The following is a 59,843-nucleotide window of genomic DNA, read 5'->3' on the forward strand; positions in this document are numbered from 1 at the left end:
TGGAGGGGGTGGGGGTGGGGCGGTTGCTCAGCCCGCGATTGAGTGAGTGAGAGCCCTTTTTAGCCTGGAAATGTCTCGATTCCACGTACCTTCCACGCTGTGCCCTGTTGTGGGGTTCCTCCATTCGTCTGGACTTGTTTTTATGTCCCCTTGTGGAGTTTTGTGTGTTTCGGTCAGGAGAGGTTAAGAGCTGCTTCTTACTCTGCTGCCATCTTAACCCGGAAACCGAATTAAGTCTTAATCAATGATACATGTAAAACCCAGTGGAATTGTGTGACGGCTAAGGGGGGGTGTTAAGAGGGCTGGGGGAGGGGGAAAGAACATGAAACATGTAACTTATGGGAAAATATTCTAAATAAAAACAATAAATAAATAAATAAAGGAATTTTTTTGAGAGCAAAATCTATATTTGCTATTGTATTTGTGTTCCGAGAGTGTAACACAGTGAATAATAAAATGCATTTTCATTTTTTCATCCACTGAATCACTCATCCACCCTATTGTGCTTTTCCTTCCTCACCAAGGCAATATGGGGTGCCCATGATCAGTAGTAATATTGAGACATTTTAGTCTTTTAACCAGTGATTTCAACCTATCCCAAGATTTGTATTCCTTTTGTTCCTCTGCTGGATTTAGCCCCACATGCCTGAATGCTCAGTAACATTTCTGATATCTTATGCTTCATAATCATTGAAGTATCTTATAACCCTGGTGAGGTCTGAAGGCAAAAGCATTGTAATAGGGCTTTGTGGACAGATTTAGGTACACTTATTTTCAGAGAGAATGAGCTAGACTTGGGCATTTCTCTAGGGGAATGTAATGGGTATTAAAATATTAATAGCTTTTGAGTTAGTAAGAAGACTAGATTTGATCAGCTGTACATTGTGTAAATAGAAGAAACTCATTTTACTGATTTGAGCTTCAGTTTAAGTTTACCAACAGACTCTCTGGCAGCTGTACATTCTTTACTCTCATCATTAATAGAGCAAAATATGCTCCCCCCAGATGCTGTCCTAGCCTTACTCAGGTAGGGAATAGGATGAGACTACATGTGTTTCTAATGCAAGTCACTGGAAAGGAGAATTCTGTAATAAATCTATGACACTAAACAACTGTTAGACCCCTTTTATCTCTGAGACTGTGATGCTATAATCTTGTCTAAAGATAGAGGAGAGAATTAGGACAGAGGTTTTGTGAACATTGTCCATCTTCTAATATGTTTTCTGAACAGACTACATTAAATCCTGAATATGAGACCTGTATTATATTGCACCCAGCACAGGGAAGTAAGAGAATATCAAGGCCATCAGTCTTAAAAAGGCCATGAAAGAAATTACTATCACTGATGGTTGTTTTTTTTAATCTTGTCACTTATAACGGCATTTTTAATGAGATTTAACAATAACAGACCCTTTGCTGAACCTAGGAAACAGACATTCTTAGGATGGCACTTCTGCACTGTAGCATCTGCTAGTAACAGTGGGGAAAGAGTCTAAAACATAATTTTTCACTTTTGTTTTTTCCCTTGGATGTAGAGACTCAGCTGGAGATGCCCCAGGCAGTCTGGTCCCCAGAGTTTTTCATGGAACAACACTTCTCTTTGGAGGATGGAGTAGGATGTATCTAAACATAAGAGAGCTGTCAGACAATCTGGTTGAAAACCTGGGGGACTATAAAATGCCCGTTTTTCTTGAACCATTGTCCTTGTCTTGGACAAGGACTTGACTAATATCTTATTGTGTTCCCTCAGGTGTGGTAGACAGTTAAGAGCCCAGACATCTATAGAAGGACAGATAATTTCTGTTTTTGGATAGTTCAGTATCAGTCCATGACTAGACAGTCTAAGTGACTCTTTAGTATTTCCAGGCTTAGATCCTTGGAGAAGTTCAATAGAGATGTTGCCTTCTATTCAGAGAAGAACTTCTCATCTGCCTTCTTCCCTTCTATTATTTCTGCTGTTGCAGCCTCATAGTTCTGAGCAGAGAAAAGAGAAGCTGCCCTGTTTGTACCAGATTAACCCCATTGTTTCCCAAGATGCCGATCTGGTATTTGGAATATTTTTATCCTTATTCTCAGTGGAAGTGAACCAGGTTATAGGAGCAGAATTCTTTGAAAGTCCTCCTAACAAAGCTTGTAAACCTTATCAGTAAGTGCCACTCTATCTGTCTGCACTCATTTTCAGCATGATCATTAAAAACGATATCCCTAAAGACATGATAGATGGGCAAGCCCATACAGCATGAGAAAATGGGTACTCTCCCCATCTTTTCTTTGACTTTTTTATATTTTTGCCATTTTCCCATATGCCTGAGTAGCTTTCAAAATTGAACATAAAAATGTCTCTCCTCTACCTCCCTCTCCTCAATCCTGTCCCAAAGGCCCATAGATAGGAAGTTCAGTCTAGAGCAGGCTGAGTTTTTATCACCCTCCCTCTGCTATGCTGAGTTTATGTTGATACTTGAGCAATGGAAAAGGACTCTATGCTGCTGGAATTAAATGAATTCCCAGAAGTTGCAGAGGTTCTTGAATCCTGTGCCCTTTTCCAATATTTCGGCAGAGTTATTGCTATTGCACATATTGCAATTAGGCAAAAAGTCCTCCCCATTCACAGAAATTAAAGCTCCCTTATTTCCTCTCCACATTTACTTGTCTGATCACAAGTGAGCACAACCTTTTAGTGAGTCTTGGGAATTCCTTCTTCATTGAAGATAGTATATTCCTCCCACTCGACTAATCACTGGTAAATATGATCAGGACTTGTGAATACATGAATTTATCATTTTCCTCTATTCTTCTTGTCACTAGTCACACATTCATGATAGAGTACTCTAGATTATAAAACCCCAACAAAGTTGAGTAAATGAGCCTGGGGAAGAGTCTGAAACTGAGGGCTCAGGAGATTTGAGTTTATTAGGAAGAGACAGGTATGCCCAGCATGCCATTGTAACATGTAACTGAGGGAGATTTATAAAAATTTTTAATGGAATGCTTACTATTACTTAGTGATGTCCAGAGACATTTGATTTTCTACAAATGATATGGGAGGGATTTGCTTTTGTTTCTCTAGATTAGTTTTGATGGACTGGAAATATCCTAAAGAAGTAGAAATAGATTTCTTTCCTGGGACTTGGACAAGCTATATTGGCATTTGTGTTCATGGTCAGGCCTTAGATTTGTGCTTTGGTCTGTATTAATTCTCTTTACAGAAACCTGAGTTTCCATAATAAGTACTCTGTGTGTAGCAATGCAAACTCACTTATAAGCCTCTATGAACCTGAACTGTGCTAATGGGATTCAAACCAAAATATACCAATTCCTAGACAATTTGACTTTTTGATAGCAGAAAATAAATGGGTCAGCTGTTGATTCTATCTTCTGTTCTATTTGGCTGTGGGAAACAAACTATGAGATACATTGGACTGTTCTTTGGCAGATGAATATACTGACATCTTATTCTGTATCTTCTTATAGCCAAATGTTTCTTTATATCTATCTTATCATTTGTCACTTTTAAAAATATCCCTGGATTTCTTTTTTCCTCTGAAAAATAAAATTTTGCATCTATTTTTAATCTAAAAGACAAAAATCACTAAAGCATTTAAATCATGGTTTACCTTTCAATGTTTTAACACATCTATTTTCTTTCATTTGTTTGTTATTCACCAAAGAGGCAGAATTGGTGGTTTGGCTTAAAGTGATGAGAAGATTCTATCTGAAAAGAGTTTCTTGCTGAAACTTTTAATAAAAATTCTATTTAAAGTCAAATGCCCTTTTAAACTCTATGTAATGTTAGAATTTTTCTTGAGAATAGCACACTTCTTCTGTCCTCTCTAATTCTAATTCAATGGAAAATTAATAAAGAAGGAATGAATGGATGTAAGGATTTAAACACTCAGAAACCTAGATAAAAACCTGGTTATTTAGTCACATTCTCAGAAATGATTGTGGTTTTCTATTTTTCTCAGATCCTGTTCAGGAAGAGAAGGAAGTGAAGAAGGAGGAAAGACTTAGGATTTTGCCTTTTCTTAGATTTATCAGACAGGACTTGAATAAGATACAAAGTTACCAAATGTGTTATATCTCTTATTCCTACACCTATATGAGCGTTTTTCTATTATTTTCTCTCCTTGGATGGCACCTTCTATATATACCCTTATATCCTTCCTTCATCTCCCAAGCCCCATGATGCTCTCCAGGTACACTTCTCTTATTTCTTCAGGGCTATGAGGCCACTGCTCAGCTTTTTAGATCTCACTGCCATTCACCTTTAACATAACCCCTACCACCTTATATTTCAGTTACTGCTGTATTTTTTCTCTCTCTCACTATATCTTAAATCTTCTAGAGTCAAGGACCATGCAGATACTCTAGAGGATCTAGTATATATTACATTCTCAATATCTATTTCTGGAATGAATGCCAAGTCACATAAGAACTTAAAGGCAATTCTCCTTGCCATCTTAGGAATCCCCAGAAGTGATGAGTAGAGAAACAAGTCATATGGTGAGACTATTTTCAATACAAAGAAAGTGAGAAGAATAATTTTGGATGTCCTTAGTTTTGACTCACATGTTTGGAGATATTTTTCTTCTGAAAATCATTTTTTGATGCCTTGTTAATATTCTATTGGCACTCTCCTCCACAGGTGGTTGTACAAAAATTATCAGCAGGCCTTGGCAGTAGTGTTTGCTATAGAGGAGATTAATAGGAATCCCAATCTGTTGCCCAACATTTCCCTGGGATTCCACCTCTATAACACCTACCACAGTGATGAAAAAACATTGGAGAGTACTCTACAATGGCTTTCTGGGGGGGCAACATTCATCCCTAACTATAGCTACAGAAATCAGGACAAATCTGTGGCTGTTATTGGAGGAGTCACATCAGCTCTCTCTGTCCAGATGGGGACTCTGCTTGACCTCTACAAGTTTCCACAGGTGAGTGATACTGAACTGACATTTTCTATGCCTTTACCAACAAAAATAATAATAACAATAATAACAGCAATAATATGTCAGAAAAAGGAGTATTTATTAAGTTGCTTTACACATGTATTTCTTTTCATCTTCAAAACAAATCTTTAAGTTGGGTGTGGAGGACTAAGGGGTTAAATCCCCCTGAATTCTCACTCCTCTGTCCTGTAAGTTCACAAAAAGGATATAGGTCCAGGAAGAGAGCAAAGTAACCTTGAGAAAGATATAGAATGCAGAGAGAAACCTCCTCCATGGCTCCAGAGGCCAGACTCTGGCCAAAACTATGTGTTGACAGTTTGATTACAATTATGCTTTAAGTTTTGTTTCCATAGTAAAAGAGATAAAATAGGGACTGCTTCTAGCTTGGAAAACAGTAGCCTAAAGCTTGTTGATAGAGAAACATGGTGGATTAAAGCTCGATCATTAGGAGCATACTGGTGACAAGTGTAGTCTTTTTAATTCTTTGGTAACTCTTACTCCCGTCTGATTCTGAGACCCCATGTGATACTCAAGGCCACAAGATATAGTAATAAATCTTTATAGGAAGGTATAATTATTATTTCCATTTTAGAGAGAGATACTGAGATGGAGAAAAGTTAAGCTACTTCTCCAAGTTCATGCAGTTAATAAGTTCCTGTAGCAGGATTTCCCCCCAGTTCTTCTTGATGCCACTTTAACTTTATAGTCACTCTATTCATGTAGCTCTCTTAGACATCAGGGAAGGTGAACCTCTCCTGGATCATACCCAAGATATTGTAAGTCAATAACAGATTTGTAGTATTTTAGCTTTCAAGCCATAAAAGGATCTGAGAGGAAACCTTGATATATTTGTGCGTTACACAGATAAGTTCTCTGAAGATCTGAAAAATTAAAATAATTTTGCTTAATATTGAACAATTCATTGACATTAATGTTAGTTCTAAATTTATTGAAAAAGGAATTTATTACAAAAGAAAGGCAAAGCATGAGAACTGGTATAAAAGTTAAAGGTCTGGCGGGCCTTGGTAAGGATGTCTTTCATGCTGTACTAATAGCTTGATGAGCCCCTTGAAGAACATGGAGGTTCTGGAGTATACAACTACATCATTGATTTTACTAATGGGCAAATTAGACACAGAGATACCTGTGGCATGAGAAAATTCCTTTCAGAAGTCAGCATACCTTTTAAAGTCTCAAAGGAATTTTCTGGGGGCACTGATCTTACAGGAGAGCTATTCTGCATTTCAGCCTTGCTGTTTACTGAAGTTTATCGTTGTTGGTGAGGCATATAATCAACTGCTTTGTTAGTACAGAATTCAGAGCAGAAGTAGGGGTGACTTCTTGGAACAGAAATAAAGGAAAATGTGGGTCCTTGATTTAAATGAAATGGAAGCCAGTTTTCAATATGGAATTAAAAATGTATGACTGAGGGTCTCTCCCCATTTATGCATAACTCCTTATGTTAAAGTTTGCATAGCTTCATTCATTATTATTTAAACCCATTAGATCCACAGATACAAATTCAGACTTTATGGGATGTAGAAAGGTAATTAGGCAATACTTTATGGTGTCACCAGCATTAAGATTATAGAGAATTCTCATCCTATGCTTGGAGAAAAAAATTAATTGTAAGCTCAAAAAGCATCGGGATTAACACCAAGTTGACACTCGGAAACCACAGTGAGATCACTAAGTAAGGGGATCCCTGCAACAGGTTTCATCTTCACCTTTGTTTTCCAGATATAGTTCTATAAGGTTCTGGACAGGAAGGAAGTAAATTAATGGGTCCATTTTAGAGTTCTTATTCCTTGATTCTGATAGGGTACATAATGGTAGCAGAGAAGGAATTTTTTTCTTTCCAGAAATGTATAGGTTCCTTCATAGTTTTATGTGTGCATACATATCTGATCCTCTGATATCAGGCAACAGTGGTCATGGCTAGTAAGACCAGGTTTCAGCCCTTTTATGGGGTTGACGTACATTTTTTTTATAGAGGAGACCAGTTTTCTGGTTGAAGATTGGAACAAGGAGTATCAGGTACCTGGGCAGGACTTCTGATGCCTCTTGGTGCATAGATATCACATTTCAGTTGTACCTGACTATTTAGGGAGGTCTCTTCTATAGAGAGAAGGTGTCAGGTATAGGCATGAAAATTTGACATAGTTTTAATCTATGCTTTCTATTTCCAGTGTTCTCTGTGTGCCTGATAATAGCAGATTAGTTATTAGATGACATATACATTTTATTTATGTATGACTTAGCAAATGGAAGACAGCAAACATATTCATTGTCCCTAATGATTTTTCTCATATATTTTATTCCTTAAATATTTCCAGTAATATTTCTAAACCATTACCTATTATATTTGGATCAATAGAATTGATTCTAAAGAAGAAGAGCAGTAAGGGCTCTTATTTATTGGGAATAAATGATTTGGTTAAGACAGTTAGGAAGTGTTTGAGGCCTGATTTAAACCCAGGTCCTCCCAACTCCCGGTCTAGTAGTCTAAACATTTATTACCTATCTGCCCCCACACAATTACATTTAAAATGTCTAAACATTCATTTTTTGAAATTGCAACTCAAATTCTCCCACATTTTCCTCCCTCCTCTAGCAACTGAGAAGTTAAACAATAAAAGTTAAACAAAAGAAGTTAAACATATGAAATCATGCAAAACATTTCCATATCAGCCCTGATGAAAAGCACATAGATTGAAGGAGGGAGGAATAAAGAATTAAAAAAGAGGTTGGAAGTTTTCTTAGCTTAAACAAAAGAAAACAGTGGGAGGGAATTTAAATCTGCCTCTATTCTACCCTTCACCCAATCTCTCACTCTGGAGGCACTTAAGAGAGTAGAGCTGTGTCACATTCTTTGGATCAATAATGATAAAAATTTATTATCAGTTAAATTAATAAAAACAGATTACTTGACTAGAAATTATAAAAGGGAGAGTAAAGATTTTAGCAAATCATTATATTTTGCTTAACATTATTTTTGTGCTAAAATTATAAAAGCAGTGTTCAGTGAAGTATATAAAGTCTGAGATATGGATAAAAGAGGAAAAATATAGAACTCAAAGAAATGAAGGAAAATTTAAGGGGGAAATAGTGAAGGAAATAAGACACATGTGGCATCAGGGCCACCGTGGGAATGGTATATGTATTTATGGATAGAGAGAGACAAATTGAAAGATAAAGAGTTCTAACTTGAACAAAGGCTCGAAGATGTTTTCTGAAACAAGTGAGAATGGGACATTTCATGTGACAGGCTCATTTGAGTAGTTGTAAGGTAATAGTATAAAAGTATAAGATATTAATAGTTTTCGAACCTAGAATTGATTTGGTTAAAATATGTCCTAAATACAAAATATTCCTTTATTAGGAGAATTATGTTCATTTGGAAAGTAAAAAAGGAGGATTCTTAAAATACTAACCTTAAATTAGCTGAAAATTGTGAGCCTCATATAGTACTTGAAGTAATTGGGCCTTGTATAGAATAGGGCTAAATACCTGAAATTATTTCTGGAGTATTCTGTGTAATACATTTGAGAATATAGATTCAAGTGTGAATTGTTTTTAGTGAGAAAATACTGATGTCTGATTTACTGTGTAATTTGGCATTAAGAAAAAGTATCAGGTCAAAATACTTCAGTTTACCAACTTGTTAGCCTAAATCTAATGTGATAATTATTCATGGTAATAGGAAACATTTTTATACATTGGGTTAGTTAATGTGATCTCTAACCCTTAAGCCACACTGCCTAACTCTTCAATCAACTACAGATAAAATTAGATTAGCATCAGGCCATCAGAACAGCCTTTCAGGATGGGTTTGTAAGGAACTCTTGTTATGGGGTGCTTAGCTTTGCTCCACAATGTATTTTAAATATAATATGAGTGATGGCTGTTAGGATTTTCTGTGCTTTATTCTGCTTCTTATATCATGCAAATTGAGAATCACTTTAATAATTTCCTTTTTGTTCTATGAAACCACTTTAGGACTTCAAGCAGCGCACATTCTTCCAGCATCAGATCAAAATCCTTAGAGCTTTTCTGTTGGACCACAAATCAAAATCTTAGAATAAGAGATTTTTTAAAATACTTACCTTCCATCTTAGAGTCAATACTATATATTGGTTCTAAGGCAGAAGAGAAGTAAGGGCTAGGCAATGCAGGTCAAGTGACTTGCTCAGGGTCACACAGCTAGGAAGTGTCTGAGGCCAGATTTTAACCCCAAACCTAACATCTCTAGGCCTGGCTCTCAATCCAGTGAGCCACCTAGCTACCCCCAGAATAAGAGATTTTAAAGATAGTGACATGATATTTAGTGCAACTAAACTAATAATAATGGGTGTGAATTCAATCTAGGAATGTTTGTTAATACAAAATTAAATTTGTGTGTTTTTTTATAACAGCAGTATAGGTAAGAAAATTACTTCTCCTGTAGTTTATATACCATTAGATTGTAAGCTCAGAAATTTTAAAAAGGTGTAAACATTGATTTTTTAGAAAATATTTTATGTAATTTCATATAAAATCTATATCAAATTGCATCTCAGTGAAGGGAGATGGAAGGAAGGAATCAGGGAGGCATAGAAGAAAAGAGGAAGAGAATTTGGAATTCAAATTTTTAAAGAGAATATTAAAACTGTTCTATATGTATTTGGGTGAAGAAACATTATTTTCAAAGTTGCTATTTTCATTAAGTGTATTTCACTCCATAAGGATATTAATAATTATTTTAATGTTTTTATCTGTTATATGGACATCTTAGTGAACAGTTACAAGATTGTTTTAACTCTGTCGATAATATGGTATTAGGTCTTAAACCAGAAAAATGCTAGACTTAGTGGTGAAAGAAGTAGCCTCACACTACCTAGACTAGAATGGGAAAGGTCATGTTAGGGAAGTTAACTACACCTAAATTTGTTTAGTTGCATTGAAACCATTTGTGATAGGATAAATTATTTTCTATGTAAAGATATTTGGAATAATTCTAACTAGAGTAATATCATCTAATTAGCACTGAAGCTTGTTAAAGCAGATTCTCTTTAATCTGGATATTATAAGATTATAAACTGAATTTTTAAAAAAAGGTTTAGAGAATATATGTGTGTATTTATATATGTATGTATGTATATATATATAATGTGTATATATATATTCTTAGTCTGTATGTGTATTTACATATATATTTAGTCTATATGCATATATACATATACACAGACACACACATATACAGTGTTTCCTTGGTACTCATCATTAATTCGTTCCAGAAGGAAAATTAAATATTCAAAAGGTTGAGTATGGTATAATTAAAATTTGGTCCCCAAAACTCTCTCTTCCAGTATCCCATTTTTGCCCTTGTGTTACATCCTTACATTTTGGAAATAAAGTTTGTGTGTAACTCTGCCCATCTCTCTTTCCCCACTAATGCAACTAGGAAAACTTCTTTTTACTCAGGCTTTTACTTTTGTCTTTTTATTTTTTCTACTTTGAGTGATTATTAATAAATCTTATAAAATATAATACTTTGAGTTATTGGATATTAATTTTAATCTTACAGTACCAAATTAATTTTTACCATAAGGAATAATGTAAATTGAATTCTTCTGTTCCAGATACCCCCCAAAATATATTTTGTAAAGCATCCTATGCATTAATGGAGTTGTGTTTCACTAAATAGGCATTAATAATACATAGACATAAATAAAAATATAATTTAATTAATTTAAATAATTTTAGCTTAGCTTTACCTGTATTGAAAGGATATTTTGCAACAAAATTTTGCACTTCCACCCATTTTGTATGCATTTCCTTTATTAATGAAGTGAAGATATCTTCCTCTACATCCTCTTCACCTGAAGAAAAGTCCCCTGCCACTAATTGTTGCTCCTCCCTTTGAAGTTCCTGCATCTCCTTTGTTATGACCCTTTTTTATGCTCCTGAATTAAAGCCTCCTTATAATCACCACTGATCTCTGGACCACAGAATGGCCAAGTCACAATATCCTTCAAGTCTGGTGTTGCCTTGGTCTCAAGCTCTTCAAAGTTTTTTGAGTTATAGCTTCTTCCCATTACTTTTTCCAGGCAGAGTTCACTTCCCTTCAGGCTTTATCAATAAGATAAAGGAAGTGAAGAATATTGAAATTATTCTTCCAGAATTCACACAGAGTCAACTCTCAGATTAAAAAAATATCCAAAAATATCACAAAAGCCACAAAAAGTAAACACAAGATCAAGTGAAGTTCTGCACTGTGAAAGACTACCCTGAGACTAAAATGATCTTTTGTTTTGGCTGTAGTGAACAACACTTCACAGAATCATGATGCCAGGGAATTCTAGCAAGCATTTTAGGTGTCTAGAAAACATCTAATATCATGACAATTTTTTCTCATCAAAATGTGTTAAATACCAAATTTGATGAGTCCTGAAATTATCAAGTATGAAGGTTTGGGCTGTATAAATATTGAGGAAATTTGATATTATTTTATCAGTCATGATAATTGTGTGTTGTCTTATTCTGAAGCACTGTAGTTCTGAATTTTAATTCTAATCCTTATTCTAAATCTAATTCTAATATTAAATTTTGTTTTGAATTTATCTATCCTTTATAAAATTATGAAATAAATTCAGTTATTGCATGACATTTATTGTAAAATATTACATAATAATTATAATATTAAAACTAAATCAAGTATGTAATTATAAATATTATAGAGGAAAAAACTGAAAAGACTTTTTCAAATCTCATTTTCTTGAAAGTCATAGTAGCAGATAAAATTCTTGTCCCCTTCTCCATTATAAGAGGGAAATTAATTATCAGAAAGGGGAGAAATTGTGAATTTTTTTATCTTATAGAATTACTTTTTGAAGTTATATCTGCAGTGCAATTATAATTGGAGATGTATGTATATGTGTGTGTCCAGATTATAATGTGGAGGTTTATTACAAGTTTTGAGTAATCTATCATATTTCCACTATATATATGGAATTCAGAATGTAATTAATTACTTGATTTCTAGTGATAGATTTTATGCCAGAATGAGTTGAAACCCTAGAAGAGGATGTAAGATATTAAGTTTGTTAAACTTTATTATTGCAACATTTTCTGAAAAATCTTAACTTAGCCCAAAACTGTGGCTAGTGAAAGTTGCTTTTAGAAGGGAAATTATAAGAGACTGTATTTGATATTGTTCTGAGTCTGATTCTAGATGTAATCATAAAGAAGTATGACTAAACCAAGCATTCATAGTGTCAGTAGCCCTTTAGAGATGACGTCTGTGAACTCCAGATAGAGCTGTGTCTCAAGGGAAAAGCTGAAAGAGCAACTTTGATATTGGCTACAATAGGACTCTTCTCTCTTGATTTCTCTAAGAAGATGTTTCCTCATGAATGGAAACTATTCTCACAAGATAATTCTGAGTATAGTTCATTGAATTTTCATCAGTGATTATCTATGATTTTTGCCTTGAATTGATATCAGACCAGGAGACTATTTTCTCCAAAACATATATATCTATGTCTCACTTTTTTTTTTAACCCCTTACCTTTCGCCTTTAAATCAGTGCTATGTATTGGTTCCAAGGCAGAAGAGTGGTAAGGGCTGGGTTTTGGGGGTTAAATAAATGTCCCAGGGTCATACAGCTAGGAAGTATCTGAAGCCAGATTTCTACCTATGATCTCCCATATGTAGGCCTGACTCTCAATCTCCTGAGCCACCCAGCTTCCCCCTCATTGTTTCTTTTTATGGCAACTTTCTATAATAAGGGAAAATGATCAAGTGAAATATATGGACACAATGCTAAATATTCACCTATTAGACTAAGACTGGAACTAAGCTACCAATCTGGAGACCCAAGCTATTCTATTCAACCAGAAATTATACTTTTTCCATAACCAAGAAACAATTAAACATATGAGTGTTTAGTCTTATCATCTGCCTGTTATTAATTACTTATTTGCCTATAAGTTCTTTCAAATAGCTGAGAATGTTATGGGAATGACTAAGCAATGAGTAAGAATAGATGAAACCAGGTTATGATTCCACTTCTTAGTGAGGGTAAAATAGAAACATTTTGTGTTCTGGGTTAAATTTTTTTCTGTGATTTTTTATCTTAGAAAAGAATGATTTATTGTCTATCTTATGTTGCCTCAAAGACTTATCTGATTCTATTTAGAGTTGTGACTAATACTTGTATATAGGTTATATCCTGTAATACAAGTAAATCTTGAGTCCTCCATTGAGGTAGTTGAAGGAAGGCCAATCTTAACCAGTCTTAAACTAATTTCTTTTTGTAGATTAGCAGGGATATTGGAATCCTATGATCAGAAATGTGATCTCCTATCTCTGTGAGTTGGTTCCAGGAGAGACAGAAAATTATTATCCCGCCTCTTCATTAAGTATCCGTGAATTAAAGTTGTCTTGGGGGGAGCTGAATAATGAGCATCTAAATTTTCATTTATAGACTTAAGATGCTGAAGGAATTTGTGATCCCCAAGAGAGATCACTGGACAATTTATTTATTGATTATTTCTTGCCTTAAGAATTGATTTTTCTTACTCAATACAAAAACCAATAATAGCTGTTGAAATTTACTCCCATAAAGGGAAAAGATGAAAACACCTTTTATTTCCTAACAATTATAAATATCAATTTTATGTGCAGTTCAATGGGCTGTCTTACAGGAAGCAAGGTCATATTTTATATGAGATGTTTAATCATTAGTTGTATTCCTACAATTCAGGTATATTGTATGGGAATTATATTTCTTATTAATTGGTTTTGATTCCACTAAAACACTTTCTCTCAGATTTCTCTTTTTAAACAATCATAAATTCTTATTCCAGTTTCAAGAAAAAAAATAATTAAATGTTCTTATTTGAAATAAACTTAAACTGAGTAAAATCTGTATAGATGAATGAAATAATAAAAATAAAAAGCACACACACAGTATCATTCATGTGTTTTTCTTTTATCTAAAAAAGAAAACCATTTCCCTATCCTTGGTTATATGTAAAAGGATTTATCTGGAATCTGCTGTGGAGACAATGAAAAACCAAAGAAATAAAAACTGACTCTGATATTTTTGGATAGCACAGGGAAGACAAGATGACTTTAGGAGAAGTAACAACAGTATCTCAGATTTCTGTAATAATGAATTTTTTTCTATTCGAGAACTCACAGAGAGGGATGAATATAGAGACTTTCAAAAATTTAAATATCACTTATAAGAAATTGTGTACAAAAACCTACATAATTTTTCTTTTCAACAAAAATACCCATCTCTGAATTTGTATCATGCTTCAATTCCCTCAACATTATCAAGATCAAACTGATCCATTATTTTTTCTTATCTAGATCAGCTATGGTCCATTTGATTCCATTCTTAGTGACAAGGTCCAGTTTCCTTCTCTCTATCAGATGGCCCCCAAAGATTCTTCTCTTCACCAAGGTGTTGTCCGTTTAATAGTATATTTTAAATGGAACTGGATAGGACTGGTTATTCCAGATGACATGAGAGGTGAGAAATTCCTTTGGGAAATGAGAGAGGAAATGGCAAAGAATGGAGTTTGCATGTCATTCACAGAAAAAATTCCTGTCAGTGAGAGAAGACATATGGAATCACATGAAAACTTCATGCCCAGGATTGCATTCTCAACAACCATGGTGATTGTCATTCATGGTGACACTGATTCATTAATGATTCTGAGACATTCACAAATGCCTGTTTTCACAACACAGAAGGTATGGATTGCCACATCTCACTGGGACATTACCATGAGACCCATATTTTTTTATGGTTATAATTTCCATGGAGCTCTCACATTTTCATATTTAAACAGTGAAGTTCCTGAGTTCAAGACTTTTCTTAAGACAGTTATACCTTCTAAATACTCAGATGATATTTTACTTAAGGGATTCTGGCTCTCAGCTTTTGCATGCCCAAATCAAAAAGGAAACCCAGAGCAAGAGATATGTTCACCAAATGCCTCTTTGGAGACATTGCCTCTGAACTATTTTGATATGACCATGTCTGGATTGAGTTACACCATCTACAATACTGTCTATGCTGTGGCTTGGGCTCTCCATGAAATGTTTATAAGAAAGTCAGCTGAAAGAGCAATGGGAGGTGAAGAATATTTAAGACTTCATTCATGGCAGGTAGTACTAAATAGGTGGCCCCTTTTTAGCTGTCATATAGTGAGGATATATTTTGGATATTGGTGGGATAAGTTGGATAATAAAGTCCCTTCCAACTCTCAGATTCTGTGATTATATGCTCTTTATTCTTAATTGTCAATTCTTTTCAGTATTCATATGAAGCTTATACTTCTTCTTTCATGGAGTGTTAGAGTTGACAGGAACCTGAGGTACAATCTAGAAGTCATACATGTATATGGACAGGAACCCCCTTTTCAACAACTTTGCTAATATACTAAGTCATTTTTCGAAAACATCTTGTATTGGGTGACCTATCACTTTCAAAGACATCTTATTGCAGTATGTGTCAGCTCTAATGGTTAAGAAACTGTTCATAATTAGCCTAGGTGGTATTGGTTAGGTGACAAAATGTCCTACACTGTTTGATAACCAAACCAATGGCCAGTTCACATAACATCTCTACCTGCTATTAGGTAATTTTCTCATTACTTCTCATTATGATATTTAAAGCAATCGATTATTTATAATGATATTTTCTTATAAATTATGAGGGATTCTAGGTTTCTCATTTATCAATCACTTCAATCTGGACCTTAATCCCAGTTTATAAATCAACTAGAGGCACTTCCATTCATATAAATATTTTATGACCTTTTTCCTAATCAGCCTTTTACAAACACAAATTCTAGTGAGTGTACATTTAATTGAGTATAGCAAACTATATGAAAAGACATATTTGAATGTCATGCCTGTGAGATGGTATTCTAGATGAAATTACCTCTGGCCATTATTGGAAACTGATTTTTGACAATTATGAAAACAAATGCTCTCTACAGTCAATTATCTCTCTCTTTCTTTCTCTGACTCTCTCTGTCTCTGTCTTTCTCTCTTTTTTCTCTCACATATATATGTGTGTGTGTTTGTGTGTGTGTCTCAAAATTTTCTTTAAGATAACTTTAGAGCCTGATGTAAACTCAATTCTTCCAAAATGCTCTTTAGATTTTCTCATGACAATTAAATTACTCAGCCTCTCAAGAAAGCAGTTTTCATATTCCTTCTATGCCTCACACAGAATCTCTATCGTCTTGACAGTTTCCATTTTCCATATGGAAGCTAAACTTTCTATGATTCTATTCCTTTTAAAAATATAGTAAAACAAATTCTTAGTCTCTGTGGGAGGGATTATAGGAGCTAGTGTATTCAATCTTTATAAAAACCAAACTCAATTTTTATTTATTCATCTTATTTTTGAAACTATATAGCCAGTAGTAGACATGTAATGGTGACTCAAAAGCTGATCCCCAAACTCATTCTCTTTTAAGCATTAACGTACTGTTTTGCTGACCTAGACTTCTCAACATTGTAACCCTCTGCTCTTAAGGGATCACCATATTGTTGAGAGAATTTGATCAAATAATGAATCAGCTTTATCCTTGTCATTGCTAAGAAATCCTGAACCTAATAATCCACCAACCTCAGCATGTCTGGCAGCAGGGACTATAAGCATGTATTATGGTGTCCAAAAGTATTTTCTCTCTACCTTTCAATCATTGCTTCTCATTGTCTTCTGGACCACGGAGACATAATGTGATATTTCTATATGACATTCATTCAGTCCTTGGAAGACCATCACTGTGCCATTTCTAATTTTTTCCTTCATAGGATATCCATCTCTCATTCAGTAAAATATCCTTGAATTAAAGGGTATCTCTCATGTTTAATGTACAGTTTGTTTTCTCACACATTTATCCCTCTCACTTCACAATTGTATAATTGGAATTTGGGAGATGCCATTTAAAAGTACATATATATTTTCTATGGACACGTGGGGACTATCAAACTACATTTCCCGTGGTCCAACGGGTTACCAGTTTCCGGTTCTTTGGGCGTGGGGACGCAGGCATCCCCACGCATAGGATAGTTTAAATGGGAGGAGAACTGAAAGTAAGGCTCTTGACCTTCCTGAGGGCTGGCTAGAAGATGGGCTCCGGCAGTAAATATAAAAGATAGGAGCAGTCATATATATTTTACCAACATGGCCATGGCTTTAATTAAACTAATAATTTCTATATTTATATCAGTCTTTATCATTTTTAATCATAACACAGTCCACTTCATCACATCTCCAGACAGCAAGACAAGTATACTTTTACTAATTTCATTCATGTGTATTCCATCTTTGACTAAATGTACCCTCATTCTTATATGATCAGAGGTAGCTAGAGGAGTCAGTGAAAGACAGCCACACCTAGAGACAAGAGATCCTGTGTTCAATATGGCCTCAGATTCTTTCTAGCTTTGTGATCCTGGGCAAGTCATTTAGCCCCCATTGCATAACTCTTACTGCTCTTCTTTCTTGAAACGAATACACAGAATTGATTCTAAAATGGAAGGTAAAGCTTTCTTAAGATGTGATGTAGAGAAGTAGCGTTTTGTAGTAATTTTAGAGTGCCCCTCTCAGTCAGGAAGATCTATTTTCTAATCTACCTGCTGGACTCATTCTATAATCTTGGGCTGTTCACTCAACCTTTTTATGTACTATGTTATCCTCAAAGAGTATAATTTGTGAATACGTATGGCAGCTGTTTTGTTTGTTTGTTTGTTTGTTTTAATAGAAGGAGTTTCCTCATCAGGAAGTTCCAAAATCTTTTGAAATTTCAGGAATCTAAACAACTGTCACCCAGAAATCTCCACATTCTTAAATGCAATCTTTTGAATCAGCTGATTACATTAAATTCACAATTCCCTACTAATTTCTGGCTTTTCTTTTCTTTTAAATGTATTTATTTGGGGCAGCTGGGTAGCTCAGTGGATTGAGAGCCAGGCCTAGAGACGGGAGGTCCTAGGTTCAAATCCAGCCTCAGACACTTCCCAGCTATGTGACCCTGGGCAAGTCACTTGACCCCCATTGCCTACCCTTACCACTATTCCACCTATAAGTCAATACACAGAAGTTAAGGGTTTAAAAATTAAAAAAAAAATTAAAAAAATAAAAAATAAATGTATTTATTTATTTGGAATATTTTCCCATAGTTACATGATTCATGTTCTTTCCATCCCCTCTTCCCTCCCCTCTCTTGAAGCTGACCAGTAATATCACTGGGTTGTACACATATCATTGTTCAAAACCTATTTCCATATTATTCAAATTTTAATAGAGTGATCTTTTAAAGCTAAAATCCCAATCATATCCCAATTGAACCACATGATTAATCACTTGTTTTTCTTCCCCATTCAAACCCCCACAGTTCTTTCTCTGAATATGAATATTGTACTTTCTCATAAGTTCCTTGGAATTTTCCTGGATCACTGTACTGCTACTAGTAGAAAAGTCAGTACACTCAATTTGTGCCACAGTGTTTCAGTTTCTGTGTACAATGGCTTCCTGGTTCTGCTGATTTCACTTTGCATCAATTCCTTGAGATCTTTTCAGTTCATATAGAAATCCCCCAGCCCATCATTACTTATACCACAATAAGTATTCCACCACCATCAGATATAGATTTTCTTTCATCATTTATTTAAAACACTTTCCTTGTTTCTATAGATTTGGAGTTCTTTACCTAGAAAAATTTCCTTAAAATGAGGTCATAGGAATGATCTAAAAAGACCTTAATAAGTTAGAGCATTGCAATGAATAACTGAAAGAGAGAAAATTCAAAAGATCTACCTTCAGAAATAAAGGAAGGAAATGGCATGTGAAGTAACCCATCAATTAATAAACATATGCTAATTCAATAAGCATATGCTTACTATCTGCCAAGCCAAGTATTGTATTATATTCTGGAAATACTAAAATACAGACAGACAGACAGAGACACAGAGAGAGACAGACAGAGAGAGAGAGACAGGCAGAGACAGAGAGATAGGAAGAGAGAGAGAAAAAGAAAGTGGAAGAGAGAGAGAAAAAGAAAGTGGAAGAGAGAGAGAGAGAGAGAGAGAGAGAGAGAGAGAGAGAGAGAGAGAGAGACTGTTTCTACCATAAAGAAACTCAAATTATAATAGGTAGGAGACAAAAGGAAAACAAATATAAACAAATAAGGTATAAAAGGGATAAATTGGAAAAATAGGAAGGAAGGAAAAGAGGGAGGGCACTTGAATTAAGAAGTGTTAGGAAAATCTTCCTGTAAAAGATGGAATTGTAGTTCAGACTTCAATCAGGGAATCCAATAAATGGAGATGATTAAGGAGAGCATTTCAAGTATGAGGCACAGACAAAATTATTGGAGTCAAGAGATGAAATGTCTAGTTAGAAGAACAACAAGAAAGCCAGTTGAGACACATTAAACATTGTTGTGAAGAGTAAAAGTGTGAAAAGATTGGACCCCTTCCTCTGAGGCAATGCAGGTGCTCATGCTGGCTGTGCCTGGGATGCAGGGGGATGCTGGGGTGATGGCTGCACTGGAACACAGTATCATGGGTTAGAAATGTAACTGATTCCTACAAAAATTACCGTATAGGCTAAATGGAATATTGACTCAATGAGGAGAGTGTTGTGGCAGATACATCCACCAGAAGGCTATAAAGTCTGCAATAACCCAAATGTAAAGTAATGAGGTTGTGGAAGTATCAGAAGACAGAAGGGGAGAATATTTGAGACATGTTGCAATGATAAAACCAACAGATCTTGGCAATAGATTAGATAAAGTAAATAAGAGATAATGAGGAATTAAGGATAAAATGGAAACAATGAACATGCGGGATGTAAGCAACACTGTGGGTTCCAGAAGTTCATTTCTATGGATTCCAATTAAAAAATCATGTTTTAGAAGACCTCCAATTGAGGCCACACAACATAATAAGATTGCAGAAAAGGTCTAGTATCTCTCATATAACTTAGAATTTGTACTTTGAGGGAAGCCTTTCCCTCAGATACCACCCAGTGATGAGAAATTCTTTTCTCTTTCAGCTCCACTCCTTCCTGAAGAACACCCAATTTAACAATACTGCTGGTGATCAAGTGTTTGTGGATGAGAATAGAAACTCTGAGGCTCAATATGCCATTGTGAACTATGTGGTCTTTCCTAATGATACTGAGAGTCTGGTGAAAGTGGGGCAGTTTATCCCCAAGGCTCCACTTGGTCAAGATTTCACAATTTGGGAAGATGCCATAGTGTGGAACTTGTGGGATTCAAAGGTCAGAGCCATTTTAAATGTTAAATTTATACCTCTAATTAAGGAGAAAATTTTTGCCTTATTTGGTTTACTCTACATTACATATATTTGTGAGCACTAGCGATCTGACGACTTTAAAAATAAGATTATACTACTAGATAATAAAAAAAATTCACAGGCCATCAAGACTAATATACTGCAGTAGAGACAGGAGGAATTTGATGCTCAGGAAGGAAGGTTCAGTGATTTAATCAAGCTTACATAGGCAATCAGCATCCTAGGTAGTATTAGTTGTTGCTTATTTTTCAATTGTTCAGTTATTCAGTTTTCTTGGCAAAAGTACTAGATTGGCTGGCCATTTCTTCAGTCAACATTTCCCTAGTTAGCAAATGAAGAAATGAGGAAAATAGGAGTTAGAGTTAGATCTTCCTAATTCCAGACTTGGTGCTCTATCCATTAAATTATTAAGTTGCCCCAAAGGTGAGAGGGAATGAGAGAAAGTTTATATACATGGAAGTATAAACATATCTAAAAATGTTTGAAAGAGCAAAAACTAGCCTTATCTCAGTCTCACTTTAACTCTATCCTCTTCTGAAATGAGAATTAAATAAAAAATCAAACAGTTCAACCATAACCATGATGAAAAAAATATAATGTCTTATTTTATATCCTGGGTCCTTTACTCCTCCAACAGAAAGTGGGTAGTATGCTTCAACCTTAATTCTACATATCTGTGGTTGTTTGTTATGTTACTAATCAGAGTTTCTAATTCTTTAAAAGGTGTTTGTTTTATATATATGCATATATGTGTGTGTATCAAAATTTGTTCAGCCATTCTTTTTTATTTTTTTAATATTTTATTTTTTTGGAAAAATTTTCCATGGTTACATGATTTTTGTTTTTACTTTCCCCTTCATCTCCCTTCACACACTCCCATATCCAATGTGCATTTCCACTGGTTTTAACATGTGTTATCAATCAAGACTTATTTACATATTATTGATAGTTGCATTTGTGTGGTCATTTATTGTCACATCCCTAATCGTGTCTGCATCAACCCATATGTTCAAGAGGTTGTTTTTCTTCTATGTTTCCATTCCTGCAGTTCTTCCTCTGAATTTGGGTAGCATTCTTTTCCATAAATCCCTCAGAATTGTCCTGGGTCATCGCATTGATGCTAGTACAAAAGTCCATTACATTCAGTTTTACCACAGTGTATCAACTTCTGTGTACAATGTTCTCCTCGTTCTGCTCCTTTCACTCTGCATCAATTCCTGGAGGTCATTCCAGTTCACATGGAATTCCTCCAGTTTATTATTCCTTTGAGCACAATAGTATTCCATCACCAGCATATACCACAATTTGTTAAGCCATTCCCCAATTAGAGGGCATCCCTTCGTTTTCCAGTTCTTTGCCACCAGAAAAAGCATGGCTAAAATATTTTTGTACAAATCTGTTTATCTATCATCTCTTTGGGGAACAAAACCAGCAATGGCTGGATCAAAGGGCAGACATTATTTTAGCACTCTGGGCATAGTTCCAAATTGCCATCCAGAAGGGTTAGATCAGTTCACAACTCTACCAGCAATCCATTAATGTCCCAATTTTGCTACATCCCCTACAACATTCACTACTCTCCCCTTCTTTCATTTTAGCCAATCTCCTAGGTGTGAGGTGATACCTCAGAGTTGTTTTGATTTGCATTTCTTTAATTATTAGAGATTTAGAACATTTTCTCATGTGTTTATTGATAGTTTTGATTTCTTTATCTGAAAATTGCCTATGCATGTACCTTGCCCATTTATCAATTAGGGAATGGCTTGATTTTTTTATACAATTGATTTACCTCCTTGTATATTTGAGTAATAAGATTTCTGTCAGGAATTTTTGTCATAAAGATTTTTTCCCAATTTTTTGTTTCCCTTCTGATTTTGGTTGCATTGTTTTTGTTTGTAAGAAACTTTTTTAATTTAATGTAATCAAAATTATTTATTTTACATTTTGTAATTTTTTCTAACTCTTGCTTGATTTAAAAATTTTGCCTTTCACATAGACCTGACAGGTATACTATTCTATATTCACCTAATTTTCTTACAGTTTCCTTCTTTATATTCAAGTCATTTACCCATTCTGAATTTATCTTGGTGTAGGGTGTGAGATGTTGATCTAACCCTAATCTCTCTCATATTGTTTTCCAATTTTCCCAACAGTTTGTGTCAAATAGTGGATTTATGTCCCCAAAGTTGGTCTCTTTGGGTTTATCATACACTGTCTTGCTGACCTCACTTACCCCAAGTCCATTCCGCCAATCCTTCCTTCTGCCTCTTAGCCAGTACCATATTGTTTTGATGACTGCTGCTTTATAGTACAGTTTAATATGTGTTACTGCTAGGCCACCTTCCTTCAGGCTTTTTTTTCATTATTTTCCTTTATATTCTTGATCTTTTGTTCTTCCAAATGAAATTTGTTATAGTCTTTTCTAATTCAGTAAAAAAGTTTTTTGGTAGTTTGATAGGTGTGGCACTAAAGAGGTAAATTAATTTGGGTAGAATGTTCATTTTTATTATGTTAGCTCATCCTACCCATGAGCAATCAATGTTTTTCCAATTGTTTAGATCTAGTTTTAATTGTTTGGAAAATGTTTTGTAGTTGTATTCATATAATTCCTGTGTTTGTTGTGGTAGATAGATTCCTAAGTATTTTATGTTGTCTAGGATGATTTTAAATGGTGTTTCTCTTTCTACATCTTGCTGCTGTGTGTTGGAGATATATAGAAATGTTGATGATTTGCGTGAATTTATTTTGTATCCTGCAACTTTGCTAAAGTTGTTGATTATTTCTACTAGATTTTTTAGTTGATTCTCTAGGATTTTTTAAGTAGACCATCATATCATCTGCAAAGATTGATAGCTTAGTCTCCTCCTTGACTATTTTAAAACCTTCAATTTCTTTTTCTTCTCTAATTGCTACTGCTAGTGTTTCTAGTACTATGTTAAATAATAGAGGTGATAATGGGCATCCTTGTTTCACACCTGATCTTATTGGAAAGGTTTCTAATTTATCCCCATTGCATATGATGCTTGTTGTTGGTTTTAGATATATACTGTATTATTTTTAAGAAAGGTCCTTCTATTCCTATACTTTCCAGTGTTTTCAATAGGAATGGATGTTGTATTTCGTCAAAGGCTTTTTCAGCATCTATTGAGATAATCATGTGATTTTGTTGGTTTGCTTGTTGATATGGTTGTTAATGTGGATGGTTTTTCTAATGTTGAACCATCCTTGCATTCCTGGTATAAATCCCACCTCATCATGATGGATAACCCTCTTGATCACTTGCTAGAGTCTTTTTGCTAGTATTCAATTTAAGACTTTTGCATCTATGTTCATTAAGGAGATTGGTCTGTAGTTTTATTTCTCTGTTTTTGATCTACCTGGATTTGGGATCATTACCATATTTGTATCATAAAATGAATTTGGTAGAACTCGTTCTTTGCTTATTATGTCAATTAGTTTGTATAGTATTGGAATTAGTTGTTTTTTGAAGGTTTGATAAAATTCACTTGTGAATCCATCAGGCACTTGGAATTTTTCCTTAGGGAGCTCTTTGATTTAGGAAGTTTCAATTTCTGTTTCTGATATGGGACTATTTAAGTATTCTATTTCTTCTACTGTTGATTTAGGCAATTTATATTTTTGCAAATATTCATCAATCTCACTTTGATTGCTATATTTATTGCCATATAAATGTGCAAAATAGTTTTTTTTTTCACGGAGATTCAATGGCCTTTTATTTTATTTTATTTTTTTAACATTTATTAATATTCATTTTTAACATGGTTACATGATTCATGCTCCTCTTTTCCCCTTCACGCCCCCCCAGCACTCCCCCCATCCATGGCCTATGGGCATTTCCACTAGTTTTGTCATGTGTCCTTGATCAAGACCAATTTCCAAATTGTTGGTAGTTGCATTGGTGTGGTAGTTTTGAGTCCACACCCTCAATCATGTCCACCCCGACCCATGCGTTCAAGCAGTTGTTTTTCTTATATGTTTCCTCTCCTGCAGTCCTTCCTCTGAATGTGGGTAGCATTCCTTTCCATAAACCCATCAGAGCTGTCCTGTGTCATTGCAGTGCTGCTGGTACAGGAGCCCATTACATTCGATTTTACCACAGTATATCAGTCTCTGTGTACAATGTTCTTCTGGAGTTTCACTCTGCATCAGTTCCCGGAGGTCTCTCCAGTTCGCCTGGAACTCCTCCAGTTTATTATTCCTTTTAGCACAATAGTATTCCATCACCCGCATATACCACAGTTTGTTCAGCCATTCCCCAATTGAAGGACATACCCTCCTTTTCCAATTTGTTGCCACCACAAAAAGCTCAGCTATGAATATTTTCGTACAAGTCTGTTTATCTATGATCTCTTTGGGGTACAAACCCAGCAATGGTATGGCTGGATCAAAGGGCAGGCAGTCTTTTATAGCTCTTTGAGCATGATTCCAAATTGCCAGCCAGAATGGCTGGTTCAGTTCACAACTCCACCAGCAATGCATTAATGTCCCAATTTTGCCACATCCCCTCCAACATGCATTACTCTCCCCTTCTTTCATTTTAGCCAATCTGCTAGGTTTGAGGTGATACCTCAGGGTTGTTTTGATTTACATTTCTCTAATTATTAGAGATTTGGAACACTTTCTCATGTGCTTATTGATACTTTTGATTTCTTTACCTGAAAATTGCCTATTCATGTCTCTTGCCCATTTATCAATTGGGGAATGGCTTGATTTTTTATACAATTGCTTTAACTCCTTGTATATTTGAGTAATTAGACCCCTGTCAGAGTTTTTCGTTATAAAGATTTTTTCCCAATTTGTTGTTTCCCTTCTGATTTTGACTGCATTGTTTTTGTTTGTACAAAAACTTTTTAGTTTAATATAATCAAAACCATTTAATTTACATTTTGTAATTTTCTCTAACTCTTGCTTGGTTTTAAAGTCTTTCCTTTCCCAGAGATCTGACAAGTATACTATTCTGTGTTCACTTAACTTGTTTAGAGTTTCCCTCTTTATATTCAAGTCGTTCACCCATTCTGAATTTATCTTGGTGTAGGGTGTGAGATGTTGATCTAGACCTAATCTCTCCCATATTGTTTTCCAAATTTCCCAGCAGGTTTTGTCAAATAGTGGATTCATATCCCAAAAGTTGGGCTCTTTGGGTTTATCATACACTGTCTTGCTGATGTCATTTATCCCAAGTCTATTCCATTGATCCTCCTCTCTATCTCTTAGCCAGTACCATATTGTTTTGATGACTGCTGCTTTATAGTATAGTTTAATATCTGGTACTGCTAGGCCCCCTTCCTTCACATTTTTTTTTATTATTTCCCTTGATATTCTTGTGCAAAATAGATTTTAATGATTGCCTTGATTTCCTCTTCATTAGAGGTGAGGTCTCCCTTTTCATCTTTGATACTTAAGATTTGGTTTTCTTATTTCTTTTTTTTAAATTAAATCGACCAGTAATTTGTCAATTTTGCTTGTTTTTTTTTTTCAAATTACCAGCTTCTAGTCTGATTTATTAATTCAATAGTTCTTTTACATTCAATTTTATTTATTTCTCCTTTAGTTTTTGTAATCTCTATTTGGGTCTTTACCTGGGGATTTTTAATTTTTTCCCTTTCTAGTTTTTTAATTTTCAAGCCCAGTTCATTGAACTTTTCCCTCTTTAATTTGTTAATATATGCACTCAAGTATATAAATTTCCCCCCTCAGTACTGCCTTAGCTTTATCCCAGTTCGGTAGGATATCTCATCATTGTCATTGTCTTCAATGAAATAAATGATTGTTTCTATTATTTTTTTTAACTAACAGGTTTTGGAGAATCATTTCAATTAATTTCCAATTAATTTTTGATTTGCCTGTCCAGGTTTCCTTACTAAATATTATTTTATTGCATTATGATTTGAGAATGTTATATTTATTATTTATGCTCTTTTGCATTTGTTTGCAATGTTTCTATGCCCTATTACATAGTCAATCTTTGTGAATGTACCATGTGCAGCTGTAAATAAGGTGTATTCCTTTTTGTCCCTATCTATTTTTCTCCACATATCTATTATATGTAAATTTTCCAGGATTTTATTTACCTCTCTTGTCTCTTTTTTATTTATTTTTGGGTTTGATTTATCTAGATCTGAAAGAGGAATATTTAGATCTCTCACTAGTATGGTTTTATTATATATTTCCCTCTTGAGCTCTGCCAGTTTCCCCTTTAGGAATTTGGATGCTATACCATTTGGTGCATACATGTTGAACACTGTTATTTCTTCATTGTCTATATTTCCTTTTATCAGGATGTAATTACCTTCCCTATCTCTTTTAACCAAATCTATTTTAACTTTGGCTCTCTCAGAGATCATGATCACCACTTCTGCCTTCTTTTTCTCATTTGAAGCCCAAAAGATTTTGCTTCATCCCTTCACCTTAAATCTGTGTATGTCAACCTGCCTCATATGTGTTTCTTGTAGACAACATATGGTAGGATTTTGGTTTCTAATCCACTCTGCTATTTGCTTCCGTTTTATGGGTGAATTCATCCCATAAATTCACATTCAGAGTTATAATTATCAGTTGCGTATTCACCAAAATTTTGGTATCCTCTCCTATTTCTAATTCTTCTTCTTACCCTATTTCCTTTTAAACCAGTGGTTTGTTTTAGACCAGTCCCCCTTTTCCCCTCCCTTGATTTGCTTCCCTTTCCATTCCCTCCCTCATTATTCCCCTCTTTTTATTTTTAAGGCCTAATGAATTCCCTCCCTTCTCTCCTTCCCTCCCTTTTTTGACCTCCCCACTCGCTTGCTCCCCTTGGGTGATCCCTTCTGACTTTCTCTGTAAGGTTAGATAGAATTCTATATCCCAATGGATATAGCTACTCTTCCCTCTCAGGATTAATTCCTCTGAGAGTAAGGTTTAAATATGACCTCTTAATGCTCTCTTCCTCTCCTATTTATAATATTATTGATCCCCTCCCCTTCCCATGCTCAGGATATCCTATTTTTCTTATTCATTCAAGTTTACATTTATGCTATCTAGTATGCACCCCTCCCCTCTTTTTTTCCCACCCTGTCTCATCTTAGACCATTTAGTGCTCCAACCTCTCCCTATGAATAATTCTTCAAATAATAGTGAATACAGTTTTTGAAAATTACACATAACATTTCTCCATATAGGAATACAAATAATTTGATCTTATTAAGGCCCTTAAAGAGGTAAATTTATGAATAAGAATTTTCTTTCTTTCCCCTCTGTTTCTTATTTACCTTTTCATGTTTCTCTTGGTTTTTGTGGTTGGATATTGAATTTTCCATTTAGTCCTGGTCTTTTCTGTGCAAATACTTGGAAATATTCTATCTTATTGAATGCCCATACTTTCCCCTGGAAGTATATAGTCAGTTTGGATGGGTAGGTGATCCTTGGTTGTATACCCAGTTCTCTTGCCTTTCTAAATATCATATTCCAAGCCTTGGGGTCTTTTAGTGTGGAGGCTGGCAGGTCCTGGGTGATCCTGATTGGTACCCCTTGATATCTGAATTGTCTCTTTCTGGCTTCTTGTAAAATTTTTTTCTTTTACTTGGAAGATCTTGGATTTGGCTATTATATTTCTGGGGGTTGTCTTTTCAGGGTCTCGTGTAGAGGATGATCTATGGATCCTTTAAATGTCTTTATTGCCCTCTTGTTGTAGAACTTCAGGGCAGTTTTGCTGAATAATTTCTTTTAGTATGGAGTCCAAATTTCTATTAATTTCTGGCTTTTCAGGAAGACTAATGATTATCACATTGTCTCTTCTAGACCTGTCTTCTTGATCTGTCAATTTCACAGTGAGGTATTTCATGTTTCCTCCTATTTTATTAGTCTTTTGACTTTGTTTTATTTGTTCTTGCTGTCTTGAGAGATCATTGGCTTCTAATTTCCCAATTCTAGCCTTTAGAGACTAGTTTTCCTTTTCAATCTGGTCTATCTGGTTCTTTAAGGCTTCCCACTGGTCATTTCTGGTCTTCACTTTGCTCATCAATTCATTTGATTTCTGAGCCTCACTTTCCAATTGCAAACTTCTGCCTTTTAAACTGTTATTTTCTTGCCAGATCTCTTCCATATTTCTCATAATTTCAGTTGGACTTTTCAAGATCTTGTGACCCATTTTCATTGTTTTGGGAGTGTTTGGATGTTTTTAATTATTTGTCCTCCTCTGTTTTCTGGCTTTTTTTTGTGCAGAAGTTATCAAGTGTTTGAGCTTTTTTCTTGTTCTTTTTGTTTATTTCTTGGGTCTTGATTGGCATCATTTTGTTTTATCTGCCAGAAATCTGAGTAAGGCAATCTGATTCTCTTTGTATGGGGTTATGGAGCAGTTTTTTTGCCTGAGGCTACATTGTGAGTCTCTTGCCTCCTGGGGTCTCTGGTCTAGCTGTTTTCAGGATTGATACCCCGTGTTCCTAGCCAGCTGCACAGAGCTTGGGACTCGGCCTATGCTTGTTCCTCCACCTGAGACCTTCCCCTGAGTCCAAGCATGCTGGGCACTGCTGCTGCCTCTCTCAGCCCCATTCCCACATCCAAGGTCTGAGTTTTCCAGCCACCTGGATTTCAGGTCTTGCTGCTCTCAGGGGAAAGCTCCTAGTAGTGCCAACTAGCTGCCTAGGGGCTAGATTTTGTGCCTCAGCTCACTCTAACTCTAGAGTGCAGCCTCTGACTCTGGTACTGTGGGTGGGGTGAGGGAGGGGTGATCTGCTTGCATTTTGATGGGAGCTATTTCCTCCCCTTAGAGCATGGAGGTACCTAAATCCCATGTACCTTTGATATTGCCCCCTATTGTGGAGTCCCTTCTTTCATCTGATTTTTATTTTCTTGTACTTTGAATGTATACTTTATCGGTTGGTAAGGAGAGGAAGTGGCCCAGCTTCTACTCAGCAACCATCTTAACCCAGAAGTCTGTTCAGCCATTCTTAAACCTATGGTCATCATTTTGGATTCTCCCTCTTTGTCACTTCGAAAAGAAATATATAGATGGTGGAGAAAAGGCAGGGACCTGTTTGGTTTCTTTCAAATTCACTTTATTCTTTGAAATTTTCAAATCCCCTTCACTTTAAGCTTTTGAAATACACCTAACATGAATTCTAGAGTAGCAAAACCCACAAAAGGACTGAGTGAAACAACTTTCCTACCCAAGACAACTTATGAAGTAATAAAAAAAGATTATCATTCCAGTGAGAGAGTAGAGCTCAGACCAGGAACATGTGGCAGGCACCCTACTACAACAAGCCTATGGATGCCTTGAGATTGCTGAATCAGCAGCAATGGTTTCTAGAATTCTCAGTCCACAGACAGTAAGGGTATTTAACAATTAGTCAGAAAGATTATAGGAGAACTATTCTGGTATTACATGCTAGATTCTGTTCCACTGTCCATATGAATATCTGGGTTTCAATAATGAATCACAGTCCCAAGGAGCAGTTCCAGGGTAGGGAAGAGCACTAGCTATCTGTCCTTGGTGTTATAGGGGATAAGGGACTCTGTTCACATTTCTAGGATAGAAAAAAGTGCTTTTGGTTGCTTATGCATCAAAGCACAGGCCAGGAGAATAGGAGACAGTTCTCCTTAGATCATACCACTTTAGAAGAACTGAAAACATATAGATCAGCTCTGAAAGCCAATGCACAAGAAAACCTGACCTTTTGGACAATGCCTCTTCCCATCCAGGAACAAAACTCAATCTTAACAGTTTTTTAAGTTAAAAGTTGAGGAAAAGATTGAAAAAATAAGCAAAAATGGTAATAACAAAAGAAACAGACTGTAGGAAGTTATTATAGTGCCAGGAAAGATCAAAATGCAAACTGCGAAGAAAAAAGCAAAATCAAAATTGTTGTATCCAAAGTGTCAGAGAGAAATGTGAATTGGTCTTCAGCCCAGATATAATTTCTGGAAGAGTTCAAAAAGTATTACAAAATTAAATAGGAGATGTAAATGAAAAATTGAGATAAGAAATGAATGTGACACAATGAAATCAGAAAAAAGTTGAAAGCTCAGTAAAGTACAACTTGCCACATGGAAAAAAAGGTACAAAAATTATGCTTATTAAAACAACTATTTTTAAAAAAGTAGAGCTGACCAAATGGAAAAAGGGATATGAAAGCTCACTGAACAAAATAATTCTTTAAAATTAGAATTAAGAACGTGGAAGCTATTGACTCCAGTAGATATTTAAGAAGCAGTAAAATAAAATCAAAAGAATTCAAAAATAAAAAGAAAATCTCAAATATCACATTGGAAAAGACAACTGACCTGGAAAATAGATCTAGGATAGATCACTTAGGAATTATTGGACAACCTGAAAACAATGAAAAAAATAAAACAGATCTTAGCCATCATCTTTCAAGTAATTACCAAGGAACATTGCCCTGATATTCTAGAACCAGAGGGTAAAATAGAAATTTAAAGAATTCACCAATCATTTTCTGAAAGAGATTTGAAAGAGATTCTCTATTTCCATATTTTGGAATTGCCTAATATTTGTATCAGCCTCTGAATACTTATGGATAGTAGGTCTTGAATAGTTGTTTAGCTCTTTTGTGTAGAGGATTGTATTTTCCTATTTCAGGATATCAGGAATAGTTTGATGTGGGGAGAACAAGATTTCAATGTTTTTAAAAGGTTCTGATTTGGGAGAAAACTTGATTTTTCTCCCCTTTCCTTTTCACTAACCTACTCTGAACCTTCTATGTTTTTAACCTAAGTTTACATTTGCGCAACAGTGAAATGACTTAGCCACTGTCAACCATTAGGAAGGCTATGCTGCTTCAGAATGGCAAAACTGCAGATTCCTTTTATAAAGATTCCTGACCTGGTTATTCCTTTGCAGATATCAAACTGAAATAGAAACTGGAACCAAGGCCCTACTCTAAATACAGAATCCAAGCCACCATGTTGCTGTCTGTTACAGAAATTCCTCTTCTCTTAGTTGATTACATAGAGCCTGAGACCAGTACTTATCCCACAATGTCACCTGAGTGCACCTTTTCCTTTCCATTCCTCCACAGATCAGTGGCTCAAATAACACCTGTTCCCACATATGTATCTTGGAATGAATCCAGGACCTCCTTGTTCCCTGTTTCAGAGTCTTGAATGGCATGATCCTTTCTGTAATATCTGTAGACCTGCCTGCCCATTACTTCATGTCAATCTGGGCTGGAAAATTGGCTCTGACCTTTTATTGGATTTATTCATGAGAATTTATTTTGATTCATTTCTAAATCTCTTTGTGGAGTTTGGTTTTACTCTGTTGTGCCATACTATTTTTTGCTCTTCCATGATTTTGGTTCTGACTAATAGTATACCTTTTTAATATATTTATTCAATGATAGCTTCTACTCCCATAGAATTTTACTTGTTTTGTTCCTTTTGAAAAAGTGTACTCATCATCTTTAACTTCTTATACCTATTTTACCAGTTGACTCCCCCTCTTTAATGCCCTATTGCACTTAATTTCCCTTGAGACATGATAGCTGAGAGCTTCTCTTAAATAAATATATCAATCTCAACAGGAATTCCTTTCCTATTAGAGATATATAAGAAGAATATGCAGAGAACAGACAATTATTAAACATCTATTGTATGCCTGATGGCTTATAAATATTATCTCATTTTATCCTCTCAATAGTTTGGTGATGTAAGTACTATATTAATCCCATTTCACAGTGTAGTAAACTGAAGCAGTTTAATATTCACCCAGGACCACACAGTTACCCAACTCCAAGCTTAGCTTCTATCTACACAACCACTTAGCTTTCTGTGGGAGTGCCTGTCAAAGCAGAAATTAAATAGAAAATATGCTTCCTTTATCTTCCTAAAGACTCAGTAGCTCTTAGTTAAAGGTTGGTATTCAACTCTATTGATGTTTCAGGTTCCCAGTGGAGTATGCAGTGACAGTTGCTGTCCTGGATTCAGGAAGAACCCTCTGGATGGGGAGGCTGCCTGCTGCTTTGACTGTTTCCCATGCCCAGAAGGGGAGATTTCCAGTCAAATGGGTGAGTTTCTGAAGGGTCTTTCACCCTTCTTATGATCATTGATATAGAAAATAAACAACAGATTTTTTCATATATAGTCACCTACAACCACCAAGAACATCAGTATCTGAAACAGAGATCCTCTGAGATCTATGAAAACCAGAGGAATATCCTGAAATAAGTACTTATGGTATACCACTACATTGGTGATGGCAAACATATTACATGCATAGCCTTTTTTGATGAAATGTGGCCACATACAGAGAAGTATGGGACCACATGCTGAGGATGAAATTGCTGTCGTGTAGTGTAGACACTCTGTGCACTACAGATGTCAATTCTACCTATGTTAATTCATCTATTTTGATTTATTAAAGACTGTTATATATTACAATTCTACATTTTTGTTATTTAAACTATAAATATCATGAAATTATGTGTTTTTTTCTCAAAGTGACACACCACCAAGTTATGCTTGTTTTTTTGGTGAATTTTTGACACACCAAGCTCAAAACGTTGCCCATTACTGCACTACATGTTGAGGAGCATATTCCACAAGGAAAAAATATTTGTTGTCTAATTTCTTTGACAAACTTGGTCTTGTTTTGGATATAGTTATTAGAATCTACAGGATATGCTATATATATATGTGTGTGTGTAAAGGTATACATACATATAATTCAAATGTTATATATATTTTACATACATTATATATGCATAAACAGAGAGACAGAAAGAGACACAGAGAGACAGATTATATATATACCTGTGCATTATGGAACCTAACATAAGAATAGAGGAGGTCAATCTAGGGAAAAGTGTTCCAATCAGGCAGGAAATCAAAGGTAGAGATTGAAAATGGGTTCAAGAGTATAGATTGATCTTCAGGTGGGATGATTTATTGTGTGATTTTTGATCTGGGATCAATATGAAAAAGCCATTAGGAAAAACTGATTTCTTTTTCACATACAGAGGACCACCCCACACATGCCTTTGCTATGACTGAGCTGTCTTATTCTTTTAGTTCTATTGGTGATGAAAATGAAGGAGCATTAAAATATTAATATGTCAATGTCTAACTGAATGTCCTCTATAGTTCTGGTTTATGATTTGGGTAAAGAAGAGTGGGTTTTTAATACATGAGTGTAATGAAAAATAATGTATATCTTTTACTCTTTCCTTAGCTCATGGATCTGTTTTGAGAGGAAAATCTGTTCTTAACTAATCAAATGCCAAAGCCTATAAGATTATCCAGATATCATGTTTTCCATTTTATTTCACACATGAAATAGCAATTACATGATTCTGCAAAGGTTCCCCATGGCCAATCCAAGGATTGATATCCATAGAAGAGTGCTACATATATGCTATAATTAATAGTCTAACCTTTTTCCCCTCTGACTAATTTTTTAGCTCCTATATCAATACTGATCCACAGAAGGACATAGAAGATTCAGACTTGCTAGACAATGCTAAAAACAATAGGATTCTAAGTTTTGGACATTTTAACCAATATAAAAGAAAGTTTTTACAGCAAAGGGCAAGGAATGGATCTGTGACTTCACTTTGTAAAGGATACTCTTTGATCATGATCTATCTCTACCAATTCAGAACAGCAACTTATCTGAAATTTATTGTCTTAGAGTTTTCTAGAGTATTGAGAGGTTGAGTGACTTCAGAGGATTACCAAAGTATAAGCACCAGAGGCAAGACTTGAACTCAGGTCTTTCTATCTTTGCATTCAGCTCTTCATCAGCTATATCAGACTGCACATGGAATGACATCAGATAATGAATCAACTCAGGAAAATAAGAAATGGGGTAATAAGGGCAGAGCCAAGATAATGGAGTAAGTAATAGCATGGAGAACTGGAACTGCTCTGAGAATCCTTTCAAAACAAGCTTAAAATATAATCTCAAAAGAAATACGGGAGTAACTCTCCTGCAGAAAACAATTTGAAAGGAAGGCAGAGAAGGTCTATTTCACTGGGATGAGAGAGGAGCACAGCCAGAAGTAAAACCATGCATGAAGAAGTATAAGTCACTCACTCCCACCAGATTCTGAACCTAGGCTCAAGCCAACATCTAAACCCAGACACCCAGCCAAAGCCAACAACAGAACATCCCGAATGCACCCCTTGAAGTTCCAAACTCTAGGACAGGCCTGCAGGAAAGGGCCAAGCCCTAGCTCAAGATAGTCCTGGTGCCAGGCCCATTCAAATCAAAGGAGAGGCCCAGATCCCCTACCCAAGACTGCAATGAGGTTCCAAGTTCCATCATAGGGAAGGCCACAGTGCATTGGGCTAGTGTAGGTCCTTGCATAAGCCTGTTCCTTATTCAGGTTGCCACCTAATCATTTAAATCAATATTTAAAAAAATTGGAGCAGGTAGGGTTCACTTTGGATGGGGTGCTAGGCCTTGGAGTCAGGAAGACACCTCTTTTGGATTTCAAATTCACTTTCTATATCACCCTGGGAAAGTCATGTAACTCCATTTCTCTCAGTTTCTTCATCTGTGAAATGAACTTGAAAAGAAATGACAAACCACTCCAATATCTTTACCCAAAAAACCTCAAATGTGGTCATAAAAAGTGAGACAAGACAATAATAAAATTATGGTGTTTGATACAGATTTTTAACATTAGCAACAAAGAAACCCCTTTGAATTTTCATATCCACTGTCATAAAGGCAATTCAAAGTTTTGTTTGGGACATGAAAGATTCAAAGAGAAAAAAGCAAAATAGAAGAAACAGGTTGTCTAGGGAAAAGAAAGCACACAAAAGCCTACATTGTTCTGGGGTGCCAGAGAGGGTTTTTGAAATGCTATTTCTGGGGTCAACTTCAAAAAGTTCTCATATATCTAAATGAACTGGTTATAATATGGTCAGTTCAATATTCCAAAAACCAGTAAAAAATTCAGTTATTTAATGAGAATTGGGTTTTAAGCTGTCTGAATTAACAAAGATATTATTTTATTTTTTTCTTTTTTAATATTGATTTCTCAGTATTTTTCCATGATTCATGTTCTCTTCTTCCCTTCTTCCCTCCCACTTCCCGGTGCTGACTAGCATTTTCATTAAGTTATACATGTATTATCTGAATACTAATTTCCATATTATTCATTTTTGCAATAATCTTCTAAAGTCAAAATCTAAAATCATCTACCTATATAAACAAGTGATGAATCATGTAGTTTTCTTCTGTCTTTCTACTCCCACAGATCTTTCTCTTAGTGTGGAAAGCTTTCTCATAAGTCCCTCAGGATTGTCCTGGTTCATTGTATTGCTTGTAGTCAATCACATTTGATTGTCCTACAATGTTACAGTCTGTGTGCACAATGGTCTTCTGGTTCTACTCATTTCACTATATATCAGTTCAAGAAGGTCTTCCCAGTTTGTGTAAAAATCAAGCAGTTCATCATTCCTTATAATAAAATATTATGCCATCACCATCATAAACCACAATTTTAAGCCCAGATATTACTGGCTTCTTGAATTCATTGTTGAAAATTTCAGGAAATAGGACCAATTTCCTGATATTTAAAAAGAGAACCACTTACAAAATAAAAGATTGGATTACAACAAATCTGCCAGAAATTTAATAAATTATGAATCAATTGATAGCCACTAACTATGTGACTGTCCTGGTGGAAAATGGCACAGATACAAAGACAAAAAAATAATTCCTGCTTTCAGAGAGTTTCCATTGCAGTGGAGACAACAACATGAATATATATACACAGTATAGGCATCAAAAATGTGAAAAATACATACAAATTCCTTGTTGTAAAGGATGCACGGGAGCTGGGAAGAATGGGAAGACTAATGCAGGCAATCCACAGAATTGTGGGTATTTACATAATATCTTCCATCCGATATTGAGCCTTTATATGTCTCTTGTAGATGCAGAATATTGTAAGAAGTGCCCAGAGGATAAATATCCAAATAAACAGAGAGATCTCTGCCTCCCCAAGATGGTGACCTTCCTGAATGTAAAAGAACCTTTGGGGATGACTTTGGTCTTCATGGCTGTTTCCTTCTCTTTCCTGACTGCTCTGGTTCTATGGGTCTTTGTCAAGTTCCAAGACACTCCCATTGTCAAAGCCAATAACCGAACTCTCAGTTATACCCTCCTCATCTCCCTGATCTTCTGTTTCCTCTGCTCCTTGCTCTTCATAGGCCATCCTACCACTACCACCTGTCTCCTACAACAAACAGTATTTGGAATTGTGTTCACAGTGGCTGTTTCCTCCATTTTAGCTAAAACCATAATAGTCATTCTGGCTTTCAGGGGAATAAGGCCAGGGAGTAGGATCCAGATGTTCCTACATCCTAAAGTGTCCAATTATGTTGTTCTCATCTGCTCAGGGATTCAAGTCATTTTCTGTGGTATCTGGTTGGGAACCTCTCCCCCCTTTCCAGAGGCAGACGCACAGTCTGAATATGGCTACATAATCATTCGATGTAATGAAGGCTCTTCCTTTGCATTTTACTGTGTCCTGGGCTACATGAGCTTTCTGGCCCTGGGGAGCTTTATAGTAGCTTTTCTGGCCAGGAACCTGCCAGATACCTTCAATGAAGCTAAGTTCATCACTTTCAGCATGTTAGTGTTTTGCAGTGTCTGGGCCTCTTTTCTCCCCACCTATCAAAGTACCAAAGGGAAAGCCATGGTAACTGTCGAGATCTTCGCTATCTTGGCCTCCAGTGCTGGATTATTGGGGTGTATTTTTATTCCCAAATGTTATGTGATTCTCCTGAAGCCAGACAGAAATACTCAGAACAGATCAAGAATAAAAAAGGATTCAATGGCAAGATTTTCTTCTAGACAAGGACCTTATAATTCCATTTCTAGGATTAAGAGATTTGAAGAATAATCCACATCATATTTGTCATTCTGGTGATGATTGAACCCTAATCAGTATTTGTGTGGCACTCTGATTACTTTATCAAACTCCACTCACATGAAGGCCTGGTTTCCTAGAGTGCAAAGACTACTGATATTTTAAGAATGTTGCTATTAATGCTATCCACCTCAAGAAAAAGAACAATTGGAATATAAATGCAGATGAAAACATATTTTTGTCACATGTTTATTTGGGTATATTATTTGAGATTTTGACTTTGTAAGACTACTCACTTACAACAATGAATAATATGGAAATAACATTTCTGTGATAATACAATGTAGAACTCAAATTGAATTGCCTGTCAACTCCAGGAGAGGGGAGGAAGAAAGGGAGGGAGACAATATGAATCACAAAACTTTGGAAAACTCATGTGGAAATCTGTTATTAAGATAAAATAAAGACACAGGCATTTTAAGAGAAACAAACAAAGAAAGAAACAATGAAATGAAGAAACAAAAAGGGAGAAAAAAGCATGTTTCAACTAATTTTGGTGGACACTGCTGCCAACAGTGGGACATCTGGAAAATATAATTTTCAGAATATTTAACGTTCTCAGTATCATCCCTTGCACAATAGGCAAGTTATGAGGAAGGTCTCCCCTTTTCCAATCCCAACCTCAAGTCCAATTAAGGTTTCCTTTTTTCATTTTCAAGTTAAATTATTGAACTCCCCAAAGTTTGTTGTGCTATCCAAAGTTCCACTCGATATGACTTCTTCTGTTCAGTCAAACTCAAAGTGTCTTCTTTATGGATCATCTGCTTTCATCCAATGACCCAAAAACCCAATGATACTTTAAAATTGATGACATTGTTTTACCAGTTTATATTTGATTGATTAATGTATTCTACAATGGGGTTTTAGCTTTTTATCATTAAGAGGAGATGGTTAGAGCAATACACAGTATTGATTCTAAGATGGAAGGTAAGAGTTTTTTTCAAACCCTTACCTTCTTCTTAAATTCAATACAGATATTGGTACCATGGTAGAGGAATGGTAGGGACTAGGCAATTGGGGTTAATAACTTGCCCAGGAGCACACAGGTTTGAAATAGTCTGAGGCCTGATTTGAACTCTAGTCCTCTTTACTCTAGACATGAACACTATCTCCAAAGGCACCAGCTGTCACCCACCACAATTAATTTTTGAAATGCTTTCACATCGTCTCTACCTTCTTTTATAGTCCTCTTCTGATGTCCTTGACATGTATATTTCTGTTCTCATTTCTTGTTCTTATTTTGCCATAATTCAAACCATGATTTATATATTTCATAGGCTATTAATATTATGCTTTTAGGATATACATTTTGCCATATAAATAAGTAAATGAAAAATTATAAAGTGTATATACTATGTACTAGGCGCTGTTTTAAGTGTTGAGGGTACACATAAAGAAGCAATATAGCCCCTATCCTTAAGGAACTTACATTTTAATCAAAGAAGACTAAAAATATGTAAGTGTGCAGTTGTGGGGTTGCTTTGGATTGCAAGACCCAAGGACAGTGTATGATAGTATAAAATGATGACTCATTTTTCTCTGCAGTGGTAACATTATTCTGATTAATGTTTCAAAAAATAAAGATAGGAAAAAAAAGGTTTAGGGAGCAACATAAATATATTAGGGATTCAGTATGATATGTCTCTGAGTTAAATATAGACAACTCTTAATAAACAGGAGCTATGAACCTCAAGAATGGAAAGGGGAGGACTAGGTTTGAGGTAGAGAAAAGAACAAGAAGGCAGAACATTACTTTTGCCACATCTCAGTGAAGTGATTCTGTGTCCAGACTATGTATACTTCTTTAGCCAACATCCTCACCAAGAACTCATCAAGTCTGACTTGGATTATAGAAATACCTTTCTGCTAATCTCACTGCTGTACCTGCAATATAACTACAAGTCTCATTTCCTTTAAAAAGCATTCTCATCCCCTTCCACTCTTGCTAAAGAATTCAAACAACTTCATACTACATTTTCTCCTTTGTCCCAAATTTTCAACCTAGCCTTTCTATCTGGTAGCACACAAATATAAATATTTTCACTGTCTAAATGTAATCAGCATGATAATGAGTAAAATAGGATCATGGAAACTCAACACAGAAAAAATTTCACTCAAGATCCAGGAAATAAAGAATGCATTTTTTCATAAAGTTTTATTATTTTATAAATTACATGTAATAACACATTTCCCCATTAGTTTTCCAAAGTTATGTAATCCAAATTGTCTTTTTCCCTCCCAAATCTCCCTTTTCCTGGAGCTGGTAAGCAATTTGATGAGGGTCATACATGTATTATCATGCAAAATACATTTCCCTATATTTAAATTTTGAGGAAACAGTCACATAAAACTCAACTCCAAAATAAAAACCCAAATAAACTCAGATGAAAAATCATATACTTTGACCTGTATTCTGACTCAAATGACCTTTTCTCTAGGTGGACAGCATTCTTTATCTTAAATGCCTCAGAATTGTCCTGGATCATTGTGTTATTGAGAGTAGCCAAAGCTAGAAAGACTAAATGTTGGGAGATGAATAAGAAACTTCCTATCTGTACTTCACAGATAATGTTTTCAAAACAAAAATCACAAGTCAATGGGTGTGATGAACATGGAATAACACAAAAATAAAGGAAATGGATGATCATTTAGCAGAGAAGACATATTTGGTGACTTGTGGGATGTTAGTTTAACTCTTTAGGCCAAATGTGAAAATCAAAACAGTGTGAAAAGGACAAAATTTAAACTATTTCAACTCTTTTTTGTTGTCTTTTGTCTTACAAGGAATATGATCCTTGACCTGAACATCTTTCATATGATAAGAAGGAAATAGTTCATTGAAATTTTTATATTTCAGTTAAACACAGAGGATTACATAAGTCATGTGACAAAATGGTTCTCAAAGCCCCTCAAATATTTCCAGAATAAGAATTATGTTCAAGAAATAAGGGAAATTTCAGCTGCCTCCTTGGTTAAAGACTCAAAAAATGTTCATAAATCCCAAAGCAGAAAAACTGTCAAGAAATAGGGCTAATCTCCACTCTCTAACATGTTTACTCAGCACCTTCTCCCCACCTCCTCAGATTTGTATGTTCTAGGGTGCAAAAAGTTTGGCCAGAGAATGGATAGAGGGAAAAGGGTCAGGAAATATGTTTTAGCTTTAAATAGAACTTAACTCCATACTCCAACCCTTCCTTTCTCTCACTGCCTCTGGAACCCAAATTTTATAGTGTAGAAATTTGTTTAGGCTTTGATAGGAGCATGACAGCATATTGTGCTGCAAGGCCAGAGAACTGAGGAACCTAGAAAACTGGACAAGGCATTTGGAAGGCTGTGTGGCACCACACCAAGCCTGAAAGAAAGTGACCACTTTTACCTGAGACCATTTCTGGCCTTACAGAAATAATTTGGGGCTTAAAGCTAGAGAGATGAACTTCAAATTCAAGTACAGGAGCAGATATGAATTCTAGACCATCCTTGTCTCCTCAGTGAGACCTATCCTTAAAAAGGCAAGTCAATAGGGGAAAATAAGGGGAAATGGTAGAAATTTCCAAAGATTTCAAGAGAAGAAACTTCAGGTAAAGATCATGAGCACATGCAGATCAACAGAGAAGACAACAATAACAGAAGGGAAAATGGACACATCAGGTAAAAGAGTATAGATATTTTTTAACAAATTGTAAGAAAAAGGAAAATGAAACAACATAGAATGAGTCAGGAGATATTGTGAACTGATGAGAGCATGGAACCATAGTATAATGTTCCAGAATTGTCTGATTTGAAGCAGGAGGTTTTTCTATATTCCCTCAAGAAACAAAAAAGTTGATACCTGTACAAATAGTCCAAATTTTGGATCAATCAAAATAAAAAGGAATTAGATTCTGATTTATGTTTGTGGTGCTTTTTCTTGGAATTTTTTCAGATTATTTTCATAACACTGAGAATCCTAGGATGCATATTTCTACAAAAAGTTATCTAAAAAATTGGAGAAATTAATTTCATTATTCAAATAAAGAAATATTTTTGTTCACTAGGAAAATGAAAAAAATTATTCATAAACATTTACCTACAAATTTCTTTATTTTAACTCATAATTAAAGACAATTCTATTGGTCACAGGAAGATCAAGAGAAGCTGAAAACTCCTGGGTTTCTGGAATTGAACATCTCCATCTACAGGCAGAGGCATTTAAATTAATTCAAGCACCTTCTCAGATTTTTCTAAATCCCACCTTGCTCTATCTTATTGTTTCCTTCCTTATTTCTACTGTGACCTCTAGCAGCGTTACATTCAGAGCACCAATGGTTTAAGGGTTTAAGGGTAATGTTAGAACTTTTGAGAATTTTTTGACATTTATTTTAAAAACAGAGCAGTCATTACTAGTGCAAAGGATTGGAATTTTTTGATAACTTACAAGGCGAAATAATTTGGATTTGGATTTACTTTTCCAGTGCATACTCTTAAAATTATTGTAGATAATTGGCATAGCTCTCAGATTCCTGGAAAGTACCACTTTGAACTAGATTTCCCCAAAATTAGAGAAATACATGTATTTGTCCAAATAAAGAATTAGTTTCATTTACTCAGAAAAAATGTAAGCATATATCAATTTATTAAAATATATAGAAAAATGTATTCATTCATACTCAGAATAAATGACATCAGTTCATTGGTTTGCACAGAAAATTTTAAAATGCCCAAAGATCCTTGATATCTTGGGGACTAAACATCTTGATCTCCATATACATATGCCCCAGAATGATTTGAAGTATTTTTATAATTTACTAAAGAACTTATTTGCTGCCATATCATTTTATAATATTTTTTCTTTTTTTAAAACCCTTACCTTCCATCTTAGAATCAATATTGAGTATTGATTCTAAGATGGAAGAGCAGTAAGGGCAATGGGGGTTAAGTGACTTCTGAAGATCACAACCTAGGAAGTGTCTAGTCAGATTTGAACCCAAGACCTCCCATGTCTGGATCTGGCTCCCAGTTCACTGAGCAAAGTGGCCAACACCATTTTTATAATTTTTATAATTAATTTTGGCACAGTGGAACCATAGGTGTAATGAGATCCTTGTAAATACCTTGGTTTCAGCATGTGCTTCACTTTCTTCCCCTCTGATCCTGGCTAAGAAAGCAGGCTTTATGCCAACCAGGAGAATGTACACATGTGGGTTTACTTTTTATTAAATAATTAGGTTTGAATTTCTATTTTTTTAGTTTATTTTCTTTCTACTTCAAAAGGTTATTAATAAACTGTATAAAATATAATGTTTGGAGTAATTGGAAATTAATTTAAATTATACAAGGGAGTTAATAATTAGACATTTTTGAAGGAATTTATAAATCAATGCCCAGGCAAAGGGTTCAAATTTTTTAATTATTGATAATATAAAATAATGTGGATTCTTACTTAATTTTGTAGTGCATACTTTTGGAATTTTTTTAACATTTTTTAATATTCATTTTTAACATGTTTACAAGCTTCATGCACCTACTTTCCCCTTCACCCCCCAAACTCCCCCCATCCATGGCCGACGCTCATTTCCACTGGTTGTAACATGTGTTATCAATCAAGATCTATTTCCAAATTGTTGAAAGTTGGATTGGTGTGGTAGTTTCGAGTCCACATCCCCAATCATGTCCACCGCAACCCATGCGTTCAAGCAATTGTTTATCTTCTATGTTTCCTCTCCTGCAGTCTTTCCTCTGAATGTGGGTAGCGTTCTTTACCATAAATCCCTCAGAGCTGTCTTGTGTCATTGCATTGTTGCTGGTACAGAAGTCCATTATATTCGATTTTACCACAGTATATTAGTCTCTGTGTACAATGTTCTTCTGGCTCTGCTCCTTTCTCTCTGCATCAGTTCTTGGAGGTCTTTCCAGTTCACCTGGAACTCCTCCAGTTTATTATTCCTTTTAGCACAATAGTATTCCATCACCAGCATATACCACAATTTATTCGGCCATTCCCCAATTGAAGGACATACCCTCCTTTTCCAGTTTTTTACCACCACAAATAGCGCAGCTATAAATATTTTCGTACAAGTCTGTTTATCTATGATCTCTTTGGGGTACAACCCCAAAAATGGTATGGCTGGATCAAAGGGTAGGCAATCTTTTATAACCCTTTGAGCATAGTTCCAAATTGCCAGCCAGAATGGTTGTATCAGTTCACAACTCCACTAGAAATGCATTAATGTCCCAATTTTGCCACATCCCCTCCAACATTCATCACTCTCCCCTTTCATTTTAGCCAATCTGCTAGGTGTGAGGTGATACCTCAGAGTTGTTTTGATTTGCATTTCTTTAATTATTAGAGATTTAGAACATTTTCTCATGTGTTTATTGATAGTTTTGATTTCTTTATCTGAAAATTGCCTATGCATGTACCTTGCCCATTTTTCAATTGGGGAATGGCTTGATATTTTATACAACTGATTTAACTCCTTGTATATTTGAGTAATTAGACCCCTGTCAGAGTTTTTTGTTATAAAGATTTTTTCCCAATTTGTTGTTTCCCTTCTGATTTTGACTACATTGTTTTTGTTTGTACAAAAGCTTTTTAGCTTAATATAATCAAAACCATTTAATTTACATTTTGTAATTTTCACTAGCTCTTGCTTGGTTTTAAAATCTTTCCTTTACCAGAGATCTGACAGTTATACTATTTTGTGTACACTTAACTTATTTATAGTTTGCCTCTTTATATTCAAGTCATTCACACATTCTGAATTTATCTTGTTGTAGGGTGTGAGATGTTGATCTAGACCTAATCTTTCCCATATTGTTTTCCAAATTTCCCAGCAGTTTTTGTCAAATAGTGGATTCATGTCCCAAAAGTTGGGCTCTTTGGGTTTATCATACACTGTCTTGCTGATGTCATTAACTCCAAGTCTATTCCACTGATCCTCCCTTCTATCTCTTAGCCAGTACCATATTGTTTTGATTACTGCTGCTTTATAGTATAGTTTAATATCTGGTACTGCTAGGCCCCTGCCTTCACATTTTTTTTCATTATTTCCCTCGATATTCTTGATCTTTTGTTATTCCAAATGAAATTTGTTATAGTTTTTCCTAATTCAGTAAAGAAGTTTTTTTGTAATTTGATAGGTATGGCGCTAAATAGGTAAATTAATTTGGGTAGGATGTTCATTTTTATTATGTTAGCTCGTCCTACCCATGAACAGTTAATGGCTTTCCAATTGTTGAGCTCCAGTTTTATTTGTTTTGAAAGTGTTTTGTACTTGTTTTTGTATAATTGCTGTGTTTGTTTTGGTAGATAGATTCCCAAGTATTTTATATTGTCTAGGGCAATTTTAAATGGTGTTTCTCTTTCTACCTCTTCTGCTCTAATGTGTTGGAAATATATAGAAATGCTGATGATTTATGTGCATTTATTTAGAAACCTGCAACTTTGCTAAGATTGTTGATTATTTCTACCAGCTTCTTAGTTTATTCTCTAGGATTTTTTTTAAGTAGACCATCATATCATCTGCAAAGAGTCATAGCTTAGTCTCCTCATTGCCTATTTTGATACCTTCAATTTCTTTTACTTCTCTAATTGCTATTGCTAGTGTTTCTAGTACTATGTTGAATAATAGAGGTGATAATGGGCATCCTTGTTTCACTCCTGATCTTATTGGGAAGGCTTCTAATTTATCCCCATTGCATATAATGCTTATTGATGGTTTTAGGTATATACTGTTTATTATTTTTAGGAAGGGTCCTTCTGTTCCTATACTTTTCAGCATTTTCAATAGGAATGGATGCTGTATTTGGTCAAAGTCTTTTTTGCATCTATTGAGATAATGATGTGATTTTTGTTGGTTAGACTGTTGATATGGTCAATTATGTGGATGGTTTTCCTAATATTGAACCATCCTTGCATTCCTGGTATAAATGCCACCTGATCATGGTGGATGATCTTCTTAATTACTTGCTGGAGTCTCTTTGCTAATATTCTATTTAAGATTTTTGCATCTATGTTCATTAGGGAGATTGGTCTATAGTTTTCTTTCTCTGTTTTTGGTCTACCTGGCTTTGGGATCAGTACCATATTTGTGTCATAGAAGGAATTTGGTAGGACTCCTTCTTTGCTTATCATATCAAATAATTTGTATAGTATTGGGATTAGTTGCTCTTTCAATGTCTGATAGAATTCACTTGTGAATCCATCAGGTCCTGGTGTTTTTTTCTTAGGGAATTCTTTGATGGCTTGTTCAATTTCTATTTCTGAGATGGGATTATTTAGGTATTCTATTTCTTCTGCTCTTAATCTAGGCAATTTATATTTTTGTAAATATTCATCCATATCTCCTAGATTGTTATATTTGTTGCCATATAATTGGACGAAATAGTTCTTAATGATTGCCTTGATTTCCCCTTCATTAGAGGTGAGGTCTCCCTTTTCATCTTTAATACTGTCAATTTGGTTTTCTTCTTTCCTTTTTCTTATTAGATTGACCAGTACTTTGTCAATTTTATCTGTTTTTTCAAAATACCAGCTTCTAGTCTTATTTATTAATTCAATAGTTCTTTTACTTTTGATTTTATTAATTTCTCCCTTAATTTTTAGTATTTCTAATTTAGTTTTCATCTGGGGGTTTTTAATTTGCTCACTTTCTAATTTTTTGAGTTGCATGCCCAATTCATTAATCTGTGCCCTCCTTAATTTGTTAATATATGCACTCAAGGATATAAATTTCCCCCTTAGTACTGCCTTGGCCACATCCCACAGAGTTTGGTAGGATGTCTCATCATTGTCATTCTCTTCAATGAAATAGTTGATTATTTCTATGATTTTGGAGAATCATAATGTTTAATTTCCAATTGGTTTTTGATTTGCCTGTCCAGGTACCCTTACTAATTATTATTTTTATTGCATTATGATCTGAGAAGGTTACATTTATTATATCTGCTCTTTTGTATTTGTTTGCAATGATTCTATGCCCTATTACATGGTCAATCTTTGTGAATGTACCATGTGCAGCTGAAAAGAAGGTGTATTCCTTTTTGTCCCTATTTATTTTTCTCCACATATCAATGAAATCTAATTTTTCTAGGACTTCATTCACCTCTCTTACCTCTTTCTTATTTATTTTTTGGTTTGATTTATCTAGATCTGAAAGAGGAATATTTAGATCTCCCACTATTATTGTTTTACTATCTATTTCCTTCTTGAGCTCTTCCAGTTTCTCCTTTATGAATTTGGATGCTATACCATTTGGTGCATACATATTGAGCAGTGTTATTTCCTCATTGTTTATACTGTCTTTAATCAGGATGTAATGACCTTCCCTGTCTTTTTTAATCATATCTATTTTTACTTTGGCTTTGCCAGAAATCATAATTGCCACTCCTGCCTTCTTTTTCTCATTTGACACCCAAAAGATTTTTGATCAAGCCCTGAACCTTAAACTTGTGTATGTCCACCCACCTTATATGTGTTTCTTGTAGACAACATATGGTAGGATTTTGGTTTCTAATCCACTCTGCTATTTGCTTCCATTTTATGAGAGAGTTCATCCCATTCACATTCAGAGTTATAATTATAAGTTGTACATTCTCTGACATTTTCGTATCATCCCCATTCCTACCCCTTCTCCTTAAACTATTTCCTTTTAAACTAGTGATTTGCTATTTAGACCCTATCCCTTATCCAGTCCCTTGACTAACTTCCCTTTATACCCCCTCCCTCATTATTTCCCTCTTTTTGTTTTTAAAGGGCTAATGAATTCTCTCCCCCTTCTTCTCCCCTCCCTTTTTTTATCCCCCCACTCCCCTGCTCCCCTTGGTTTATCCCTTCTGACTTTCTCAGTAGGGTTAGATAAGAGTTTTATATCCCATTGGATAGTATAGCTACTCTTCCCTCTCCTGGTTGATTACACTGAGAGTAAGGTTTGATTATTACCTCTTTATGCTCTCTTCCTCTCCTTCTTTGTTTTATTTGTTCTTGTTGTCTTGAGAGATCGTTAGCTTCTAATTGCTCGATTCTAGCCTTTGGGGACTGGTTTTTGGCTATGATCTTTTGGTTTTTGGCTATGATCTTTTGGTTTTTGGCTATGATCTTTTGGTTTTCCTTTTCAATCTGGTCATTTCTGGTGTTTGCTTTGCTTATCAGTTCATTTGATTTCTGAGCCTCACTTTCCAATTGCAAAATTCTGCCTTTTAAACTGATATTTTCTTGCCTGATTTCCTTTTGAGCTATTTCCCATTTCTCTAACCAAATCTTTTCCATCTTTCTCGTCATCTCAGTTTTGAACTTTTCAAGAGCTTGTGACCAGTTTTCATTATTATTTTGGGAGGGTCCAGATGTTTGTTTGTTCTCTCCCTCTATTTGCTCGGTTGTTTGGATTTTCTCTGTGTAAAAGTTGTCGAGTGTTAAAGATTTCTTTTTCTTGTTAATCTTTCTCGTCTGAGCTTCCTGATTCTGGGTAGCCTTTGTTATCCCAGCAGCTTCTCTGCTTTATCCTCGCGCTCAGGGTCTGTCTGCAGTCTTTTGGGTCCTGAGGTCTGAGTTCTGGTTTTTCTCATGTTCAAGCCCCCTGGTGGACCCTCTTGCTTGGTCCTCTGCTGGAGGTTCCTTTATAAGTCTCAACACGCTGCTTCCACAGTCGTATACCCATCTGCACTGGTTCCCCACTCAGGGTTTCAGAGCCTTTGCTCACGTTCACGCGAGTGCCTGTGTCTGCCTCCACCTGTGCCTCTGCCTCCGCCCGCGCTCTGAGCGCTTGTTCAGAGTCCGTGAGCGTTCTTTAGCTTTTTGGGGTCCTAAATCTTGCTGCTCTCAGGAACAGGCCCTGGACCTGCCAATGACTCAATGGGTGCCCCAAACTTGCTCTATTTCTTTTTAGCTGGCTTTGGCGCTATAGGTGTTGTGTGTGGAGGGGGTGGGGGGGTGGTTGCTGAGCCCACGATTTAGTGAGAGCTGTTTCACCCCTTTATAGCATGGAAATGTCCCGTTTCCATGTACCTTCCACACTGCGCCCTGTTGTGGGGTCCCTCCATTCGACTGGGTTTGTTTTTATGTCTCCTTGAGGAGTCTTATATGTTTCGGTCAGGAGAGGTTAAGAGCTGCTTTTTACTCTGCCGCCATCTTAACCTGGAAGTCTCCATACTTCTGGAATTTTGAAGATAACTCTTATAGTGCTGACTGCCTTAAGGATTAACCTTTGGAAAAAATGTTATTCAAAAAAATCAAGGTATTTCTTTGGGTAAAAAATAAAATAAATTTGTTCTCTAAAAAATAATGAAAAATTTCTCAATTTATCAAAATAAGTCAAATAATTGGTTCATTTAAACTCAAAATTAAAGATACCAGTACATTGGTCCTATAGAAGGATTGATGAAAGATGAGGATCACTGTGGTCATGATAATTGAGCATCTCCATCCAAAGATAGAGGCATCAGAATGTATCTAAGCAATTCCTCTAATTTTCTGAGGTCTACCTTACTTTCTCTCAATATTTCCAAGCCTATACAGTGACATGTAGATAAGTTCAAATCAAAGGACCCAGTTTGATGTGAAACCTTGGAAATTTCCTTCTCTAAAGGAGGTGGTTTTTGACATTTTATAAAAAAAAAACATGAAAGTTGAGGCTTGTCCAATGGGTTTAACTTTTCAATAGCCTAACATTCAAAATAATTTTGATCCTGACTCTTTCTGTAGTGTATATTCTTGGAAACTTATTTAGATTAATAAATGCCAGGAGTGTCAGGATCATCATCTTTATCATCACAATCATTCCCATAATCATTGTCAAAGCTAATATTTGCATATTGCTTTAAGATTTGCAAAGTGCTTTAGATCTAGAGTATGGATTTTTAAAAGTATTCGCTTATTGAATATATTTCCCTTGGCCACAGGAAGCAAATATGGGCTCAACAAGAGAACATTACACAGAAACAGATTTTGGCAAGATATGAAGAAATATTGTCCAAAGTTGAAATGACTACATCATAGAGAAGTAGTCTTCTTCCCACTGGTGTTCAAAAGTATACTAAATGGACCTTCTTGGGGATATGATAGAGGGGATCCAAGCAGTGAGTAGTAGCCTAGAAGTCCCTTCTAATAATCAAGGTAAAAATTTTGCTTTTATTACGTCCAACTTTGGCATAGCCTACATGTTGGGACCAATTCACAACATAGTGGCCACATTCCTCTTCTTTAGTTTCTCTACATTCACTTAGCTTCAAGATGTTTTCTTCATGCTCTTTTTGTGGATTTATTTTTTCATATTTCTGGGTAACCTCATCAAGTTGACCATTCAAAGTAAGTGGAGCCTCCACATATCCATGTATTTATTTCTCTGTACACTCTCAGTTTCTGAAATCTTCTATGCTTTTACCATCATCACCCAACTATTCACCAACTTACTCTCTACTCATCATGCTTTCTCCTTCTTTAGCTATACCAACTTGATTTTCTTCTCCTTCAAAGCTGGTTTCACCCACCCTTGCTTGCTCACTGTTATAGGTTAAGGAAATACTTAATTCTTTAATGCATTGAAACTAACTTAAAGAGGGAAGAACAATCAGATCCATTGACAGAGAATTCATTCACACCCTATATAGAAAGTAGAAGGGTAACAAACTGACTGGTGGGGAGGAAAGTAATACTAGAGAGGGAGAGAGAGTGTGTGTGGTAGCTTAAAAAGACCCTAAAGAATAATAAGAAGGGAGGCAGGAGAAAGGGAAGTACAATAAGGGAGGGGATTGGGGGACTGATTAAAAACAAAACACTGGTATAGAAGGAAATAGTGAAAGAAGAAAGGGCAGGACAAGGAGAGGGGATGAAAATGATGGGGAATACACAGTTGATAATTATAACTCTGAATGTGAATGGGATGAACTCTCCCATTAAACAGAAGCAAATAGCAGAGTGGATTAGAAAACAAAATCCTACCACATGTTGTCTACAAGAAACACACATGAGGCAGGTAGACATACATAGAGTAAAAATAAAAAGGTAGAGCAAAATGTATTGGGCTTCAATTGAGAAAAAGAAGACAGGAGTTGGAATCATTATATCTGACAAAGCCGAAGTAAAAATAGATTTGGTTAAAAGAGATAAGGAAGGTAATTATATCCTGATAAAAGACAGTATAGACAATGAAGAAATACCAGTATTCAACATGTATGAAACAAATAGTATAGCATCTAATTTTCTAAAGGAGAAATGGGCAGAGATCAAGAAAGAAATAGTAAAACAGTACTAGTAGTAGACCTGAACCTTATCTATCAGATCTAGATAAATCAAACCAAAAAATAAATAAGAAAGAGGTAAGAGGTGAATGAAATTCTAGAAAAATTAGAGTTAATAAATATGGGGAGAAAAATAAATAAGGACAAAAAAAAGAATACACCCCTTTTTCAGCAGCACATGGTACATTCACAAAGATTGACCATGTACTAGGTCATAGAAACATCGCAAACAAATGCAAAAAAGCATAAATAATAAATGCAACCTTTCAGGTCATAATGCAATAAAAATAATAATTAGTAAGAGTACATGTATAGGCAAACAAAAAACTAATTGGAAACTAAATAAAATGATTCTCCAAAATCGGTTAAAGAAAAAAATCATAGAAACAACAATTTCATAGAAGAGAATGACATTGATGAGACATCCTACCAAAATCTGTGGGATGCAGTCAAAGCAGTACTCAGGGGGAAATTTATATCTTTGAATGCATATATTAACAAATTAGGGAGGGCAAAGATCAATTAATTGGGCATACAAATAAAAAAAACTGGAAAGCAAAAAAATTAAAAATCCCTATGAAAACTAAATTAGATATCATAAAAATTAAAGGAGAAATTAATAAAACAAAAGTAAAAGAACAATTGAATTAATAAATAAGACCAGACCCTGGCACTTTGAAAAAAACAAATAAAATTGACAAAGTACTGGTCAATCTAATAAAAAAGGGAAAGAAAACCAAATTAACAGTATCAAAGCTGAAAAGGGAGACTTCACCTATAATGAAGAGGAAATTAAGGCAATCATTAAAAATATTTTCCCAATTATATGGCAATAAATATAGAATCTTAGGTGATATGGATGAATTTTTACAAAAATATAAATTGCCTAGATTAACAGCAGAAGAAATAGGATACTGAAATAATCCCATATCAGAAAAATAAGTTGAAAAAACCATCAAAGAACTCCTTAAGAAAAAATGCCCAGGACCAGATGGATTCACAAGTGAAATCTATCAAACATTCAAAGAACCACCAATACCAATAATATATAAATTATTTGACATAGTAAGCAAAGAAGGAGTTCCACCAAATTCCTTTTATAACACAAATTCCTTTTATAACAGGTACTGATTCCAAAGCCAGGTAGATCAAAAACGGAGAAATAAAACTACAGACCAATCTCCTTAATGAACATAGATGCAAAAATCTTAAACAGAACACTAGCAAAAAGACTCCATCGTGTGATCACAAGTGTTATTCACTATAATCAGGTGGGATTTATACCAGGAGTGCAAGGGTGGTTCAATATTAGCAAAACCATCCACATAATTGACCATATCAACAAGCTAACAAACAAAAATTACAAAATTATCTCAATAGATGCTAAAAAAGCCTTTGACAAAACACAACACCCATTCCTATTGAAAACACTAGAAAGTATAGGAATAAAAGGGCCTTTCCTAAAAATAATAAGCTGTACATATCTTAAATCATCAACGTGCATCATCTGCAATGGGGATAAATTAGAAGCCTTCCCAATAAGATCAGGAGTGAAACAAGGATGCCCATTATCATCTCTTATTTAACATTGTACTAGAAACACTATCAGTAGCAAGTAGAAAAGAAAAAGAAATTGAAGGTATTAAAATAGGCAATGAAGAGACCAAGCTATCACTCTTTGCAGATGATCTGATGGTCTACTTAAAAAAATCCTAGAGAATCAACTAAAAAGTTAGTGGAAATAATCAACAACTTTAGCAAATTTGCAGGACACAAAATAAATGCACATAAATCATCAGCATTTCTATGTTTCCAAAACATCTCAGCAGCAAGAGTTCGAAAGAGAAATACCATTTAAAATCACCCTAGGAAAATCATGGGCAAACTATTCCCCATGGGCCAGATCCAGGTTGTATTTTGCCCATCACTGTCTTAAGAAATTCCCTTATCACTGAATTTCCTAAGGCAGCGATGGGCAAAGTAAGGCCTGGATCTGGCACATGGGGGATAGTTTGCCCATCACTGTCCTAGACAATATAAAATACTTAAGGATCAATCTACCAAAACAAACACAGGAATTATAGGAATATAACTATAAAACACTTTCCAAACAAATAAAACTAGATCCAAACAATTGGAAAAATATTGATTGTTTATGGGTAGGATGAGCTAACATAGTAAAAATGACCATTCTACCCAAATTTTACTTATTCAGTGTCATACCTAACAAACTACCAAAAACCTTTTTACTGAATTTGAAAAAAAATGACAAAGTTCATTTGAAAGAACAAAAGATCAAGAATATCAAGGGAAATAATGAAAAAAAATGTGAAGGAAGGTGTCCAAGCATTACCAGATCTTAAACTATACTTTAAAGTAGTGGCCATCAAAACAATATGGTAGGCAGCTGGGTAGCTCAGTGGAGTGAGAGTCAGGCCCAGAGACAGGAGGTCCTAGGTTCAAACCCGGCCTCAGCCACTTCCCAACTGTGTGACCCCTATTGCCCACCCTTACCAATCTTCCACCTATGAGACAATACACCAAAGTACAAGGGTTTAAAAAATCTTTAAAAAAAACCAATATGGTACTGGCTAAGAAATAGAAGGGAGGATCAGTGGATAGACTTGGGGTAAGTGATGGCAGAAAGACAGTCTATGATAAACCCAAAGAGCCCAGGTTTTGGGACAAAAATCCACTATTTGACAAAAACTGCTGGGGAAATTGGAAAATAATATTGGAGAGATTAGGTTTAAATCAACATCTCAAACCCTATACCAAGATAAATTCAGAATGTATTATTCTGACTCAATTATAAGGAAACTATAAATAAATTAGGTGAACAGAGAATAGTATACTTGTTAGATCTCTGGGAAAGGAAAGATTTTAAAACCAAGCAAGAGCTAGAAAAAATTACAAAATGTAAAAGAAATAATTTTGATTACAATAAATTAAAAAGCTTTTGAACAAACAAAAACAATGCAACCAAAATTAGAAGGGAATCAACAAATTGGGGAAAATCTTCATAATTAAAAACTATAACAAAGATCTATCAATTGTGCAAGAAAACCAAGCCATTCCCCAATTGATAAATTTGCAAGGGACACAAATGGGCAATTTTCAGATAAAGAAATCAAAACTATCAATAAGCACATGAGAAAGTATATAATAAGTGGGTAATGTGGCTGATAAGAGGGAAGCTGGTGGTACCAGTGAAGTTACCTGGCCAGGGAGCCTACAACTACTGTAATTGATGATTTAAGATAGCCAGGGATGTTTATGCCTGAGCTGTGATGCCAGTCAGTCTCCCTGTTGTCTGTAGGTTCCTTTAAGGTGGAGAGTGAGAAGCCCCTCCCTGCTGGAGTGAAGCACACACACTTCCTGAATAAAATGGATGCCTGTACAATACTTCCTCTGGAGTCAGGTGGTTGCTATCTTCCCTCTCCTCAGCCCCTTAGCCCTTGATGATGTAATAAATAACTATAGAAGCTCACAATATCAGGCTAAGGGTTTATTTAAACACAGGAGGGAAAACTGAGGAAAGAAGATTTAGGGTCTGGAGAAGCTGTTGCTATGGGTGACTGGCCAGTGTTGGCAATGGACCTAGAAGGTAAGATCAAGCTGAGGGAACCAGCCCCTCATCCAGAGATAATTTCCACTGCCCTGATGTTAAGTGGTCCACCAGCTAGAGAGATGAAATTGATGAATTGGTTTAGGGGTTTCTCTGTTTCTAGGCTATTCTAACCTAATTCCTGCCCACTTTCCATCTCCCACACCTCCCTTCAACCTCCTGAGGTCCCCAAAAGGAAGTCAAGGGGTAGCTGGGTGTCTGGGTGAGGTCAAGAACCAACCCAGTTTGTTTCTGCAGGGTTATTTATAGTCCCAGCTGAAACTGTCATCCTGGGATTGGCACCTGCTGGGCCAAAGTTCCATTCTCCTAACTGCCAGGATTGCCTAGGGTAATTTTGCAAATGCAAGAGATCTTGCATAAATCCTGCATTATAAGTATACTAAATCTCTTATAATTAGAGAACTACAAATCAAAATAACTCTTAGGTACCATCTCACACCTAGCAGATTGGCTAACATGACAGCAAAGGAAAGTGGTGAATGTTGGAGGGGATGCAGCAAAATTGGAACCTTGATGCATTCCTGGTGGAGTTGTGAATTGATCCAACAATTCTGGATGGCAATTTGGAACTATGTTCAAAGAGCTTTAAAAGACTGTCTGGATAGTCATACCACTGCTGTATTTATATACCAAAAAGATCATAAAGAAAAATACTTGTACAAAAATAATTATAGTTGCACTCTTTATAGTGGCAAAAAACTGGCCTTCAATTGAATGGCTGAACAAATTATAGTATCTTTTGGTGATGGAATACTATTGTGCTCAAAGAAATAAAGAACTGGAGGAATTCCATGTGAACTAGAATGACCTCCAAGAATTGATGCAGAGTGAAAGGAGCAGAACCAGGAGAACTTTGTACACACAGATGGATATACTATGGTAAATTGAATGTAATGGACTGTTGTAGTAGCAGCAATGCAATGATGCAGGACAATTCTGAAGGACTTATGAAAAAGAACGCTATCCACATTCATAGGAAGAACTATGGCAGTAGAAACACAGAAGGAAAACAACTGCTTGAATACATGGGTTGATGTGGATATGGTTTGGGATGTAGACTCTAAATGACCATCCCAGTGCAATTATCAATAATATAGAAATAGGTCTTGATCTATGACACATGTAAAAACCAGTGGAAATGCGTGTGGACTGCGGGGGGTGTAGGGTGGATAAGTGGAGGGGAGAGTAAGAACATGAACCATGTAACTATGGAAAAATTCATGTAACTATGGAAAAATTTTCTAATAATAAAAATTTAAAACAAAAAACAAAACAAATTCTTTCCCTCTCTCCACTCCTCCCCTGTCTGAAATGATAAGAAATTTGATATAGGTAATACATGTTTTATTATATAATCCACATTTTCATAAATGCCAATTTGTAGAAGAAGACATATATCACTAAAAACAACACCTATTTGTTGAAAGCTATCCAACAGCTCCAGGAATCTGATAAGGGGACGGGTTAGGTGATAAAGAATGAAGGTGGAGACCATCTGTCTGTCAGCTCATGGCTGATCCTCTAATGGGCAATGCTTGAGATTTATTTTATACAGTATTCAACGAAACCACTTCTCACTCAAAGCCCAAAGAATTTGCACAGCTGCACAGACACAGAATTACCTTATGATTGGTATGTGGTTTTACAAAGAATTTTCTCATAAAGATAATGCTGTATGAGATAATGAAATGGGCTTCACTTTATCTAAAAGTTATTTTAGTAAAAGCTTCCATATTTTAAAAGATACACTAAAGAATGAGCCTTTGAGAATATGTGGGGCGTAGGGTGGAAAGTACCTAGCTGAATATGAAGGGTGTCTGACTGGCTACTTTGACCTTGGTTGTCTAGGAAGAGATTACAGGGCCAGGTCAGCTTCTACTGATTTCTGCTCTCTTAGGAAAAGTTGTTAACTCCTCAAATGCTGTTTTACTATAGAGTACTTTAAATGGTTTCTATAAAACTTAAAGCTTTCTTAGAGAATTTAGATTGATATATTTTAAATAATGAAAGGAGCCACAAGGTGGGGGGTCAAAGGTTTTAATTAGGCCATCCATTCTGTGACCTGGTTTTCAGTTCACAGAAACCAGCGTAGAGACTTTGCAAACTACATTGGTCTTGATGGGGTCCATAGATTATATTAACAGACCTTATTTTTCTGAGTAGTTTCCAACACCTATTAAAGAAAACAGAGTGAAAAGTATCATATTTTAATGTAAGACTCATTTTAAAGATGATGAGGCTGGGTGGAGGTAAAATGCCTTGCCCTGAGTCTCATAGCTAGTATTTGAGGTTGTATTTAAATTCATTTCTTCCTTACTCCAAGCCCAATGCTCTATCCACTTCGTTATCCAGCTGTTAAACTTATAATACTTGCAGAAGATGAGAAACTGGAAATGATAGCTAATTGCTTGTTGATAGATAAAGGGTAGAAAAATATCCTACCAAATGTTTTTCCATGAGTACTGAACATTTTGAAGTTATTTTCTTATAGGTATCTCAAACTCAACATGCCTGAAACAAAATCTTTCCCTTCAGACATCGTTGCCATTGCTCCCATATATGCATAGTTTCCTTCTATTGGAATGTAAGTTACTTGAGAGCAAAATATATCTTTGCTATGGCATTTCTGTTATGAGAGTGTAACACAGAGAGTAATAAAATGCATTTTGATTCTTTCATCCATGGAATCACTCATCCACACTATTGTGATTTTCCTTCCTCACCAAGGCAAAATGAGATGCCCATGATCATTGGTAATATTGAGACATTCTAGTCTTTTAACCAGTGACTTCAGCCTATCCCAAGACTGATATTCCTTTTGTTCCTCTGCTGGATTTAGCTCCACATGCCAGGATGCTCAGTTACATTTCTGAAATCTTATGCTTCATGATAAGTGAAGTATCTTTTAACCCTGGTGATGTTTGAAGGCAAAAGCATTGTAATGGGGTTCATGGACGATTGTGGGTACACTTATTTTCAGAGAGGATGAGCAAGGCTTGTGCATTTCTCTAAGGAAAGTAATAAGTGGTAAAACTATTAACAGCTTTAGAGTTATTAAAAAGACTAGAATTGATTTGCTGCACATTGTACAAATAGAACTAACTTTTTTACTGTTTTGAGCTTCAGTTTCCTCATCTGTCAAATGAAGGCATTAGATAAGATTACCTCCAGAGTCTCTGGCATCTGTAAATTCTCTACTCTCATCATTAACAGAGCAAAAAGTATATCCCCAGATGCTGTCATAGCCTTATTCAGGTAGGGAATATGATGAGACCACATGTGATTCTAAGGCAAGTCACTGGAAAAAAGGATTCTGTCATAAATTTATGATACTAAACAACTCTTAGTCCCTTTTTATCTCTGAGACTGTGATGCTATGATCTTGTCCAAAGAGTGAGGGGAGAAGTAGGAGAGGGGTTTCTGAGCATTGTCCACCTTCTAATATGTTTTCTGAATAGATTACATTAAATCCAGAATATGAGATGTGGATTACATTGCACCCTGAACAGGAAAGTGAGAGGGTATCAAGGCCAATAGTCTTAAAGGCCATTAAGGAAATTTATATCACTGATAGTTGTTCTTTTAGTCTTGTCACCTACAAGGGAAATTTTCATGAGTTTTCACCATCACAGGCCATTTGCTGAATGTAGGAAACACAAATTACTTTCTTAGGATGGCATTTCTGTACTGTAGCATCTGCTGGTAACAAGGGGGAAAGATTCTAAAACATAATTTTGGGAGTTCTGGTAAGATGGCGGTGTAGATGGAGTGAATTTTAAAACCTCTGCACCCTTACGCACCGAGATAGAAAACAATGTGCTTCGAGAAGAAAGAGGACCAAATCTAAAAACGGGACAGAGCTGGGGGAACCCTACTACAGTACAACTAAAGAGGTACGCCAAGTAAAAGGCTTCAATACTTGAACTTTCGGGACTGAGGGCCTAGGAGGGGAATCCCAGGATCCCAAGATGCCTCCCCCATGTGCGTGGAGTCTCCAGCTGCCCAGGAAATGTCAGGGCTGGTGGGTACACCGGTTGGGAGAGAGGGCCTTGCTGGCATAGGACTCAGGGACTCAAACACAGACACTGGAGACGTGACTGGAGGAGAAAACCAAAGAAACACAGCAAAAATGCCCAGAAGATGGTGGCTAAGAGAGATCCAAACCCCAGAGCTCAGACAGCTTGGCTTCCTCATACTGAGATAGAGAACGCAGGGTTTCAAGAGGAAAAAAAAAACGAGATCAAACACAGTAGATAGCACAGGGGGACCCCACTGCTGGAGAGCTTAGTTCAGCAAAAAAACAAAAACAAAAAACAAAAAAACGCTCCTTCTTGTCTCCCCACCTTTTTTTTTTCTTTGTTTGTTTTTCCCTCCCCTAAAGGCTTTGAGGTTTTAGCCTCAGGGCAGACTAATCCAATCCATACAGATTTAATCCCAACAATTGGACAGACAAGAAGTCTTCCAAGGGAAGAGAAAGTAACTTACCCCTGGGGGGAAGATCTTTCATCAAAGATAATTAAATATATCTGCTCAAATTAGCAAAACAAGGAAGGGAAAAAAACATGAGCAAGCAACAGAAAAAGAGAAAAGAAATGACAATTGACAGCTTCTTTCAAGGAAGTGAAAAGAGAGCAAATGAAACAGAAATAGAAAAAGAGGAAGTAGTTCCAGTGAACTGGACATAGGGTTTGGAAGATCTCAAAATTCAATTAACTCAAGAATTTAAAACTCAATTAATTCAAGAACTTCAGGAACTCAAAAAACAATCAAGAGAGGCTGAAGACAATTTGAAAAAGGAAATACATGAGCTAAAACAAGAAAATAAAGAATTAAAAGCCAGAATTGGCCAGCTTGAAAATGAAGCAAAGAAGGCAAAAGATGATCTACAAAGAAAATCAGACCAGAAAGAGAAGGATGAACAAAAAGCCAGGGATGAAATTCAGTCTTTAAAAAACAGAATTCAACAACTAGAAGAAAATGACTTCACAAGGCAGCAAGAATATGAAACACCTCATTGATTCAACCAAAGATCTGGAGAACAGAGTTAGAAGAGATAACTTAAGAATTATTGATTTACCAGAACATCATGATAAAAGAAAAAGTTTAGATAGCATTTTACAAGAAATTATCAGAGAAAATTGCCCAGAAATTCTTGAACAAGAAGGAAAAGTGGAAATTGACAGGATCCACAGATCACCTCCTACAGTTAATCCACAACTGACAACTTCCAGGAATATTATAGCCAAATTCAAAAACTACCAGACCAAGGAAAAAATATTACAAACTGCTAAAAAGAAGTCATTCAGATATCAGGGAACCACAGTTAGGATAACACAGGATCTGGCTGCATCTACATTGAAGGACAGAAGGCATGGAACACAATATTCCAGAAAGCAAGAGAACTGGGGCTACAACCAAGAATCAACTATCCAACAAGACTAACTATAATATTGCAGGGGAAAGTATGGTCATTCAATAAAATTGAGGACTTTCAAATATTCATCAAGAAAAAACCAGACTTAAACAGAGAGTTTGCTGCCCAAACCCAGAACTCAAGAGAATTAACATAAGGTAATTAAGAGAATGGGGGGAGAAGAAAAAAATTTCTTTTCTTTAAGGGATGCAACAAGTTCAATCAATTTATATCCCAAGAAGAAAAGAAGGTATTGACAAATATTAAAAATTATTATTTCCAACAGGGTAACTAGAAGAATTTTACATAGAGGGAACAGGGACTAACTGTATAGGATGAAATGTCTATCTATATATATAAATACGTACATTTATTTATATATATATATATATATATATATATAT

The 59,843-nt window shown here is 35.5% G+C and overlaps 1 protein-coding gene across 1 annotated transcript; it reads left to right on the forward strand.

Moving 5' to 3' along the window:
- The first annotated feature begins 1,964 nt into the window (after positions 1 to 1,964).
- LOC123256755 (vomeronasal type-2 receptor 26-like) lies at positions 1,965 to 37,159 on the forward strand. Its single transcript, XM_044685321.1, has 6 exons — positions 1,965 to 2,146; positions 4,646 to 4,937; positions 14,313 to 15,116; positions 20,026 to 20,253; positions 32,185 to 32,308; positions 36,189 to 37,159. The coding sequence occupies exons 2-6, from the start codon at positions 4,902 to 4,904 to the stop codon at positions 37,157 to 37,159; spliced, it is 2,163 nt and encodes a 720-aa protein (XP_044541256.1). The 5' UTR covers positions 1,965 to 2,146; positions 4,646 to 4,901.
- The last annotated feature ends 22,684 nt before the right edge of the window (positions 37,160 to 59,843 follow it).

The sequence above is a fragment of the Gracilinanus agilis genome, chromosome 1, assembly GCF_016433145.1.
Source record: "Gracilinanus agilis isolate LMUSP501 chromosome 1, AgileGrace, whole genome shotgun sequence".
Taxonomy (NCBI): Eukaryota; Metazoa; Chordata; class Mammalia; order Didelphimorphia; family Didelphidae; genus Gracilinanus; species Gracilinanus agilis.

Excerpts from the sequence above, each read along its gene's own strand:
- LOC123256755 (XM_044685321.1), top strand. The coding sequence starts at position 4,902 with ATGGGGACTCTGCTTGACCTCTACAAGTTTCCACAG. Across the intron at positions 15,117-20,025 it reads TAAGACTTCATTCATGGCAG|CTCCACTCCTTCCTGAAGAA; the intron begins GTAGTACTAAAT and ends TTTCTCTTTCAG. Across the intron at positions 20,254-32,184 it reads GGAACTTGTGGGATTCAAAG|GTTCCCAGTGGAGTATGCAG; the intron begins GTCAGAGCCATT and ends TTGATGTTTCAG.